At 43.5% G+C, this 72089-nt stretch overlaps 1 protein-coding gene across 1 annotated transcript; it reads left to right on the top strand.

Annotated features, from left to right (window-relative positions):
• The first annotated feature begins 2585 nt into the window (after positions 1-2585).
• On the top strand, positions 2586-57833 carry LOC144724991 (uncharacterized). The gene is made up of 36 exons (XM_078604383.1): positions 2586-2670; positions 5968-6150; positions 6653-7221; positions 7923-7943; positions 8104-8163; positions 14008-14061; positions 14515-14559; positions 18010-18036; positions 20050-20094; positions 21092-21136; positions 24080-24133; positions 30890-30958; positions 33408-33476; positions 34834-34902; positions 35548-35616; positions 35784-35852; positions 38085-38153; positions 38801-38869; positions 40104-40175; positions 40415-40483; positions 41673-41744; positions 42525-42593; positions 43818-43886; positions 44039-44107; positions 44690-44758; positions 45523-45591; positions 46504-46572; positions 47050-47118; positions 48475-48555; positions 49700-49735; positions 49861-49897; positions 50635-51192; positions 53127-53233; positions 53888-54251; positions 55121-55297; positions 56364-57833. The coding sequence occupies exons 2-36, from the start codon at positions 5970-5972 to the stop codon at positions 56378-56380; spliced, it is 3657 nt and encodes a 1218-aa protein (XP_078460509.1). The 5' UTR covers positions 2586-2670; positions 5968-5969; the 3' UTR covers positions 56381-57833.
• Positions 57834-72089: the final 14256 nt, after the last annotated feature.

Here is a 72089-nt window from a genome sequence, read left to right on the forward strand (position 1 = left end):
AAATAATTTGACATTTGTATTTTTTCCTTTTCAAAGTAATTTATTCAGAAAAAAATTATAATTATGCCCAGATAAAAGGCTTACATTCCCATCACTATCCGAAATATTTAATTCGGTTATGTATTTTAAAGTGATAAAATGTCATACACAGATGAAATGCGTAGCTCGTTTGGCCATAGCGAGATTTCGCCATCAAACTACTCACGTTTCCATGGGTGTCCATCAAAAAGGAGAAAGCCTCGTGGCGAATTACGAAAACCGAATCGTTATCCTCTTACGCACACAAACTTCTCACAATCGCCACGTGGGTAGAGACTCTGAGTGATGGTTATCATGGCCCGGAGTGTCATGCTGAGAATTCAGACGACATTTCTGACTGAATAACTCATAATTTAATCGGCAATATATTATAATTCTTACGCTTGTTTATCCATGAGAGTCTCACTGAGTCCCATGACTCTTTTTCAGGAGGGTCCTGCCAAATATTTGCAGTGATTGCTCTGCACTGTGTATTTAAGTTGAATAAGTTGCCGATATTTCTCAAATTTGGACCGTGTCGCCTGTACACAATATGACTAACTCTCGCAAATAACGGCACGGGATATATGTAACGTACGGCGGAGAAGCGGACGGCGTCAATACTAACCAGGGCAGCCGCTGGAGTCGGAACCGTGAACCTCTTCAGCGAGCGGCGACCGCGCTCACCGATGGGCCCACGTCACCGCAGGGTGACGTCATGGCGACATCCGCGTCAACTTCACCAATGCCGAGAGAGAACAGCTGGGATGAGGTGGCGTGAAACGAAACACAATTTACCTCTAAATGGCATACGAAGAGAATGAGTAGTGTTGTTTTTTTTCCTTTCAATTTCCGCAACACGACTCTTATCAAATATAGCATGTATTGGTGCATTTTTTTTGTAGTAATTACAACGAAAATGTGAATTGATTTACAATAATAATTTTTTTTGCTAATTACAACGGACAAAATGTCGGTCAGTCGAAGGGAAATTTTACAAAATGAAAAATAATTATGTTACAACTTTCCAAAGAAAATCAATATAACTGAAGAGAAAGCGTGGCATAATGTGCATGCATAAAGGCCCCGTACACTAAATGGATAGAGCCACGAATTATTGTCTGTGACAATTATTGATTTCTCAACAATCAAACAAGACATTGTGAACAATGGGGAAGACATTTTTTCAAATTTGAAAGCTTTCTCGGCCCATCTCTCATTTGTTCTAGAATCTGTGCTGTTAATTTTTATTTACATGTACCAACGGCTAAGGGCCAGGCCGACAAAACTTCATCCACCAACACCATTCACAAAAAAGCTGCCTTGCACATTAATATCAATGTATCTTCTTATATTTTTTGTTTAACATTGTACACTGCAACCGGTGTGTATTTAACCACGCCAAGCTGGGTTTGTGGATAAGGACTGAGAGAACCCACCCCCCCCTCCCCAATTGCATTCATCAGCAGCACTGCGTTTGAACAGTAAACATATACAATGTAAAACGTATATAATCTAACAGGATAACGCTTCAGGCAATGTCCCTCCTTCTGAGCAAAGAGAGAGAGAGAGACCGCAGTGAGAGTGTTTTAAATGCCACGCTGGGAGGTTGAACCGGCGACCCCTGGATTACAATTCGGGTGTGCTATCCATTGGACCATGGAAGCAAGAATATGTATGAACACAGCATGTGTTCAACATGTGTGGAGTTCTTCTTGGTCCTTTCGGTAAAGTCACGTAGAAGGGAAATAAAAAAAATAAAAAATAAAACATAAAGCATACCTGAGGACGGCTGCTTGCGTTGTGGCCGAAACGTCGTGAGAATTATTGTATTATGTTGTATTTTTATTATTTTATTATTTCCCTTCTACGTGACTTTACCGAAAGAACCAAGGAGATGAATCCCTGCAGTCACGGAAGAAGCTTTAAATCGAAAAATGTGTGGAGTTGTCTCCGCACAGCCCATTTTGTCCGCTGTAATTCTCAAAGATGTAATTATTGTAAATCGATTCACATTCTTTGCTGCAATTGTTTCACAGTAGCACATTATTCACATAGGCAGCCAGCTCACGGCACCAGCACCACACGACTCAGTGGGAATTCCCTTTTCTAAGGGATCGACCGTAGTGGGTCAGAAACTCTTTTTTTGTTTGTTCCAAAAAAAAAAGAACTCCTCCCACTCTTCAAGCCGCAGAAGCATACATTTTAAACCAGAGGCAAAGACAAATGTGTGAGTGGGCATCTGTCCCAGTGTGGGAAGACCTCCGCAAGGGCGGTGTGGGAAGACCCCCGCAAGCCAAAGTTGTTAGCTTGCATCCAGTGAAGTTGTCTGCACCACCCCCCCACCCACCATCATCACCACCCCCTCTAGGGAGGTTCTCTGTGTGCGACATCACGGGCACTCTGGGATCATCAAACGCTCAGACACGCTCATACAAAACACACCCAGACCCAACTAACACACCCACTCCTAAATGCACACCCCGCATGCAAACACACATCACTGCTGAGCACACGTGACCCCCCCACCCCCCCCCCGACACAATCTTCTCACTTACCTGCCTGCCTGCAGGTGAGTGGCGCTGTATCAGGCTGCAGACGTTCTGCGAAATATTTCGAGGTTGCACTGGTGTTCATAAAATAACCTCTTTGGTAAGTTAAGATTATTGTTAACTTTGTTACGATGTAACTGTACGCGTTCTTTTTTTAAATCTGCCCTCGCGCAACGGGGCTTTACACGAAACGTTAACTTCTTATAAAGTATAATGTATTTCAGCTTAAGGCACATCGAATATGCCAACAGCGGTATTTTAAGGCAGTCTACAATGCAATACATACGACGACGTAAAATGTGCATTATTACTTGAAATACAGAAGTTGCACGATAAGGGTGAGAAAAGTGTGAATAGCAAGTGTTCTTCAAGGTGCTGTAACTTGAAGGCTAAATGTTACGCCAGCGATGTCTGTTTGACAACTTAATTTTATTGTGAAGAGCGTTCATTGTTTAACTTTCGTTTTTTTTAAGTTTGTTCACGTTTGCTACGGAATGCAGCTTTAAAAAAAACAGACTTGCAGTTGGCTTTTGCAAGACGCGATTAAAGCAGAATACCTATACGTTTCCTATTGTGATGTCGCAGAGGCAATGCGTCTGGGTGTCCAGACATCCCCAAAGTGTTGAAATTTGTATTTGCGAGTTTGTGATTTTCTTTATTCAAAAGGGCGACCACACGAGTCGCCCGTTAGTGCGCAGGTTTTATAAAACCACTCAGTGGTTCGGGAACTCGCGAGGGTGTGGGCGAACGTCCCGCATCCTGCTTGGAATCGAAGCAAAAGGGAACCAACCAGTCGCTTGTAGCGCGGAGAACATCGGCTTCCAAAGTGCGGCAGGGCTTGCTCTATGCGGAGTGGTGCCGCGCACTAAAAGGCAATTGTCTCTCTGTTGTGGCCGAAACGTCGTGAGAATTATTTTATTTTGTTTTATTTTTATTATTTTATTATTTCCATTCTATGTGACTTTACCGAAAGAACCAAGAAGATGAATCCCTGCAGTCACGAAAGCTTTAAATCGAAATTGTGTCTCTCTGTTACAACGCAGCCCTGCACTGTTTACGGCTAACAGAGCAAACGTGCTGTGGGATGTATAGGTGATTACGGGATATGCTATGCGTGATATATATTGTTTAAGTTAAAGTTGTACGCTTCCGAGTGAATAATTTTCGCACCTCCGATGAGCACCGTTGGCTACGCATGGTGCGAAAGAAGTTCCAGGAACATGCACAATAACTAGGAAAAATATATACCATCTACTGCTGAGCAACAGAATGTGCAAGATAAATAAAGGTTGCACGCTTGTCGGCATAAACACATTGGCTATGTCCATGCAATGCTCAATTACAGCACTGCATAGTTTCCTTGAACCAAAGCCGAAAAAGGTAGCACCACTTTAGTCTCACCAATTTATTTCTACGGCGAATGAGAGTGCATTCTTTTTTTAAAATAACCGACTGATGAATAATTATCAAACGGTCGTCGCACTGCTCACTGCAAATTGACCCCCCCACCCCACCCATGCGGACATTGGGACCGTTAAAGCGATGCCACCTCGCCGGTGGTGGCTACAGAGTGACAGGACTAGCGTGGGCTCGTGCACAACTATGTTCGCCGTGCGCGGTCAACTCTTGCACGGCCGACAGGCCCATCGGAGACAAGCGTGTCCCCTCTCTCGCCGAGGTGGCGGAGATTCGCGGGCGGCGTTTGAACCGCACCAGAGTTGCTCAAGGGCGATTGCAGATCACGGCGTGGAGTTCACGTAACCCGACCTTTATAATCGACGGTTGCCGATAGACCTTCGCCAGGGTTCTGCGCTCAACGTCAATTCCTCCTGGCACGCACGCTGGTATTCCGATGCTTTTTTGAGACGGCGGGGGGGGGGGGGGTGAGAAAGCGATCGGCACGTGTGCAAAACGAACCCACACAAGGCTATGTAGAAGGTAGAACTTCGTAGAGGTTGTGGGATTATTTGTGGGTCCGTTATGGATTTCTGAGTTTTATCTCCTTGTACTTTGTTTTTCGTCTCACACACACACAAAAAGAAACGGCCAAGCGTCCAATGTGAGAACTTGTTGAAAAGAAAGTATTGGGAATGAGCGTGGCTTCATTTTGTACATGTAGTACCGATGGTAATTCCTTACTCGATGACATCCTTTTACATGAAGAGGGAACAAACTTCAACTTTTTGCAAAAGCAGGATTTCTTGCCGTTTTTGTTCGATGAGGATAATTGAGAAGAAATTGCCCCGAGGAACAAAATACAAAGTCAAATAATAAAAAAGTATGCACGAAACCAATTTTTTCAACCAGCACAGACTCTTTGAGATTCACTGCTCATATCTCAGATTGAAAAAAAATAATTTAGAATTAAAATTTTCTATATGCAATTTGCAGAGTAAAAAAAAACAAATGCAATAGGATATCAAGACATGCCTACAGGCAAGGCCTCCAATGTGTTTTTGACCTGGACCACATTCCATACAGTGCTCGCCAAGCTGCATTGGCTTCTGTCTTCCGAACGAATACATTATAATGTCGAGCTCACTACACACAAAGTGCTTGCCACAATGAACCACAACACCTTGCTGACCTCGTCAAGGAGCATAAACCATCATCACGCGAACTCCAGTCATCCTTGCAGCGGCGATTTTTGGCTAACCATCGAACAAAAACGGTCACTGCATCGCGCGCTTTCAGATAGCTCCAGGAAGCCACTGGAGCTATGCACTTTTAAAATTTAGATTGAAAACTAATTTCTTTAAAACTGATTTTTGTGTTTACCTCTAGTTTGTTGTCCTTCCCCCGCACCTGCGGTGTAAAAATAAGTTCCACATAGACACAGGTTGTTCAGCTCCCCGGCACATGGAGCGAATCGTTGGACATCTCACTGAACAACACAACAGGCAGTATATTTTCTCCGAGCATCACGCAGCATAACCCGAAAACACATCAGAGAGAATACTGCGCATCTGTGAAAACCTTCACGGTAATATGACCAGCAGGACGTTACCAATGGCCTTCCAGTCCTGCAGCAGGTGGCCACATAACTCTCAATTTTGTATTGTGCTTGTTCATCCAGGCAAACCTCACGGAGTCATGACTCTTTTCCCAGGAGGGTCCTGCCAACTTTTCGCAGCAGGGGAGGGGGGCGAGGATTGGCATGTTTAACCCCAATTGAGTGATTGTTTCAAGTTTGACACATTTGGACCATGACACCGGCACACAATGGCCTAACTTCTGCAAAAGACTTTACAAGATTTTTCAAGGCCCACCGCGAAAGCAGACGGCGCGTGCGTGTCTGTAATAACCAGGGGAGGCCGCTGGAGCCGAACCGTGAGACTCACGTCACAGCCCGGACAGCACCTTCGCTTGGTAACCAATGCTGCCTGTGTCGCTGCAGCAATGGGAGGGCGAGCGAGTCTGCGCGGGGATATGCGCTGCCTGCTTGTGCCGCTGTGTGTGCTGCTGCTGGTGGTGTGGCCAGCGGCAGGGAGTCCGCACGAGGAGAGAGGGGACAGGGCCTCCCTGCCACGGGTCAGAGGGCGGGCGCGCCAAAAGCTGCTGCTCAACGATGAATCCAAAGGTAATGGGGCAGGAGCGCTGGAGATGATGGTGGTGGACGCGAAGGACGTTCAAATGGCACGCGGACACATTTCAAGAGATTGTTTGGACATGCAACGGAATGTATTCTGATGTTTTGAAATGTGTAAGGTTTTGGCGCCAATTATTATGGGGAATTCATTGATTTACTTGCAACTGACCAAAGCAACTCATTGCGATGCAATTTGTTTCGGGCAAAGGCAGACATGGCCCTAAAAAATATTCACATTTTTTCATAAATCTGCAAGAAGTGGACATTATTTAGCTATACTCTATTCAAAAACAACGTAACTTTAGTCTTAAATTGATGAATTGTGGGTGCATTAATAGTATTTCCAGGTAACCAACATCGGTCCCAAACAACGAAATAACCATTCGGTAAGTCTTAATAATTTCATCCGCCATTCGTGCAGCATAAAAGCACCGTGACTCGAGGGTAATATGCCGCTTGGACCGTAACTTCCCGCTAACTGTGCCGCCACAAGACGGCGCGTGCCCGGTGGAGGTGGCCTTCCTGCTCGACAGCTCGGAGAGCGCCAAGGCGGCGAACCACGCCGAGGAGAAGAAGTTCGTGCTGAGCTTCTCCGAACGGCTCGAGCACCAGCACGTGCCGGGCGAGCGCAAGGCGAGCTGGCGCATCGCCGTGCTGCAGTACAGCAGCAGCGTGCGCATGGAACAGCGCTTCAACGACTGGCGCGGCCCACAGAACTTCCGTTCGCGCATCCAGCCCATGGGCTACATCGGCCACGGCACCTACACCACCTACGCCATCACCAACATGACGCAGCTGTTCCTGAGCGAGTCCAGGACCAGCGGCGTCATGCTCGCCGTCCTGATGACGGACGGCGAGGCTCACCCGCGCAACCCCGACATCGTGGCGGCCACCACGGACGCCAAGAACCAGGGGGTGCGGCTCTTCGTGGTGGGCCTCTCTGGCCTCGCCGAAGAGCCGGCCAACGCGGCCAAGCTGCGGCTGCTGGCCAGCGTGCCGGCCACGCGTTATGTGCACAACATGCGCGACAGCGGCGTCATGGACAAGCTCCTCAAGGAGATGGTGAGGGGACCATCTTTTTTTTTTTTGCAGGATGGGAATTAGGTGGACGCGAGAGACATTTTTTCCTCACGTCTTGATTCCGTTGAGCGAGTGCTCTTGGAGGATGTCGCTGCTGTGCCTTTCCCTAATATATCGCTTGTGAGTTAAGTTTTGAGGTGAGTGGAGATCTGTATAAAAAAATATATTGCTTCAGTCTGTGAAAAGAAAAAAGAGGGCAGAAGGTGCTCTCTCAGAACGGGACTCTAGAATTGACTCAGAAAATGGTTGAGAATATGCTGGATTTTTTCACGTAAAAATTTCACGCCTTTAGCCACGATCGGGCTTTGCGGGACGGTCAAATGGAAACTTTTTGCGAAGCGGTAATTAATCTTAGAGAAGACTCAATGCTTCAAATCTGAAGGTAATTGCAATTCATCACCGTGCCTTGATTTGCTGACGTCCTGACATACCAGGCTGTCAGCCTCGGTACTCGTGTGGAGCCCGAGTTGGAAAAATGCCTCAGGGTTAGTCCCTCGCCACCTGAAGAGACGCGATGGTGGTGGAGTTTCCACGTCGTAGATCTGTGCGCAGAGTTGCACGGCGGCGTGAATACATCTTTCCGAATGTTTAGTACACGAAACGAACCAGTGTCACATCGACGGGCATGTCACGTAAAAACAAATGGACGATGTGTTAACGCTTGACTTTCGTTTATATTCCAGTCTCTGTTGGCATCAGAAGGGGTAAGCGCTACACGTTCTGTGCTTGCATCATACACAACTCGAGTTCTCTCCGCAAATGTAATATTTTCACCACCGAATGTTGACCGTGTGCGCAATGTGTAAACTCTCCTGGCTTCGTTTGACATCCAATTCAAACGCACGACTCCGTGTTCACTTGCAGTGCGCCGCCCCTGCCAAATGCGCCTGCGAGAAGGGAGAGCGTGGGCCCGCGGGTTTACAGGTGAGAAAAACACGTTTTTATATTGCAATGCTCTTTCCCGGAATGTCTGGATTCGTGACATTTCTGCATCGCTGTGGCCACAAAATTATTTTTTTGGTTTTTACCTTCACCAAACTTGAACATTGAAACGCGCCTCATGCTGATGACCTTTTTATGTTATGAATAATCCATTACAAGTAACAGGGCCAAAGGCTTTGAGGGTTTTTAGCTTTATTATTATATTTGTTGCATCGATCGATCCCATTTAGCCATTTGCCTGGCAATTTTGCAAAGGGACAGCCGTGGTGTGTGAGCACCACCACCACAGCAGCAGCAGCAGAGACAAAGAAAAAGACATCAATATTACAGTGAAGGAGTGCAAGGCCCTTCAGGAAAATTGCACCACGAACTAGATATTTGACAAGTCGTAGCATAAACACACGTGAATTTAAAAAAAACAGTGCAAGTATAGTGTGACAGCAAGAGGCGCCAGAAGAGATTAGGTGAAGGTGCCCATGGTATGCCAGAATAGGTCAGTATGTGTAGAGGGCATCGTAATTAAACAATATATTTCCCAAACAAACAATGAATGTAAAATACCCATGATTAAAAATGCATTCCTGGGCACCAGCGCGTCAGCACATGGCGAAGCCTACACTTAACATACCTTCTGTGCGGTATGGAGCCTTATTGACACTATGCACTTTGGGAAATAATTTAAATAATAGCATTAATAGCAGGAGTTGGTACAGGTGTTTGGAAAATAAAACTCTGACCATCTACTTTGAACATGTAGCCAAACGCGTTGCAGGTTAAACTTTACAGGCAGCGTCTCGTCTGATTATTGTTTGGCCTTCTGCCACATTGCCCTTGAGTATGAATAAATCTGCTCACCTGCACTATAAAGCAGACATTCTTACAAGGTATTTTGGTGTTTTGGCAGACGATGCACATAATCGAGAAACTCATTTTTAGTAATGTGGCGAAATCAAACGGCATTTTATCATTCAGCAGTTTTACACCCTGGGGCTGTATAAAATATTTAGTTGCAACGTAATTTCACTCAAAATATAGGCCTCTGAAGTAAAAAACTGCACTTTCATTCAAATAGAGTTATGAGTGGATTTAGCTTTTGTTTTTGCAAATTTTAAGACAGAATATGTACCATTAACAATCGTTGTTGCTGCCTATTCATTATTTTGGTCTGGGTAGTGGTTTGGACAGACTGCTGAAATGTAGTGCTTTGTTGGATTCAGTTAACAGTTAAAATCCTTTGTCCCATCGTCGGTTAGAATGTTTTAAAATCTAAAGAGCGATTTCTGCTCTTGAGGATTTGCGACAGAAGTTCGATCATCGAGGCAATTATAATAACAACAATAACACAAAGCTCCAGGTTTTTTTGAACATTGATTTCGGCAGCACATTAATTACAACTCATCAATTGGGGATGGGCAGGTGGATAAAAAAAGGCAAGCGTGAAGAAGAATATTCAAATGCATATATAATCTGACACATTATTATTCGAAAGAATACTGTCTTGAAGTTGAGAGCGTTTGGAACCTGCGTAGATATAATGGCCAGGAGCACCCAAGCCAATCGGATCCTCAACGGGAGGTGGACCAAAATGTGTTTACCTTCACCAACCAACATTGACCAGCGTCGTGATGTTTGGTGAAAATTCTGAACCACGGCCCCAAGTCCCCCAGCAGCTCCGAATCCAATAGCCATGATGTCATATGGGAAGGTGAGGGAGCAGAAAGTGCTAGAAATCACGAGGTAGGAACAGTACTCCTCCTGTGTGTCATCATACAACAAATAGACATTGGTGAATATTACATACTTGAACTGGAGACAGAACTAGAAATCCAGACAAAACTGACTTAAGAATTACACACCCAGGATCCTTCTCACACATCTACATACATTTCTCACAAGGTTCAAAGTGAATGGATATTTTGGGGGCCAATCAATTGCACAAGAAAGCTGACTTTTCCCATACTTTGCAATCCTATAGTGTTTTGTATTCTTTGTTGTTGTAACTTTATGACCCGCCCCGACTGGACATCTGTGAAAAAGAGCTTGCTAGCTCATCGGATTTCTCCAGGATAATTACAGATTCTGATTCGGGAATTTCTACAATTGACCGCATGCATATGACAAATCAGTTCCTAGAAAAGACACGCGAATATCGTTCACCGCTTGTACAGATGATGAAAAAGATATATTTTTTATTGAGTGGAAAAGAATGCAGCCATCCAAGCTCTTGCAAAGGGCCTTTGTCGGGGTGGCGCCTCGACCCACTGAGAGTCACGTGTCGGGCAGGGCTCGGCGACCTGCGGCTCTGGAGCCGCATGTGACGTCATTCATGAAGGACCACATTGCATTGCGGCTCTTGAAATATTGAGGGGGGGGGGGGTTTCCACCGAATTAAAAAATAATGGCTCTTCTTGTCATTTTGGTTGTCGACCCCTGGGCCAGAGGTTCGTGGTTTGAGTCCGCCAGACAGCCCTTGTTATTACTACCGGCGTATCAACCAAATATACGCGCCGTCTGATCCACAGTGGACTTCAAAAGACCCCCTTGAAGTCACTCAAAGTTGTCCCGATTCAGATTTGCCCTTACCATGTTCATAGGTGCGCACACTCATCCCTTGTCATGTGACGTCAAACAGAGATGGCTTAATGGATTTGGGAGGCTTATGCAATGGACTGGGTGAAGTGCGATAATTCTGCCCGTGACGCTTCACTTTATATGCTGAATTTGGATATAAACTGAGTGAGAACCCATTGAGATACATTATCATCACTCTTTACGCCTCAATGTACTTCAGTTAAGCGGAAATTTTTCTGAATAATTCGTAACAGTTGTTGAAAGAGGAGTAAATTCAAACATTGAAAAGGTGTTAATGGTCTCTGTGGGTATCTGCTGATTATGGGAATCTAACAGCTGTTGGAAAGGGATCAGTGACAACCATACCCTTATGAAATGGTGCACAATATATACTATGCAGTATCCTTTAAAGCAATTGTTTGTGTAGGCTCTGGTGTAAAATCAAATGACTATGGCAAGTTGAACCTCCTGATTGTGTTCAGTTAAAACCATGATACATGAGAGTCAAATGATACATGAGTTAAACCCATGATTCATGCGAGTAATCTTAAGAGAATCCTTGCTGGAAATTGCCACTGGCAATCTAACATCTGACCACATCTGACTGCTGCTATCCTGGTGTGCAACTGACATAGAAACCTCCAATTAACTACGTTTGTGTGATTTGTAGACCTATCAATTTTTCATCAAACACACCGTTCAACAAACTCTGTTCTCATTGGTCAGATAGAACTCTGTAACCCCATGCCATTGTCACACCAAGTTATCATAGCTGCTCATAGTAATTTCTTTTCTGCAACTGTTGCCTAAAAAATGTCGTAGTGAATCGTGGCCTTGAAAATGTGTATGCTGAACCAAACTGAACTGAAACCGTATACATCGATAAAATGATTATCGTCATGGTATTATTAAAATGCAATGTTACTGTCGTGGGCTTCGGATTTAAAAGTCTTGCCACGCTTCCCAAGAAGCCGTTAACAATGCTGTTCACTGTTTTGCGGTGCGTGACAAAATGTGCCTTACAATTGGGTGTGTTCCGTGGGGATTTTGTCAAATGTATTTCAGAAAGAGCTGCAGGCGTAACAATAGTTGTCTTCTTTTTTCCCCCTTTTTTATCCACTATCAGTGATAGCCACTGATGGATGCTTTGACCTCAACCTGAAATGAGAAGTTTCTGTTTAATATCATAGCAAATGCATTTCGTGCACGTTGTCTGTTGCTGTGAATCTGTCCACAACAAGTCTTACACACATAGAACAAAGTGTTTGAAGAAATGCATGTATTTTGTCGAGGGTTGTCTTGTAATCTGTAGCTGTAGAGTATAAAGGAAAGTGATCATGTTAGCGCTGTGTAAAATTGGACTATCTAGTTTCATCCCTTTGTTAATCGGCTGCTAAATGAAGGCTTGCCCATGCCAGTCAGTGTGTGTTTATGTAGTGGGAACTATAAGCACTGGTTCAGATATTACTCGTAAGCAGTTTCTGCCGCGGCCAGGAACAGCATAGTGTGCTAACCACTGCGCCACGGCTCCATGAAACAAAAGAGTATTTTTCGATTTAAAGCTTTCGTGACTGCAGGGATTCATCTTCTTGGTTCTTTCGGTAAAGTCACGTGACTTTACCGAAAGAACCAAGAAAAATAGTATCTGACAAGGCAATGACAAAACATAGAAAAATGTTTTTGTAATGACATAAAACTATTAATTAACACAATGGAACCACAGGAAATGTCCAATGGACCTCGATTAGGTTCAGTTGCCACGTGTTCACAACTACGGCGCAAAGAGGAGCAGCCTAAAAAAGTGAGAGTGTACAGGAGGCAGGCTGGACCGAGATCATTTTGAAATTCCTGACTCTTGGCCTCCCTATTGAAGGGTCTCTGGCCCGAGGGGGGCTCATAAATCTTGACAGCAGGCAGGGACGGCCTCACCCTGTCGACCCATTTCACGTCGTCCTCCAGTTACGGCGTGTAGCAACAAGACAGGAATGAGACGCGGTGTCGGACCCTCTCTGGCCAGAGGGGAGATCCTTTTGCCTCTTGTTGCTACCATGGCAGGAACTGGCATAAATAAAATAAATACATTTTACTTACAAAAAAAATATGTAAAGTTGCAAAACAAGTTCTGAGATTAGTGACAAAAATGCTTTGTCTCGATATTTTTTTGCTTCGCGTGAATTTATGGGAACTGCAAAAAAAAAACTTCCCACAAAAAAGTACATCCCGTGTCTCGTTCTGAATTAAACACACACTTTTTCCAATGTTTTTTAAAGTATATAAAAATACTCTGTGCCAGAATACGGTGGGTGGATGCCCTTTTGATCGTAAGTGGCTCAGTCCCAATTGCAATCATTATCACGAGGTCGCGCTGTTTTCAGTAATTTCGTATTTATTACCGCGTATACATGTTCAATATTTAGACCCCTAACATTAATTACTTATAAAAAAAATAGTCTTCAAAAATGGGTCTGACATGAGGTCAATGTGGCCTTTTTTGTCTCTGTTTGAACACACTACATTTATATATTTATATATACACGCAGTGCTACTTTGATTTCAAATTTGAGTATTCAGATTAAATACAAACTAATTTTTTGAGTCTTCGTGGAGCAATGTTGATAATAAAATAAAGAAACAGAGTTTAATTTATCTGTACACACACACAATAAATATGTTTTGGTCTAACGGCCTATAGAATGTTCAGATCATAAAGGTTGAAACCGTTCCAGAATTGTTTCAACAATTATTGATCTGGAAAGTCCATTGGATGATAGAATGTAAATACATTTCTATGTGGAAAGAAAAAGGTAAATTCGTATTATTTATTTATTACAGGTGAAAATATATATTCAGCGGAAGTCTACTTGAAAGTTACCTCTGACAAATAAATTAACGAATACAAAAATGTGAACCAATTGAATACACCTGAACAAAAAAATAAACAATTCATAGCTATGCACGTGTAACGCACATTGTTTCAGATTATACATCTAATTTAAATTTATATATAAATACTTTGACATGATAGTGTTCAAACGTGGCATCAACTGACACTCAAGTGTAATTGCAGCTGTCACTGTTAAGGCATCTTGTCCACGTCTGCCTTGCAGAGGGGATTTTCATACCTTGGCGCATTCCTACCGGGTGAAGCGAAGATTCTTGACTTGGCGGCATGAACGCATTGTGGCGCAGTGTCGTGTCAGAGGATCCTGCGATTTGTATTATTAATATTATCCTGCATTTTTTCTTTTTCTGCAGGGCAAGCCAGGTGCTGCCGGTGAAGACGGAATACCTGGCGTCAAAGGGAGCAAGGTAGCACAACACAGTACTCACCGCAACCACACAGAGTCAGTCGTAACAAAGTTATTACTGGGAGGCGTCAATCCAGTTCCCAAAGAAGCTTCCAAGCGCTGAGAGCGAAGCACACGCGGTACGACCTGAAAACCACGAGCTGCATAGGGTTGATATCGAAGTTGGCAAGGCATGGGGGCAAGCAGCCATGGTGGCCCGTGTTGAGCAGCCTAGGGAGCACTGGAGAGGTAACAATTGACAATAAAACAGTGCATGGCTTTCTTTAGATTACCATAACTGTGGAGAAGGAATGGGCTGCATGAGAGAAAGGGAAGGAGGCTGCCTCCTAAGCCCTCGACGTTTCCTCACCCACGTCGCCTACGCACAATATGTGACTGCACACGTGCCTACTAGGCCTAAACTCATAATTTGCAGGTTTTTTTGCCTAATAGCGTGAATGTTTGTTTCTAACAGGGAGACGCAGGACTTAATGGAAGTCCAGGAGCCAGTGGGTTGGAGGTGAGTGGTTCCAGTGGTAGTCATGGCTGAGCGAGTATGTGTTTTGCCCAAAACCTCTATGGATGAGTGACTCACACCCACGTGTTGAAATTTCACCATGGCCCTGTTTTGTTTTAACCGAAACACATTTTGGCAATTTGTTTCACCAACATTCTCCGTGGGTTGTAACTTATAGAAAAAAATCAGCTTCGAGGCTGAATGTTTCTTACCCGCATATACAAATAAAATCCATCAATCAGTGGCTTCTAATTTCGGTGAATCATTCGATTTCATTTATCCAGGGGAAATGAGAAGCTGAGTACTGTATGTTGTTTTGACTCTGGACTCAGGAGAAATTGCTCAACTAATCGTGTGGGTTTCATCTGTTGGTCCTTGTATGCTGGGAACATTTGCCAGCCAGTTGCATTCACAAGTGCTGCGAGTTTTTTTCTTCCATAAACTACTTGAAAATCGCGTGGGTATTGCCAGTAATGCAGCAAGGGTTTGTCGCCAAACTTTCAATTCAGTTAAAAATCCACTGACTTTACGCTCTGTCTTCTACTTAATCATCACCTCCACGCATTCTCTGTCTTGGCTGTGACTTTGCCATAGATTTTTTTAATACTTTTTTGCAACTTTCAGTGGCATGTTTTGCACAAGATTACTTCGATTTCCTATTTAATTCTGAAGTGATGAACTCATGTTCAGCGACTGCAGGAATTATTCTTTGGATCTTTCGGTAAAGTCATGTATAAAGATAAAATAATAAAATAAAATAAAAAAATAGCATACTATTATTTAATTTATTATTTTATCTTTATACGTGACTTTACCGAAAGAACCAAAGAATATATGTCTTTTTTAATGTCCTATTATCCACACACCTATTACCCACAAAGCGTAAGAGATCTCAGCAACGTCCCACAATCTATGTGCTACATTGTTCCTATGATCATTGCGTGGACAAGCGGAGTAGCCAGAGATGTTGGTTAAATGCATCCATTCTTTGCGGCAGCAAATCACCCAGAAGTGTCCTCACATGGAACACTATTATCCAAGCCTTTGCACGGGTAAGAGTAGTGCCTGGATTTTATGCAACATTAATCCTTTTATCTGTGTTTAGCCGTACCTGATCACATGGATAAAATGACAATAACGTGCATAACAACACAGATAATTGGATCTGCTCACATTGTAGCCCCGTGTCATATTAGATTCGGGGATTGTTATTGTAGCTCCATTTTGTGGCTGTTCTAAGCTTGCTTACAATTTCAGAATGCGCAATATTCCAGGCAGCCCCAGGCAAGTGACATTGTATACAGCTTAGCTGTAAAATTATCCGCATTGCTGTAAAGAATATAACATTTTCAACTTTCCACCCGAAGCAATGGTGGGCATTCAGTCAGAGACATACAGTAATGACCCTAAAAGGTTGCGACCTTTCACCCCACTTACCAATTGGAAGCATTTCCAAAGCAGCTCAAAATTGTCAATGTGGAAAACAACTTTGTATTGAGTGGATTGAGCAAAGTACAATGCTTGTGGTGAATGTTGGGGTATATATGAACACGTGCAAGCTAGGCATTCTCACCCTTGACTTGTTCCTCGATTGCTGAGCAAATGACTTTTTGAGATTTCCATAATTTGGCAAATTGGGGCCATTTATGAAGTGGGTGCAGTGAGTTCACATATCAGGGTCACCTCTCTTGGTAATTCTAATTTACTATAAACATTGACTCATCAGCGAAGGCAAAAAAAAAACTTATCCTGACCGACTCCCTTCTCTATTGGCATGGAGGCGTAAGAAGCTGCTTCACTACAATTAGTGAATGTATCACATGTTGGAGTGCGATTACCAGCCTGTCTAACACTGGATGCACAAAAATGAGTGCAGCCTTAACCCTGCAGAATGCAATGTGTGTCTTCGTCTCATTTCCTCTTCCCTCCGAAGAGAAGGAACTTCAACTGACTGTCTATAATGTAACAATATTGTTTATAAATGCATTTTACATATTGCCATCAGTTTGAACCAATAAATAGTTTGTTGTTGTTGCTGCAATTATCTTTTTTTTTTCTACCTACCCGCCTAACTCGTTTTATTTGTATGTAATTAATTTAGCACTGTTTTTTCGTATAGAATACGTACTTATTCCACTATTATTATTTATATATCTCTACTTCTTCTCATTCCCCTGCCTCCTAAATACCTTCATTTGGGGCGAAAATGTTGTGGTCTTCAATGGTATACATAATTTAGTGACTGCAGGAATTCATATTCTTTAGTTCTTTCGGTAAAGTCACGTAAAAAAAGAATCTATTTACTTAATTAATTAAAAACCAAAAACTCACGACGTTTCGATCGCAACACCAGCGGTCGTCATCAGGTGGCCGCTTTACCGAAAGAACCAAAGAATATATTTTTAAAGGCATTACAGGATGTGTGTGTGTATTATTTTGAACCATCGTCTCCATTTTCAACATGCACCACTCTGTTGTACTTAAAAAAATTGTGTTTTGTTTGCTGGATAAAAAAAAAACATTCCCAAAGCTGCTCTTTAAAATATAGTATTCACAACAAAATGATAAACGCAAAGGACCAGCAGTGAATTTATCAACCATTGAGATTTCCAGATCAAGCTTTTTCCAGAAAAATTATGCAAACGTCATAAGCTTTGACCAGATTTGACCTCACCATGACTCATTGTAACATCGTGGACTCCTGAACGAATCCATCTTAATAGTCTGATGTTATCGGCAAGAACTGACCCCACAAATGTTTCCAAATGGCTCTTATTAAACAGAATGTTTAAAATTGTTTCAACTCCTGGAGGATAAAATAATAAATAATGGGATGGAGACGAGTTCAGTTGAGAAAAAAGTAGTTCCTGGAAAGACGGCCGCTCGCACTGTGTGCTAAGGGTCATTTGGGAGGGCTCATTTGTGTGAAAGCGTATAATCATCCGCTACTTTGAAAAGCATCTTCACCACGGGTTAAGCTAACACCTCTTCATAATAATAATAATAATATGCTCCCCCCCCCCACCACACTTTGGGGTTTTAGCCGGCATTCGAGGAATGCAAGTGGTTGTCATCTGCTCTCTACTGTAGCCACCACACATACTTTGGTGACATGATTATCCACACACACAAAAAATCAAAGGCAGCAAACTTATTCTCCTACAAAGTTGTACGGATGAACCACGTGGTCGAGTCAGTGGAGAAGGCTGATGTTGCTCAGAAAACAATCTCCAATGCAAAAAATGTACAAGTGAAAAAATACAGATGAAATTTAGATAAGAAATATAAGAGTCTTTTTAACTGAACCAGTCGTGGGCCCTTACCCTTGATGGACCCACACTGACCAGCGTGGTGAAATGTGGTTCAACAAACCCCCATGACCTACACAACATTGGAAGTCCTTAATTCAGCAGTAAAATTGTTTTGTTTCACCTGCGCTATATTTTTTTGCAGGGGAGACCAGGATACAAAGGCGATAAGGTAAAGTCACGACTTTAGTTGCTTCATAAGTACTTTTTGCTGTTGATATTAAAAAATATATATATTTCCGTTTTATACTCTGAACAGTTATGTTGAACATACACTATGAACACAAATATAAACGGTTTTGTTTACATATTTTAAAATGTTATTTCTATGAAACTTCGCACGTACGATTAGCACGGTAGGCTACGTACGGTGCGAAAGAAGTTGAACGTACAAAATAAAACTCGTAGTCTTCACTGTGTTGTGAGTGAGCCAAATTGTGAATTTAGTTTTTTTGTGCCATTAAAAAAAGGCAACAAAATTATCCCTACAAGCAACTATTCCCTTTAAAACATTTGCACGTATATATGTTGTTTTAGTGTCCTCCTTTATTCCATTGATTCCGTGGCTACATGGGCAAGACAATTAGCGAGAGCTTGTTAAGAGCATTCTCAACTCTCGCCGACTGCAGAGTCTGTCTGTCTTGTCTTGTCGGCGTTGCTGCAACAAGACATCAACCCATCTCATGCACCGGGCAGTGTTGCGGATTTGTTCAGGGAAACACAATGACACTCCGTTGCTTTCTCGGGAACGATTCACAATCTGCACAAAGTGCCGGAACGGCGAGCTCATTTCTGCACGTTCGTACAGTGCAACTCCCAGTACAGAGCCCAGGATGCTAAGCAACAGGGCATGGTCCTGTTGTTTGCCCGTGTCAATGTGTTCGTGCACAAAGCTTAATCTGGCCCAACAAAAAAACGTGATTTTTTTGTCGTTTAATGTTCGTGACATGCCTACTAATGTTCCGCGCTTGCATAATATTGAATTGACCGTGAAATGAAACCAATACACTTGACTTCAAGTAACCATTCAGCTCTGAGTGTTCATGCCCTCTGACCTCTATGCCGCGTGTTGGAAGGTTTATTAAACATACCAGCCATCGTGATCATGTAATGTCTTTATTGACGGTGTTTAAAGATGATTTATTCTTGCCATGACTATTGATTATTTCTACGGGTAAATGCTTTCTGTATGCTGAAGAAACTGCACAAACATACTCTGTGATGTGCTTAAACAGCCCATGCATGATTAATAAATGCATCTATTGCATGGAATCTAATATCCTATCAGCATAATGAATAAAAGATGTCCAAGGAATGATTTTACTATGTTTTCAAATACAGTACGCTCAAATTAAATTGCCTTTGAATAATGTGGAGTATGTTTAACAAACACTGACTTAAAGAAACAGCCGATTCGAATTCCAGAGCATGTTTAACGTGTGCATTAAGCATACGCATTAAACATGCGTACGTTTGTATCCATGCGTGCAATAAACATACACATTAAACATACGTATGTATGTTGATTTTCTTTCCACCGTACGTAGCCAAATCGTGACTGTCGGAGGTGCGGATACTCTCATATTGAAATAATACTCCAACACCTCGAGGTCTCGGCTGTTTTGTGCGAAATTGCATTTCAGAGTGTTTACGCGTTTTCCTGCCGAAACAGCCACAAGCCAATTGCACGCTCACTCCTGGCAATTAAAAGCGATGAGGCCTAGGAATGGAAAGTTCACCGTCTTCGGAATGTCATCTCAGGGGTTAACGAGTTTACGATGGTCACCTGCACGCGGGTGATCGTTGCTAAGATTGATTGGGTGAAGCGTGACACCTGGATGGACCGGGGGGGGGGGCTGCCCCGTGTGTGTGTGCGTGTGTGCGGTTAGCACGCTGCGCTATGAACCTGGCGACCCGGGTTCGATTCCCGCTCACGGCTAACACCAGTGACGATTATCTGAACTGGTCCTGGGCCTCCCCTAGGTTGACTCAGCCTTAAATGAGTACCTGGTGCGGTGTGTAAACATCGCCACTGGGGAGACAAAGGCGGTCGGGCGTGGTGCTGGCCACCCACCCCCTTGTGTACCGTTCCGGCCTTCATAGGTGCTCGCTAACAGCACTTGCCCCTACAGTCTGTTAAGGCTATACGGGGGATCTTTGTCTTTGTCTTGTGTGCGGAGAGCAGGGTGACCGGGGAGAGTGTGGGGCCCCTGGCGACAAGGGCGACCGGGTGAGTGCCCCCCACCCCCCCCCATCGCATTGTGCAACCTTTTTTTGCGTCCGATGATCGTGTTGGTGATGACCTCGGCGCGACCTTCCTCGGAAAAAATGTGGCAAAAGCAAAGTTGATGAATAAAGGGTTTTTTTTGGTTTCTGACAGAACACAATTCTGTGTTCTAAAGATGTCCCGCAAATAAAGGTCACACGCTCAAAAAGCAATATGTTGGTAGCTTAAATTGCTCGCTTATAAAGATCCACCTCACAAACGAAGTTTTGCAAGCTTATATTTTTTCTTTATAAAGTTGACACTAACATTTACAATTATTTTCATGTTTTTACGGTGAGGTTGATTAAAAAAGTATGAATTGTATGTTAATGTTTGCTCAATGATATGTACTGCTCAATGTGCTGTGTGTATGTTGAACTTCTTTTGCACCATACATAGCCAACCGTGATAATCGGACAATGGGTTTTTAGTAATGGTTCACGACATTCTTTAGGATGGGAGACATGAACACAATTTGCCCTCATAAGTGCTGATTTTAAAGCAATTTATTAAAACTCATAATACGTTACTGAGGAGCATTATGGGTAAAAGCATATGTAAACATAACTTTCTTCTGTCTCCACATTCTTATAAAGTCCCTTGACCTATTGGCTTTATAGACCAATGTTATCCAGCAGCATTCGTTGAGACCGACAAGGTTGAAACCGCTGCGGAGTTATCTTGCTTATCAAATACTGGTGAATAATTTTGGTTTGCAAAGCCAATATGCCGATGGACTTAATTTGTTTTTTTAAAGCAGACCGTTTGGTATCTAAAACTGTTGAATTCGTATGAGGGCACAACAGATCTGCGTCTCATACACTGAAGATTAAAACCTCAAAGTGCAGTATTTACATTTCAGGCTGACATGAGCGAAACAAACCATGGTAAGAAAATTAAACTGTTGTTGATGTTATTGTTGTTGTAACAGATGCATTTCTTTGTTCTCCACTATTTACAGGGTCCAGAGGGCCCAGCTGGGCCCAGAGGGATGAGAGGTCCCCAGGTCAGTGTGTGGGGGGCTATGACGTTCTCTCCCCCGTGTCTTAGCACAATCAGCGAGGGGGGTGGGGGTCACTTTCCAGGAGTGACCGCAAAGGATTTGGTCAGAGGTTTCCTTCCTTACGTCTCGAGCCGATTCATTTCCCTCTGACAAGCGCAGTATAGCAGCAATTAATCCTGTCTCCAATTGGGGTGACACCATAGCATTAAATGCTATTATTTGCAATGGAAACCACGATTTTTTAAAATTTAATTTAATACGAAAGAATGCCGCCACAGTGTTATTGTTGGCACACCGGACTTGCAAACCAGAGGTTCGATCTCCCAGCGCCAAAGTTGAAACATTGGGGCAGTTTCCTGAATCCTCTCACCTCTGTCCAATCAGTCGTCTAAATTGTTACACCACTGTCAGTCGATCGGCAGGTCATATGTGGTGGGGTGAAATGTGCTACTCCTACTTCTTCCAAGACGTCTGGCTAGTGTGGAAGAGTAGGCCAAAATGTCATCGAGAGGGGCACTCTAGTGTCGTGGGCATGTAGTTGCAGGGCTCCATCCTTTATATTTTATTAAATAACGTTAATGTTGCAGCAGCTATGGATATTGTAATGCAGCAGACCACGTTTTTTTAAATACGTAATTATAATTCTAGATTTGAAGCTTTCGTGACTGCAAGGATTCATACTCTTAGGTTCTTTCGGTAAAGTCACGTAGGTAAAAAAATGAAAATTAATAAAAAAATATAAAAAAAATCACGACGTTTCGGAGGCAACACAAGCTTCCGTCTTCAGGTGGAACCGTCACAGCACGATTGCTTGATACAGCAATCGTGCTGATACAGCAATCGTGCTGATACAGCAATCGTGCTGTGATGGTTCCACCATGACTTTACCGAAAAAACCTAAGAGTATACATAATTATAGCCAAGATATCTTATAGATATATTGAGTATGGCTTTAGTAATACCTCTCACCTGATACATTGACCACTTTATTTTATATGTATAGATGCCCCAGGATAGACAAAAAATATTTACCATGCATTGTTAACATCTTTGTCCATTTGTGAGTGGGATAAATTTGCTAATCATTTGTGTCAGGATACTTTGATGTTGCCATTAGTGCCTGTCCCTCAGTAGCTGCCCTCTATGAAACCTGCTGTGACTGGCTGTGGAATCGAGGATAATCGGTTAAATGTGTTTTAGCGTCAAACCCATGCAATGAACTGAGCATAACAAAACTTTATCAAGAAGAAGTGGAGCTCACGATGATTGTTCACAAATGCACGTTCATAGAGTGGTGTTAGACACCGGTGGAATTTTCATCTAGTGTCGATACAATGGGAGGCTGACCGATTCCCGAGTGTGGTCAAGGGATGGCTCCCTATTGGTCAACCATATTATGCGGATGATCTGGTGATTGCTGCCCACTCTGAGAAGGAGTTGGATATGCTACTGCAGAACCTGAAGCATGCTGCTAAGAGATGGGGCCTTGTCATCAGCCCCACAAAAATAAAGCACCTTCCTGGGTTTTTTATGTCATCAAATGCTTTCCTCCCTCAGCCCCCCATGAGTGATAGGGCAGTTGTGGAAAGAGTGGAGAAGTTTCCGTGCTTGGGAAATGTGCTAATGATCAGCTCTGGTTTGGCAGCCGAGGTCTCACTCCAAATCTGTCAAGAGGCCTTATCTTTTCATCAGCTGTGTAACACTGTGTGGTAGCTACCTCGCCTGTCGCCCCAAATAGAGCTCTGGATCTTCTTTGCCACGGTTATGCCCTCCCTTCTCTATGCTTGCGAGACATGGAGCCCTATAAAGGAACATCTGCACTGGTTTTAAACATTCAGGCTAGCCTGCTTACAATCCACCCTGGATTGAACCAGACTGGATTGTGTGAGGAGCTCACAGATCCTTGAAAGATCGGGACACAATCCCATAAGTGAGCTCCTCCAGCAATCGAGACTGTGTTGGCTGAGTCATGTAGCCCGCATGCCCAGTCACCACATGGCCAAGCAGGTTTTGTTTGGCCGGATAAATGGGCACAGCATGAGCTAGAGAAGAGATGGACTGATGTGGCACCGAAGGATGTGCATCCAATTGGACTTGGAGATGACTGGCATCAGCAGTGTCAAGATCAGCCTCTGTGGAGTAGGTTCGTGAAGGACACTGCTGGGGAATTGAAGGCAGTCGCCCTCCAGCAACAATGGAGGAACGATGCTCACAACAGCGAAGCTGCAGGCGGCAAAAACGAAGAAAGTTGGCACTGTGGGGAGTACAGTTAGTGCATCTGCCAGTCATCTCAATCAGTCAACCCATGGCAGCTGGGTCTGTTCCGTGAATTCCTGCCAGCGGGTCTTCGACACTTCACGTGGCCTCAAATTTCACCTAGCTTGGCACAAGCGCCATGGTGACGTCGTCGCCACTTAGTGGTGGTTGTTGTGAGATAAATGAAGATAGAGAATGTATACATAAAAACCGATAGTCCTGGTCGATGGTTTACTCAAGATTACCAAAAAAGAGTTGAGAATACCGCACTGAAGAAATTACTATCCAGCTTAATGTCCAACAAATATGGTAATTAACTGTTGCAATTACAAATTTCACTGTTGCAATCAAATTACTAATAGTGTGATTTATATTAAACAAGGGTTATTATCAACTATAATGCCAAGAATAAAATTGGAATAGAATGGTTGGTAAGCTACAAAACAGTTTGTACTAGGCGAATGTTATTACATTTTAAAAATACTTCTGGATTATGAAACGAATTTCTGATGAAAGGATATAATCTGGTGCTAATTCAACATGATGTCTTGGTAATTTCACATCTTGATTTGAGATGTTCTTGCTGGAGACTCTTCTTCGTCTTCAGCCTGTGGTGTGGTGATGGTGCCATGGACTCGGCACGGTTTGCAATCAAGACCTGAACGTGCTTCTTTCTCTGGGGTAATGCAGGGTCCTCCTGGGCCAACGGGAGAGCAAGGCATTGAGGGCATCCAAGGACCAAAGGTGGGACATTTGTTAACACTGTGCGATTATTATGTGGATATTAAATTAATAAGATAGGAAAACGCGAACACAATGCATCCGTTGTGATGCGCAATGAACGTGACTAGTGTGTGACTCATTATGCTATAACGTCTGGGCTACATTTTACTCTCGATTTCGACACAATTGGTTGTATTCAACTAAAGTGCAGGACCTCTTGTGAGACAATTCTAGAATTCCAGTTAGAGACTAAGACACCAATGAGCTGGGATATGGCCAGGATCAAGAGAGCAGCGTGTTCCTCACGCTGCCTCCACAATTTCAAAGACCCCGTTATGTGTTTGATTAACAAGCAATTGTACTCTTCACCTATCCCATACCCCCTAATGAGCGTCTAAGGCAACCAAGTAAAATGCTATCTCCTGGTATTTTAGGAGAAATGTGTATCCTTTGGTACTTTGAACTGATTTATACCTTTAACATGGCATAGATTAAAACCAGCCACCCACACATTTCTCTAATAATCCCAGAAAGAGAATGTATTATTGCAATAAATCCCACCTGGGCAAATCTCCAACAGCACATCTCATAAGATCCATTGAGACAACTGATTTACTGTGGTTTAATCCAGCGGTCTATATTTGTTTTCAATATGTACATACGGCCAAAAGCGATTCATTAAAACGACATACAGATGCATGCTGCAGGTGGTATATCTCATATTACATTCACGATTTCACTTAATTGCTTCAAATAAAATTCCGCAATTACTACCAGAATGCAACATAGTATACAACTTCACATGATATACTGTGCAACTATATTAAATAGACCTGCCTGTGGAAATGAAGCATATAAATATCCACGTTGGTCATAAACATGTCAAAGTGTACATTAGCCTGCAATGTTGAAGGAGCAGATTGTGCAGTGTTGATGTTGTCTTGTTTGAGGTGCTGGCTTCGTGTTGTGTGTGACTCCCATGGTATGTTGCTTCATTTCTGGGCACTGTGTCCTTTCTATCTAAAGGTTTATGGAAAAAGCATGCGGAGAACAAGAAAAACTGGGCTAGAGATCAAACTTCATAGAGTATGAAAAAAACATTTGAGGCTCATTCCCTCTTTTTTTTGTCAAAGTTGACATTTTGACACAGAACTGAAATGTGGGACTTCATTAATAAATATCCTGGCAGGGTGGTTGGTGCAGGAAGATAATCTACAGCCAGGGGGAGTGAATAGACTTATTTGTAAAAAAGAAGAAAATACAAAATTGCATGCTTATTTATTTATATATATCGTGCTTTCCATGCCACGAATGTGGTATCTGTCAGGAGCAAGTCCACCAGTGAGTGTTGTGCCTATATGTATCAACATAAGTAAGCGTTTTAAAGGTTAAACACATTTTATTATTCCAGTAAAGTCAAAGATCTGGCTTTTTTACATTACTTAACTGTTTAATATGATTATGGGCCTGCAGCCTTGTCAAACTAGAGATGCGGTTAAAGTATATACGAATGCAATTTACTGCTGAGAGGCATGTTTTACATTACTGGTAGCCCATATACACTTTTGTATACGTGGCTCCGCATACATTTAACAGATACTGTACTGCAGTATCATATTGAATACTTTAATGGATTTGTTAATTATTCATCACCCTCATAAATTAAAACTTAGTAAATAAACTACCTCATAAGTAGTTAATGGATTTCCCTTCTTCAGCAAGCTTTCCTGTATTTAAACAGGGAAACCCCTTGACATTTAAATCCTTGAGATTCCATCTCATTGATATATGGCTCCTGACTGGATGGCAGAGAAACATTAGCTCCACATAAAGTTTACAAAAGCTGCATTAGTCCATGAATATTGCATAACCAGGGTGCTTTTATACATTGTAACTACAATACATTAAAATTAAATATAAAAAAGACGTATCATTGTATGAAATCTAAAATACTATTTTAAAATGAATTGTGCACATACATAATGTACCACAATAGATAGCTCTCGAATCTTACATCATATGTGTAACTGGTCCTATATTAACTGATTGTACCGGTCTGATATTGGGATCTGACTGATTCAAATCAAGTCCTGCTTGGTAGGAGAAGGCTCTGGTACCATAGCCAAACTTGAGTGTGAGCAACGTCTGAACCGAGAGCCTGGGAACGAGTCAGTAGAGCCATTCGAGTGAAGAGATATGGAGGAATTTTGATTTAAAGCTTTCGTGACTGCAGGGATTCATATTCTTGGTTCTTTCGGTAAAGTCACGTAGAAGGGAAATAATAAAATAATAAAAATATAAAACAAAAAAAATTCTCACAAAGAGAAATAATAAAAATATAAAACAATAAAAATTCCCACAAATTTTTTTTTTTATTGTTTAATATGTCATTATTTTATTATTTCCCTTCTACGTGACTTTACCGAAAGAACCAAGAATATAGATATGGATGAAGTTAACTACCAACTTGTGCATTCGCAGAGAAAAGACTGTCAAACACCTTGTCATGATGTTTTTTTTTTTCTAAACGGCTAGTCAAGCACACATCTTGGCACACTATAATAGACCAGACATTGGCTGGCGATTATATCGTAAAAGGTTTGCAGGCAATATCCGGATAATCAATTATCGGCAAAAACAAGCTTTAAACAAAGAATGTTTGGTAATTGTCCTCTTAATGGGCAATCATTCCCCCTGAAGTACCCCGGTGGCTACAGGTTTGGCCAACAGATTCGATCACCTCTCTTTATGGCTCATTAACATTGGCTAAACGCTGTGGCAATGATGGTGCGTGACAGAGAGAAAGAGAGAGAGTTCCTCTGCAAAGGTTGCCGCCTCTACTGAAGCGCCCGTGTCTACGTATGGGGCTGACCATGCTGTTGGCGGTTACCGGTCAATGAAGTCCCTCCTGCATTGCCTTCCCGGGGCTAATTCTTGTCTCTGTGGGGCGCTGTCTAGACAGTAACTTTCACCTGCCACTATGGCACTCGCTACTTTATCTACATTCATCGCCCGAAGTTGCCCCGAGGCGAAAAAAAAGGCACCGCTTGCTTTGTGTGCGCGTGCGCGTGTGCGCCTGCATGCAGGAGAGATTCTTTTTTTTTACAAAACCTGATGCAGCACTGATAATCTGAGAGGTGAGACGACTGTGATAGCCGGGTCATGTAACCGTGTTAAGTTGAACGTGTGTAAAAGCCTTACCGCAGGTCAGCGCGCTGATGTGGATACGATGTAAGACAAGGATTTTAAGTGCAAGTCAACGTTTTTTTAAAAAAGATTTCATCGCAGCCCACCGATGTGGCGGTGAGGTACAGCTCAGTCCAAGCCGACAGCACGGTGCCGATTTAAGACTGTTCAGTTGAAAAATTTGAAGAGCATCATTGTTGTCGTTGCTGTTCTTGCAGCAATGAGGCTTTTTTTTTACTTCCCCATGAAATGCAAACACGAGGGGGATCGGGAGCGATCAGCCATCGACATCAAATGTAACCCCTTAGGAATTGTTTTGCCCGCTTCGCTGCACTATAATTACATGGCCAACATACCTTTAACGGGCGTAATGCACCCTTCTCCGCTCGTGATCACATTTTGTTCTGTTGTACAGATGTCCTATGATATGTCCAGCGAGGGGACAGTTGTGAGCAGCCAAATGATGTCCTTCCACTGGCTATGGATAGTTGATACAGCATATCGCACTACGTATCGTAATTCTGAATTACAATTGTGCCCTCTTCAAAACTGTATGCATTCTCTTAATTTCATTTTTTTTACTACTCACAACTATATAAAAATTCTTGCTACTTGCCGCTTGCTGCAGAGGTTTGTGGTTCAAGTCCAGTGGCCGCCCTGGTTAATACTGCTGGTGCATTGAACATTCGTACGCACCTTCTGCTGTACAGTGGATGCTAAAAATCATGTGACATTCGAAAAAGAGTTGGGCATGTGTGCTGTCCGGCCTGTCGGTCAAAAGTTGCCAAATTAGAAAATTACAAATGGCCTAATTGGGTAATTACACCCAAGCAACGTCACCCTCTTAACTGTGAAACTACTGAACACTATAATTGCGTGTGAAAAAAATGTCCTTCTGTGATAGCGTTGTGCTGTAAGAATGGCGCAAATAACAAATGTACGAATGATTTAATGTGGAAATTTTGGTAAATAACTCTCACAGTGAGCGGTGCACTGCCATGTGCCATAAAACAGCTCCAGGAAGATGGCATCACAGAAAAACACACATACGTACAATAAGTATATTGAAATGTTACTCATGTAACAAATAGTTTTGATTTCACTTTGCTTAAAATATAATTCAGAAATAAATTCAAAAAAGTATATCAAAGAACATTCTTAAACCAAAAATGTTATTCAGAGCAAGTTTGTTTTTTTACTTAACAAAAAACTTTGAATGTTTCATAGGAATTTTACCTAAAATTGTGAAACTGAAAAGGCATTTTGAGGATTTCTTTGAAGAATGGTGCATAAGTTCACTGCTGGAGGCTGAATTTATAGAAATGTCTCATTAGGCTTGACACAGGGCTCTCATCTATCAGTGCTACTCTGGCAGAGATTATCCAAACAAATACGTGCTTCATATTATTTTTCCTTTCATTCTAGTTTAACAGGCACGATCTCGTGAATTACGTCCACTTATATTTTTCTTCACACGCACCTGTTGTCAAAAAACACCAAGTCCTGTCTTACAAATGATCCGTAGCGCTACACTAAACAGCATAGCCACGTGATATTAGATTGTATTGAGGAATGCGCGCTGGCAGATGTCTTAGTTGCTGATTCATATATTACAGTAAATTGTTCAGTGACCTCAGACAGATGAAACATGTTCGAATGGTGCGTTCTCAAAATATAGTTTTCCTGGGTTTCTCCTGACACCTTTAAATTATCCTATATTACATTTTAATACGTATTTAGTTAAACGTTAATAAATTAACCTTACGGGGCATACACAGGACATATGGCTGTAACGCCTGATTTGAATTAAAGAATACAACAATTGCATTGCATGCACACATCCATTCATACAAGGTTGGTGTGGTGAGGACACTGCAACTTTGATTCCCAACCACCGCTAACATCAGCGCCAAGTGATGGGCCTCCTTTCACCAACCCGCACTCATCAGCATGGTAAAATATGGTTAAACAACTACCATGACTGATATGTAATGGACAGAGAAATTGAACTAATAATATAATTTAGTTTGATTATACTTTACTGACAGGACTATTATAACCACGTGGAATATATATTGCCCATATTACTTTTGGTTTCTTTAAATCAAACTAATCATTATACAAATTAAAATTGATGTTATGTTAATCCGCAATTTTTATAACTTGATGTGATTTAAGGGTCATTTGCAAGTGTAAAATGTCCGACTATGTTTTTAATTGCACAATGACCTTTCAAATGAGCTATCACTCATTGAAATATTCGAAGTAATTTAGAAAGAGTATAATGAAGACAACAGTCAAATCCTATCCGAGTCGAGTGGGTATGTTTTGTGTGGGTGTGACACAATTGGCACGCAAAATAATAATTAAAAAATAAGAAAAACTGGTTTTCCTGACATTTCTGTGCAGCTGAATGTGAGGTGTTCACCTGCAGGTCCACAGTTCATTGGCCTGAGTCTCTGCCTTGACTCCCATTTTATAGCTCTGTGAGGAGATCAGCAATTAGGTCAACATCGTTTGGAGGCAATGTCTTGTTTTCTTGCCGGAGGGTGTGAAAAGAACCAACAAAACCATTCACAGCCGCGTGCAGTTGTTTGTCCTTATCATGGCCAAATAAGCTCGCTAATTGTGCCTGCAATTTAAAAAAATCACTCGCTCTGCTTGTGGAGCCCGGTGCTCATATAAACAAAGCTCAAGCGTGCAGCTTTTGCCATAAAAAAATATTGGCATTAAACATTTACGTATCTCACGAAGGAGTGTGCACATTGAATTGATAACAGCAGTATTTCTCTTCAATCAACGAGAATCTAACTAGACGAACATGTGTGCGCTCAATATGCTTGGATATATTGGTGTAACGTGGCAGGAAAAAAAGCTCAAAAGGGCTAGGCTTGTTATGACAGCCCTTCTTTGGGCCAGTGAGGCGGCACTGTCAACGCAACAGCTTTTTTCTTCAATACAATAACACACAAAAAGCGCTGCTCACAATTTTTTAAGGAATACACATTTACATCGTGCATGTCCACGAGTTGTCGATTATTTTCACCTGTTAAGAGCGGCTTTAGGGATCGTCCCCACTGCCTGCTTAGCCCTTGTCACCCTCTCCCATCAAACAAAGGTTAACATCGCTCAGCAATTCACCCGCTGGTCCCTCTCCTACAGGTGCGAGGTGCCCCTGGTCATCAAGTCAGGTTGACACACAAGGTCTGAGTGGAATGTTAATACCAGATAACAGCTGTCGGGCTCAAAGTGCTGGGACCACGCCATAAAGTGTGACCTGCACTCGCCCGACGTTCGTGAGATTTGCCTTTGCAGAAGCAACCCCGTGTCCATCTGACATCGTGTGTCATTTCTGTTGCCATGCCTTGACGTCAAGGAACACTCAGCCTATGTGGAGCAACAATCATCCTAGGTGGGGGGAGGCGGGGGGGGGGACTAAAGAAGTGGTTCCACACCGAGGCTACGGACAATGAACGTGGAAAGAGGAAGATTGGAGCAAAGCTTGCTCATCAGTTCATTACGTCCCGTGAGTGTCACTGGCAGCACTGCAAGCTTGAGCGCTCTGTAACGTGAGCTGCGCGTGTTTTGCAGGGTGACCGTGGCCCTGTCGGCCCTCCAGGCCTTCAAGGGGAAACTGGGATTGGGCTGCATGGCCCCAAGGTACGGTGTGCTGCTCACGGACAAACTGTTACCTTGCTCAAGCCACTTGGCAGATGCTGTCCAGGCGAAACTAAATTCTAACAAAATGCTGCTAAATTTCGATTTAAAGCTTTCGTGACTGCAGGGATTCATCTTCTTGGTTCTTTCGGTAAAGTCACGTAGAAGAAGCATTGAGAGGTGGTTGACTTTACCGAAAGAACCAATAAGAAAAATGCTGCGAGGTAATAAAATTGAACGATGATACGGCTTATATGGTTGGCAATAATGCTCAGGACTTCCATTACTGTACCTGTGTGATGTACCGTGCAGCATATTTATTTTTCTGTTTTTTATTTCCTTATGCATCATCATAATTATTCTTAAACATTTACGTTCAGCATATGCATAGTTTCCACATTCATGTTCATTCACTATCATACATTAATCCCCTGAAGATATGAGAGAATTTCTTCGATATAAACTCCAAACATCCTAATCAGTTCATACACAATTGCGATGATGTAGACACCAGGTAAAACATTTTATGTAAACAACTGGAACATTTTAGCAAATGTATTTGTTTGCAGAACTGTCGTGTATGTAATTGTAAAATAAAACATTTTACTGGGAATTAATGTAAATCTATAATCATGATAATTTAATCTCTATTTATCATAATTACAACTGTTATGTTGAGTGGCTCCTTCCTCTTGTCTGCAATGGAAGTGGGATGTTGACCCTCACAAGTAAAAAAAACAAAGCACAGCTTGATAAAAACAACTTTCAGCGTTTACGAAGAAGCATTGAGAGGTGCGTGCCTGGAATAACACCGAGAGACAGAATGAGGAACACGCGGGTCAGGGAACAACACGTTCGACAAATATTGACTGTGAATAAATAGAAGTGGCCTTGGGTAGGACTCTTCGCTAGAATAGTTGATGGATGATGGTCGGTGGACTGGTACGTCCGACAGGATGTCCACCTCAGAGATAGAGCGATTAAATGTAATTATGCATTGCAAGATGATGAGGTGGCAACCAGAATCATAATTATTAGATTTGTCATCATACGGAATTTAACTGTCAATATAAAAAAATGGCTACCAATGCAATGGCCGTAATGATCAAATTTACTACGATTATAAAATAATTATTTTATTTTCTACCTACGTGACTTTACCGAAAAAACCAAAGAGTATGAATCATTGCAGTCACGAAAACTTCAAATTTAGAATGAGCCAAGAATGTCTGTGTGTCCCGCGCGTGACGTCACTCCACGTCGGCCAGCCCCCCTCATTAATATTCATGAACAGGTGACGTCCTCCACATGGAGCACCGGGGCCTCATTAATAATCATGAGTAGGTGACGTCACTCCACATCGAACAGCCCCCCACATGAATTAATAATCATGAAGAGAATAATCATGGAGAGGTGACGTCTTCCAAATGGACACCCCCCCCCCCTCACCATTAATAGTAATTAGCGGGTGACGTCACTCCACATGGGGGGGGGGGGCGAGGCGCCTCCTCCCCTTCCTCAGCGTCAACTTACAACCCTCACTACAAAGGCAGAATCCTCACGTCACGTGATCTCCGTCACGCTGTTGTTGAGACATAGAAGTAAAAAGGACGTCGTGATGAACAAGGGATTATAACCTTGAAATGGAATAAGTCTGTGTCACCGCAGCCTTACAAATTGCACACGAATTGATGCAATGAATATCACGTCGCGGTCTGCTTTTCGTTTGCAAGTTTCAGATTTACTGAAATACGCCCGTCCTTGGACGGACAAAAGGCTAGTCTGTAAATGATGGGCAAAATCCATCATAACAGAGTAATAGGGCAGGCTGGAAAAAAAAAACAAGTCAAAAATATGTATAAAACTTACTCGGCCTCTGTGCATCAGATTTTCCCGAGGAATCGTATTGTAGTCCCCTTGTCTGAGATCACCATCAAATTAAATGTCAGCCAAATGTGCCCACAGTGCCCAAGTTTAGTGGAAGCCGCTATTAGTGCCCTCAGCCATGGCTACAAGCAGAACCGTGGCCACTCATCCCCACTGAGTGTCACTCTGCTGCCCTCTGCTGTCGTCAGCACCCAAACACAAAATTGGGCGGGTTTTTGTTTATTGCAGCCACTTGTGTTTGAAAGTTACTTTGAAAAGTAAAGTAATTGTTTAAGTTTGTGCCAAAGGCCTGCCAACCTGCCACATCAGGCACTATTGCGCATTCACCTACGAAACCTGAAGTGCACACAGGTGTGCTTTGTGGTGTTAGTTTCCAGACTAAGCCTTCGCATACTGCTGTGACGATCAATTCAAGCAAAAAATTATCCCCTTTTTAGTTAAAATGCAGTATTCGAGCAGGCGCAATTGAGGTCAAAACAACATTTCACTGGAATTCGTTTTCGATGCGATATTTTGAAGGTGTACTTTGTCTCCTTCCCTGTACATGCCTCTCAATTCTGGACAGGGTGACCTCGGTCCACCGGGCAGAGCTGGTCCTGCCGGGCCTCCTGGAGTGGGAGAACCTGGGCTTCCCGTAAGACACCCACTCACTCACTGGCCACTTCGCCTCGCTGGCCGAACATCATGCGAGCTGGGACTTGCTGTTCTACGCCGCTCTTGTTTTACACTGATAAGGGGCCGTCCATGAATGACGTCACGCACCTAGGGGGAGGGGGTGGGGTCAGACATTTGTGACAATGTGTGACGAGGGGGGGGGGGGTTTGAGAAATGTGACTTCACATAAAAATGCGCAACTTTAAATAAATATAGAATTGTTATAATAACATTAATTGTTATAACAACACTCCTACAACATCAGAGTGCAGCGCCACATTAAATACGCACCGCAATGACGATAGTTTAAAGCGATTTGAAGCATGTTTTATTTTCAAAATGGAAATATGAATTGGGGGGGGGAGGGGGCAGAGCTTTGTGACGTCATATTTGAGGGGGGGTTCTGACTTTTTGTGACGCCGTGTGACGAGGGGGGGGGGGCGGTCAAAAATCGTCCAAAATCGCGTGACGTCATTTATGGACGGCCCCTAAGCCTGGCACGGCAGAGCGACTTTGGAATGTGTTGCAGTCTGTTCTCCGGAACGGGAATTGGATATAGCACGATGAGTGTATTAGGGAACACTTTTTTTTATAACGCGGATGCAAATTGGATATAACGCGATCGAGGGAACAAGAACTACATAGCGCGAGTAGGAATAAGCGGTTGTACGACTGCCTCGGCGTAGCATCACACAAGGCGGGATGCTGCTGGATGCTTCTAGATGCTACCCACGCACGCCTCAGTCTTTGTTCAGCCTGCAGTACGCATCCCACGTGTTATCGCGGACTGTGCTTTACCCCCTATGTTATTTATTATAAAGCGATTTTTCCATAATGCGGTGTTCTTCAGGAACGCAACGACCGCGTTATGAGAGAACAGACTGTGCATGATATTTAAAAGGAGGAGTCCATTTTCAGATACATTTACTGCGTTTTGAAGCCATGTTTGGAATTCAGTACTGTAATGCATTGCCACTGTAGTCTTCGCCTTTTTACGTGGAATAAAAAAATCACGTAACTGCCTTACATGTATCTAAAAAAATGTTGTATGCCATTCACCAACACACAATTACCTCACATTTTATAAGCATTGAATTCAAACGATTGAAAAGAGTTACGCGAAATATTATACCGTATTAAATTATGACATGAAGAGGTAGTAATCCTGCATAATAGACGAAATAAGGAAGGCTAGGTGTGTTTTAAATGATGTACTCTCCTGTGATAGTATCACCAAGCAAAATATTTTAGCCGATACATAAACAATTGTAAATAAAATAAAAACATTGCATGCCTACATTGTGCATAGATAATAAGCAGGAGGGGATTGTTTGCAGGGCCCTCAAGGTTCTTCGGGGCCATCTGGTGAACGAGGGTTACCCGGGGAAGGCCTTCCTGGACCAAAGGTAAGTGCAGATCAAAGTTGCATTGCTTTGTTCAATAAATGTGCTTGACTCGCTTTCAGAATGCACATTGGTTGCTTTGCTTTTTTGCAGCGACAGATTTGTGCAGACCGGAGGCATTATTCGGGTAGCTGCCCTTAACTTCATCGCATGGAAAACATTATTGTGCCCCAGGCTGCCGAGAAATATTATACAGAGGTTTATCATATAGAGGGTTTTTTTTCTATCTCATGCTATAGTTGTTTGCCAAAATTGAATTTCTAGGTGTAACCAGTGGTTGATATTTCTGTAGTTGGTTGTTATTTCTCTATTCGTTTTGGCATTTTGCTATTAATTGCCAGTAAATTTGACATTCAAGAATGTAGCAATACTCACCCTGAATTCAGGATAAACTTGGCCTAATGCCAGACCAATATTTGATATCGCATGCGCCCACAGACAGATGCATACTCTAGTTATTTGGTATTTGGGCCCTGATGGACTGTTTTTTTCTCGGGTGTCTTCGTGCTGGGTTAATCCCACTGCAGACAGTAAGAGGTCTAAACTTGTACCGAAGGCCCTCTAAAGGCGTCGACTCCTTTCTGTGATGCAACCTGGCATCGCGAATAATGCCAACAAATTTGCCAAACCACTTTATTTCTATATCAGGGTGACCGAGGGTTCGATGGGCCAAGAGGAGCTCGTGGTTTACAAGGCAGTGGAGTCAAAGGAGACAAGGTGAGTCAAAAACAAGTAACACAAATGTTACATCAGAGCTTGTTTTGTGCTTGCCAAGTGGTTACCGTCAACAACATACTCCACATTGTGTGGTTGAGATTGGGTTGTGTAAATGTTGTTCCCTATTCTAAGATTATTGTTTGTTTTTCACATTTTCATTTTAACAGGGAGATATTGGATTACTAGGCCTGCCTGGTCCACTTGGCCCTCCCGGGCTCGGCATTCAAGGGGAGAAGGTAATACAATCTTTTGACTCTACCCACGTCAGCCCGCGAACAATATTCCTTTATTCAATTGTCTCATCTTGCACCCTTGACATGGGGTCCATACGCTGCCCACTGACTTACGTTTAAAATTGCAACAAAAAACCCCTTATAAAATAAATCAGTGGTATGTTTATGGAGATGTATGAATTAGTAGCTGAGAAAACTGAATAACCCTGGAGTTTGATTCTCCACACCGATCACATCTCTGCTTGCATGTATGTTCTCCACACGTGCTGATAAGCACAAACTAAATCTGCAAGTCAATCGGTTAGTTAGGTTTTTTCGGTAAAGTCACGTAGGTAAAAATATTAAAAAGTAAAAAAAAATGTATTTTATTTTATTTTACTTTTTAATGTTTTTACCTACGTGACTTTACCGAAAAAACCTAAGGATATGAATCATTGCAGTCACGAAAGCTTCAAATCTAGAATCGGTTAGTTGCTTGTGGTGAGGTCAAATGTGGTTATCCCCACCTCCTCCAAGTCGCCTGCCCAGTGTGGAGGAGTCGGAAAAATGTCGCCAAAAGGGTCTCTCTGGAACTCCCTCTAGCGATGGCCCTTCCACCAGTCCTGGCACAAGCAAGCAATTGTGCGATGTTAACTACCTCGCCTGGTATACAGGAAGTTATGGGTTCGATCACGACTTCTGTATATTTGGAGTTTGCATGTCTCTCTATCCCTGGTTGTGTGGATTTTTTCTCCAGGTTCTCCCGTTTACCCCTCCACATTTAGAAACATGCGTTTAGAGTATTTGAGGAATTTGCGTTTGGAGGATTTGCCTGTGATAGGTTGCCACGTGATAAGCCACTTCGTTGAGCTATCATTTGTGGCCAGGTCGGTTCTGAAAAAGAGCTATATAGCTCAGCAGACCTTATCTTATGAAATAAAACATCGTTTCATAGGTAGTGTACCTTTTTACTTCAGGAATAATGTATTACCATCACTTATCATAATTTTGGAACATGTCAAATTGCATTGCGCATAATTAAAGTGAGCTGAGCAGATGGCAATGTCGGTGTGAACGAACAGCAGCTAGATAAAACCGTTAATATATTTTATTTATTTGAGAAGTTGTCATGCAGCAAGAGTTTTCCAGGAGAGAATTTATTTTCATTATCTCAAGACTGGCAGTGCGCCTACATCTTTATTCTGTTTGCCAAGAACTCTACGCATTATTCATCAGGTATAAACAAAAATCTCCAATCCCCATATGTTTTTTTTAGTGTTTTGTTTGGAAAAGAGGTAAATGGAGCATCGGTTTCCATCTCATCTAGTATTTTAATGGAGTGAATTCACAAATGCGTCTGCATCCGTTGACAAAAAACATCTGCTGCCCTCTGCTGAGCATACGCTAACACGTCAGGCAAACGCAAATGCGTAATACAGATATTTGCAGTTTGAAATTAAGTGACTTATTACGTTTACAGAGTTCTACACTAATAGGACCATGTTTTAGATAAATCAATTAAATGTGTGGCCACAAACATTCTCATGGGAGAAACTTTGGGTCAAAATGTCACAGTCTGAAGGTGCCACTGGGAGCCCAAGGAAGGGTTTTTTTTTTTCTCGCAGGAACCCCGACAACACCTTTTGAGTGCACCCAACTGTGTTGCAACAAAGCTCAGTGTCTGTTTAACATTGAACATTCAAAGTACCACATATCAAGGTGTTCCACGTAAAAACGGTGATTATCCCATGTGTGATTATCATAAGAGTAATTAAGAATGAATTCTGTTTCACATAAATCAACACTTATTCTTTCAGATCAGTCACAATTATGTGAAGCGTTTCTGAATCTGCTGGTGGCTGAATATGATGCCGCATCTGTTGTTGCTTAAGAGCCCAGCTACAAACAATGGGGTTCATGGTCATTGGTGGGAAAATTGGCTTAAGTGTTCCCATAGCCCGTGAAAGGTTCAACTTCCCACACACAAACGGGCCACCATGATAAACTGGCCTTTGTTTAAATAAGCACGCTGAGGCATTTTGTATTTTTACCAACTTTAAATAATTTTAGTTGCTTGTGTTGTATACACTTTATCATGATAATGTTTTTTTGATGATGATGATGATGACGACACTGGCGATGGTAAAAACATTGTACTCCCTGTGATGTTTAACCGTCAACTTTCCCGACGGTGTGTGCCATTGCTGTGAGGTCTTTACTGGGCAAGGTTGACAAATATTCACCGTGACATTTCAGGGTGAACACGGTCCGAGGGGGATGACTGGACCGAGAGGGCCTCCTGGAGAGGGGCTGGTGGGACCAAAGGTGAACTACGCGTCCCACGAATTTCTATCATCACACGAGGAACTTAAATGAATTTAGCTTCTATTGAATGTCCGTAGGTGCAGTGGCATGGCGAGACAGCTTCACTGCTGCACCTGCAGAAGTCGGAGGAATGATAGAATGCAAGGCACGACTGGCATCCAAGAGATTCTGGGTCTCCAATTAAATTTGCGCTTTTACGGAATTCCAGTGTTTTGCGTAAATTTCGGCTGTTTTGGGGGAAATGGTGGCCAAAACAACTACGTGAATCTGGCCCCCCTCTGTCTTCTGATCATTTTTTAAATCTGTGTTTATATTTGTCTCTTGCTCTCCCTTTCCATGAAATATATGCCTGGCTTGAGGAAGTGTTGACTGCTTGATGCTCAACAAATCATGGAGTGATTTTAAATGTTGTTCGGGTTGATTTCTAACGTTTCCACTCGCTTCTTCAGAAACTGAATTGGAGCTATAGAGCGCAACCCACAAACACGAAGTACTATATCCTGAACATTGTCCAACCCCGTGCGACGTGTGGCATGCAGGCATCGTGTTCTGTTGCACCGGCATACCCGCTTTGTCAGCGTGCTTGGTTCGCAATAACATTTTGTTTGCTACTGTGCCACGTGGCTCATGTCTCCCTGCTCTGACAGGGAGACAGAGGACTCACTGGAGACAGCGGGCCTTCGGGCCCAAGCGGCGTTGGGGAGCCTGGCCCCAAGGTGAGGCATCGCTGCAGCTTGCCACGTCTTCTGTGCACTAAGCAGACGCTGGACGGACGCTTTGGCGAAATGACCCAAAAATAACCGCACATTCTCAATTGACTGACAATAAATGTCGTCAAGGTGGAGCGTTTTATTTATTTCCCTTACAAAGCTATGGTTTTGTTATTTGCGAGAAATGTTAATGCCATATGTATGATTTATTGGCCTTAAAGGACTCTTTGACTATAATATCAAATATGTTTTAAAACAGTGAATTTTTAATAAAAGTCGTACTTAAGTAAATATTAGTCTTGGGTTTTGAGAATATTATACTCATGACACATTCCACCAGATATTTAATAACATCAGCTTTTCTTCCCTCCTTAGTTCAGAGTTTGATATTTTAAAAAGATGTGGTCATGGTTTAATGAAAACAATATGCTGATTGGTAGGCATCAAATGTTGAAAGTAGATGGTGCGTTTAGAAAAAGGGAACATCTGATTTATACATTTAGTACTGTTCAACTGAAAAACTACAAAGGGACATACAAAGTAAAAACATAGATTACATTTAAATCCATCTTCTTGGTTTTGTTTGTAAATAAAATCAATCATAAACGCGAGATGTAGTTTAAAAAAAAATAATCAAATGAACTGATATAAATAACCTTACAATGGAAACATTACGTAATGTGATAAGCTTTTCAAATTAAAATCAGATTCCTGTCACAATTGAGTGCAATCACAAATACACACAAATATAGCACAAGTATAACCCTGTGCATGCAGTTGTGAATGCGATGTTTAATCTCAAAGAAATGTCGGTATACAAGTTCAACAATTTTGCTTTTTAACAGTGTATTTTAAATACAAGCAATTCAGCATGCACTTTATTCAATCGCATTATAAACTGCATGACTTAACAAAGTCAAGTAAATGTGCTATGTCATTTAAAAATAAGAATTTCTCTTTCAGGCTGAAAGATGTTAAAAGGGAAGCTTCATTCTTTTTCATGGAAATGTTGCGAAACTTAAAACATAAAGACAGACCTTTTATTTTACATTACTGCTGTTCAGCAGAGGCCCAAAAAATGCCAAGTGACCAGCAATAAACAGCGCTATTGGAGGTGCAAGACTTAGGAGTCAATATATTATCTTGCAGAGATAAGGCTATCTTCACAGGAGGCATGTGGGCAGGTGTGTATGTGACTGTGCATTGAAGTGTGTTTTTTTTTCGTGTGTTCTTGTTTCAGGGTGAGATCGGATCCCCAGGCCTTTCTGGAATCCCTGGAATTCTAGGAGAGGATGGTTCACCTGGACAAAAGGTAAGCAACGAATGAAAGCCAGCGTCTCACATGGCACGCGTACCAATGATGGTTGCATTTTTTTTTGTTTTACCACAGATAGTCTCTCACATTGAATGAAACAGAAATCCAGCTGTACGTAGCATTGGCTAGCACAATTGCAAATAACGAAATGCCGATCTGCGATGTGCAAGTGCGTGCGGGTGCTGTACGTGCCCTCTGCAAGGGAAACACTTCTGCTGCTGTGTTCTCTGTGGCAGGGTGAGATCGGGTCACCGGGGCCACGCGGGCCTGAGGGGAGTGCTGGTGTTGGCGTGCAGGGAGAAAAGGTTTGAGACGCCCGTCTTGGTCACGCGGATTTCCTTAGAGCCAACTCGGTGTTACGCACTTCACTCATACGAGTGCCGATCCAGCCCAGCCTTGTGCATTTATTACAACGTAATGCATGCAGGGCTTTGGCAAGGCTAGGGCTGTGACACGCGGAGCCATGCGCGTGTGTGTTCGCCATTTGATACTAGATTGTTTCCAAAGATTTCGGTGGAGTTGCGCGAGACCATTTCAAAACTTTTTTTTGTTTGTTGAGAGTGATCTCGCAAAACTTATTTTGGATAAGTAGATGTTGTTTACCATTATCTTCATGAAAAACTTTTTTCTTATACATATGTTTGTCTGCAGATGTTAATGTGTTGAGTTACTACGCAATCATAAACAAACGTTCACTTATTATTCCAATGTTTTTTTATAGCTAATGCAGTAGAGATAAAGCTCAGACCTCCCAGAAGAATTGTTTTCTCTGCAAGTAAAAACAATCCAATGCAGCCATGTTATCTTCAGTAACATGCAATGCAAATACAATTCGCTTTGTGTTTTAAAAGAAAATAGCATGCAGAGTCCTCCCATATTTGTTGATTTGCTCAAACTCAATAGAGTACATATATATTTGATAGGCACCAGCTGTGCAAGCGACTACTTCACGTGCCCACTTTACGAATCCTGTCCACCCCAGTTCGCCCCAGTTCTGGTCAAGCCTGGTTGCACTTAACGGCATCAACACATTACACACCACCCGCAGTGGACTCTTTACCAGGACCCCACAATGGACTCTTTACCAGGACCTATTTTATAAGAAAGGTCAATGCCCTGAGATGTAAAGCATACATCTTACAGGGTGGGGGGAACTGAATTGCATGAAAAATGAGGCCAGATTGGCAAGTGTTAATGGCCCACTGGGGTGCGAGTCAAGAGAAACAGACAACCAGCTGTAAGCAGCATTGACCAGCACACTTGCAAATAAGAAATGCTGATCTGCGATGTGCACGTGGGGGTGCTGTACGTGCCCTCTGTAAGGCAAATACAGATTGGCAAGCGTTGAATGGCACGTTGGAGGTGCAAGTCAAGTTGTTCAAATCGTGCCACTCCAAAGATGCATTTTTTGCGAAATATGGACTTGTGTAGTCGTTACGCTATTTAGATCGTGTGCTGTCACCATGACCAGTTACCCGGAGTGTTTTTGTGCAGGGAGACCCAGGACCCAGGGGGCCACGTGGGGTTCCCGGACCTGTTGGCATCTCCGGGTTACCTGGGGCAAAGGTGCGCCACCCTGTCCACGCCAGCTCGCACCGGTCGTCCACGCATCGTGCTCCGTGGTCACCTGCTTCAACAAAAACATGTTCAATGATAGTGTGGAGAGCCATGGTTCGGTGGTTAAGGCACTGTTCTATGAACCCTGTGTTACTGATGCACGCTGAAAATACAAAGATCCCCCGTATAGCCTTAACAGAATGTTTGGGGCAAGGGCTGTTGGTGATTACCTATGAAGGCCGACACGGCACACGAGGGGGTGGGTGGCCAACACCACGCCCGGCCACCTTTGTTTTCCGAGTGGTGATGTTTACACACTGCACCAGGTACTCATCTGAGGCTGAGTATACCTAGGAGAGGCCCACGACCGATTCAGATGATCGCCACTGGTGTCAGCTGTAAGCGACAATCGAACTCGGGTCACCGGGTTCGTAGTGCAGCGCGCGAACCGCTACCCTACCGCTCCCCACTACCCATTCTGCCGACACGGTGGCAGACAAATGAATAATGATGAACAAACTTTGTCAATACACTACCGAATTAAAACCTCCTCATGCTGCCTCGGTCATGGGGGCATTTTGAGCATACTTCAGCACGGTGGTCATCATCGTGGCTTAGACATCACTCACTGCTGACCTTAGCCATGCCCGAGAATCAAATTCGGGTTGCTGGGTTCATTGACCACTGCACAACCATTCCTCCCTGCATACAGCTTACACTTGTGTATATGTACACCACCAGTCTGCCACTGACACTGCTGCGATGTTACTTCTCCCTGTTTGCTGTCAGGGGGAGCCCGGCGTGCCTGGGCGTCTCGGCCTGCCAGGCTCTCCAGGACGTTCCATTGTTGGCCCCAAGGTAAGGAAGCAGCCGTGACGCTTGGGCACTCAGCACCCACAGTTTGAGAACAGCGTGTAGCCATTGCAAACCACGTGATCAGTTGACTTGAGTCGCCTTTGAAAAAAATAGCTTCTTCGCTCGACGCGTTTTGTCTGAAATAAACTAACGATGGCAACCGAACACGAGTACGTTCACAGTGTCGGAGCTTACATCACCACTTGGTGATGTACAAACATAAATTCATAATCAACGTTTTGGGTTAAATGTGTCGTAACCCTCCACCACCCGACACGGCCAATCAGGAAAAAAGTGTCACGTTGACAAAAGACAAATAGTTCACTGCTTTAGCCCACCGGTGTGTTGAAGCGTGAAACCACAACATTTACAATTTGAGTACGACGTTTCGCTGGAAATTTCATCCAGCATCATCGGGCAATTCGCCAGAATCTTGACTTAAAGCTTTCGTGATTGCAGGAATTCATATTCTTTGGGTCTTTCGGTAAAGTCACGTAGATAGATTTTATGTATTATTATTTTGTTGCTATTATTATTATGTTTTCTATCTACGTGACTTTACCGAAAGATCCAAAGAAGATGTACAAACATCAACCTCAAAATTATTTTTAAAACATAACCATCTGATGCTGAGTCAAGCCCTGTGCCACGACAACACTTGTCCAATTTTTTTGTATAATGTGTGTTGGTCTAAAAAATAACTCTATTTATTATTGTTAATAGTATCTGTGATAATCTAAAATGCATGCTAGTTACTGTGTGAGCTTGCCACAGTGGGGAGATGTTAAACAACTCGCCTGGTATGTAGGAGGTCGTGGGTTCGATCGCGACCCTGACACCTGGATATATGGAGTTTGCATATTCTCCCCATGGTTGTGTGTATTCTTCTCCGGGTCCTCCAATGTTTTCCCTCCACATTTAGAAACATGCATTCGGAGTATTTGGCTCCTATGAATTTCCACACGATGAGCCACTTCATTGAGCTATCATTCGTGGCCAGGATGTTTCTGGAAAACGAGCTATATAGCTCAGTGGGCCTTACCTGGTAAAAAAAGAAATAGTTTATAGTTTAGTTGAGTCTATGTGCCTGTCTCATCTGCATGAAGAAATTCAGACCAAGGATGAAATCTGTATCGCCGTGTGTCGGGGAGCTGCCCTCCGGATCTGTGCTCGTGTGAACGCGTGTGTGGCTCTGACACGTGCTCCTCACCCCCACGATGGATGCAGGGCGAGCACGGGCCTCCTGGGCCTGCTGGCTTTGTTGGAGAACCCGGCATGGGTCTGCCCGGACCAAAGGTAACCCTCGGCTTCAAGCAAACTTGCATTTTGTTTAATGTTACATCAGAAGGGTTTCAGCGATGCACTGAGGTTTTTTTGAGTTTTTTTGTGCAAAGATATTTTGTTATGTTCATGCCCGACTGCACTTTGCTTTTCGTTATGTTTGCCAGGGCGATCGTGGCTTGCCAGGTGCCCCTGGCCCTCTGGGATCCAAAGGAGAAGGCTATCCTGGGCCAGCGGTATGAACTGACGCAACGCCCCACACCGCTTGACATTGATGGCTTTTGTGGCGCAGGCATTAAGGCTAGGGGGGATACCTTCACTTGTCTTAGCCAATATCCACGGCAGCAAGAATGACAGCATCTGCAAGAATCTGTATTATGATAAAGAGCGCTATAACGAATCGGCGTTCTACGGGGTCACGGCTAAGCAAAGTTCTGCCTGTCTTGCTATCGAGATATATTCGCCGATATAATCAATACCAATCATATTAGAGACAATGACTCGATTTTCTCTTGAAATTTTAAAATACTTTGCTAAATACCGTCCATCTTCCCCTCCTCCCCTCCCATAAACACAAGCTCCCACACCCCCCCCCCCCCCCACGGAAGACCCCCTCAGTCAGGGTAGGCACCGAGAACTCCGTCCCCACACCTAGACAATACCCCCCCACCGCCCCCCCCCCCTCGGTCTTTCCGTCTCCCTCCCCAGAAACCATCGACGCGTTGCATGGGGCTTGTGCGCTCACCACAATAAATTTCAAACCACAATCAAAACATTTGTTTGATTGCCTTGCTAACGTAGATTGTGTGTTGTTGCAGGGTCAACCAGGCTTGCCAGGGCCTCAGGGAGAGCTGGGACCAGAAGGCGTGGGGTTGCCCGGTCCCAAGGTATGAGACCTTACACAAAGCAAAGATCCCCCGTATAGCCTTAACAGACTGTATGGGCAAGTGCTGTTAGCGAGCACCTTTGAAGGCCAGAACGGTACACGAGGGGGTGGGTGGCCAGCACCACGCCCGACTGCCTTTGTCTCCCCAGTGGCGATGTTTACACACCGCACCAGGTACTCATTTCAGGCTGAGTCGACCTAGGGGAGGCCCAGGACCGGTTCAGATAATCTTCACTGGTGTTGGCCGTGAGCGGGAATCGAACCCGTGTCTCCGGGTTCATAGCGCAACGCGCTAACCGCTACACTACCGCTCCCCATAAGACCTTACACACACACACACACGCACACACACACGCACACACACGCACGCACACACACGCACACACACACGCACACACTTACTTACTTTTATAAGCAGGGAACCGCTGAATGATGAATAATGAAGATATATTTTATAAGAGTAATTCACGGGTGGGATTTTGGATTTACATAAATGTATTGGCATCACTTGGCCTGCGTATTTTGTTTCAGGCTCGTGTGGTGATGATGATCATAAATGATGTGTTATATATTTTAAATGTAGCAATTTCAAAACGCCATTGGGTTTTTTGCAATGTGTGTAAATGTTTTACCATCACCATGGTCATTAATAATGGTTTCATATTCTAATTTAAATCCTGTCATGGAGTTCTGAACTGATTCTCTTCTTCTGATCCCTTCTTCCTCGGTAAAAAAAGAGTAACATGTTAAATGTGGTGTTTGTAGGGTGACCTTGGCTCCAGAGGATTACCAGGCCCTCCAGGACTCACAGGTGAAGGACTTCCAGGGCCAAAGGTAATCCAATTGTGTTGCTCAGTCGACTCCCAATGGTCCCTTTGAATTCTTGACTTTCCAGGTTTTTTTTTCCAAATAATAACTGAAAATACTCTGTTTTATGCATTGTAAAATTGGATATGAAATATTTCCTGTCGATATATTTTGATGTATGCTCTGTGGGCATGTCATGTGGGCCTGTTCAGAACACAAACAACAACTGATTTGTAATCTAAGGAATGGAACATCGGTGCAAAACTATGAATTTATTTCATGGATTTCAGTGCCTTTTTGACCACTTAAAAAAATCAATTAGCCCCTGCTGTTGACTGAAAAATGTATGCTCAAATTATGGTATTTAGTAAACCTCTGTGTGTTTATCACATAATTGAAAGCCGCACCAACTCATTTATTGACACAGATTTTAGCAATTGACTTCGGAATTTAAAATAAAGTACATTGTTAACATCATGCACCGGGTCACCATGCCTCGAATCCAGTAAACCACCTTCCAGGTGAGTACGATAATGAATACAAATTTACAACAATCTGAACGAAAGCAGTGCTTTACAGTAATGAAATGCACAGAGCTCGGAGGAAGGTGACTGGCAGTAAAAGCTGACAAACCAGCAGCTGTCAGTAGGGAAGATTTTTATAATCAATTTGGCACTTCTGAGAGCCTGCCCAATAAAAATGTTTCGTTGGGGGGTTAGGGGTTAGTTTTACAAATTACATTATCTTCATATATTGCTTTGTTTTAACGAATATTCAACTTGTCATGCCATCGATCAAACGGAAACCCGTGTGTATTAGGCTTTAACCTACATCCAGAGCAGAATCTACATTTTTAAGAACTCTCAGCGATTATTATTCTCATTTGTCACGATGCCTTGACTCGAGCGACGTGTGTGCACCTGTGTCTTGTGTGGACAGGGCTCCATTGGACGCCAGGGGCCTTCTGGCCCACCAGGGCCTCAAGGGGAGGGCATCCAGGGACCCAAGGTGACGATGACATTGCCCATTGCACGGACACAACATCTCATTATGCACAAGCTGATGTTCAGTGCGCTGTTGCCCGAACATATGTCATCCACGGTAAATGTGTACCCGCGTGAAATTAAAGTGCACTGCTGTTTGTATTATAAATGTGCAGATTTTTTAATGTGTTTTGTTACATAGGATATTTACAAACTGATTAGCTTGATACTCTCTTTAGGTGTATTGTTTAAAATGCAGAGCATGATTCTATCTACAGGAGATGCGTATTATTATTTTTGGCAAGAATCATTTTTACTTCGGACAATTCACTTCCAGCTGTTTGATAATCGCATGTGCTGCTATTCCACTGTTGTTATTACATCAACTCTTACAACAGTTCATGTTTATCCTCACACAATGTTACGCGAAATCCAAAAAATATGTATCCCGCCATGGGAAGCCCATGCGTAACGAGAGAATGTTTATTTATTTTTTGCGAAGGGAGAGCAAGGATTTCAAGGGATGGTGGGACCCAGAGGACCTGCGGGAGAAGGCCTCACAGGGCCCAAGGTTAGTGTGACGTTGCTCAACACTCGACTTGCCACCTCTGTGGTACAACAAACTGAGATGCATCATGGAAAGTCTCATCTTCAAATGTACCTCCTTTTGTTATTGCGCGTGCCATCATACGTATTGAGAACATTTTCAGTTTCCTTATTTTCAACCCTTTCAGCAAATTTACAAACACCGACAATATGTGCTAAATGCACAACTATTACATCAGTATTGCTCAGGATAGAGTAAACACTTTCATAGTATCCCAGTGATCTTTTTTTAAAATGTTTTTTTTTGTGTTGTGGAGCGTCAAACGGAATACACAGAGAATTAAGCATTTGGCCTTGCATCTGTATGTTTTCATTTACATGTAAGTGAAATGTGTGAGTTTACGTATGGAAACTTGTGAAAGAATCTGCACATTCTAATTGATACAAAGAGATCTGATTTAACCCATTGATCCAAACATCTTGTGTCATTGTCCGCTTGTGCTTGCAGGTTTTCGTGCTCCATTTCAAATAGAATTCCCGTAACCTCATCTTACTGTATTCTGGTAATGAAGTTGTATGTTTAAATGGCGAGTCTCTAGCAAAGATACTTGCCTGGAATTAACACATTTTCCATGTACAGTATTATTTTACAACACATTTCCTTATAGTTGTCAACGTTATAGCCTTTTCAGCCGCATAGGCGGGTAAATAAAAAAATGCAGTGGCAATTATTTGCAATTAGTAAGTACGCATTGTATTTCAGACTCCTCTACTCTGCCGTAATAAAATTAAGTGTTGACAATCCAGTGCTCGGCTTGCATACAGGTCGCTAAAACCCGGGCACTAAGCTAAATGTTTGGAAACCATAATCCCCTTTCCTACGATTAAGACGAGGTAATGCAAGCATCAGGAATGAGAAGCAAAATGCTGTCATGCTTGCTTTGTTTTTTAGTTCTTTATCCACGCTGAGTATTGCTGGCCTTCAGATGAAAACACGAGTACAGTAGAGTTTTTTAATATTTATACGTGGTATTTTCTGAAAGCAGCGGAGCAGTGGTTGCCAATTGCCTTGTGGCTAATATCAGTGGCAAGTGATATGTGAACTGCCCCTGGGCTCACCCTCCCCCCTCCTCTTCACCAACCCACACTGACCAGCAATGTAAAGTATGGTCAACCAAAGCCCCTATGACCGGCACGTGAATTGGCAAAGGGCTGACAATCATTACTCCATTTACTCAATCATACTCCGTATACATCAAATGTTGAGTGTGTGAAATGGTTGGTGGTGCCTTACAATAAGTAATCGCTGCCTATGTGTGGGGGGTGTGGGGGGGGATCTGCACGATGATGGATGTCATGATTCTGTCCTTGCCGCTGTTAGGGTGACCGTGGGCTGCCAGGAGAGAGGGGCAGAAAGGGAGACAGAGGCGATCAGGGCGACACGGGGCCGAGTGGAGACCCGGTAGGTCATGGCAACTCTATCTACCAAGATAAACGAACACTCCAGAACGTGGGGCAAAATGTCCCTTTAAAATTATACCCATTTTCCCCATTACAATTCTGGAGTAATTGGTGCAAAAATTGCAAGAATGGACCATTAAAAAGATCTAGACTGACAAAATGTTGTCATTATGTTGCTGTGACTTCGCATTAGAAGCCAGTGTGTGTGTGTTATTGTGCTCACAAGAATGAGCGGAGCGCTGGGCGGCTAAAACACAGCAAGTTGGCACAGTAGGGGGCACAGGTGGTGCATCGGCCACTCATCAACCCACGGCACCTGGTTTTGTCCCGTGACCTGCAAGCGGACGTTCGACACTTCACGTGGTCTTAACGTGCACCTGGCCTGGCACAGGCGCCGTGGTGACGTCACCGCCACTTAAGTGGAGAATGGCGGTTGTTGTTGTTGTTGTGCAGGGCCGTCTGCCTCATTGCCAACTCAGACAGCCTTGTGACTCGAGTGAGTTCATGCCATTAGCCAGGGCACCGCACTCAAATGTCAACGACGCATTGTTCACTGACAAAAAACACAAGTACACAGGTGAACCCTTTGCTCTTGACATTTTCCATACATGTCCACTTTATAATGTACATGTTAATATTGCCATGTTTGCCGCTCTGCTTGTTGCATACTCAGGTTCCTTTGATTTAAAAATATAGATTTATTTTATGGTTTTAAACACCGTCGTGTAATTTGGTTTAATGTTGTGTACAAATGAGCATCTGGTGAAACCTTGTTTCTCGTCACTTTATTTGACACGCGCATCAGGTCAAACCCTCGCCGAGGTTAAATTAAGCAAACGTGAGTGCGTGTATCCAAACGCGAGTATGTAGCCAGCACTGTGGAGCTTGTGATCTAAACGCTGCCAGATGCCGGCACCAATGACCGCCCATCGTCGCTTTGAACACCAAGCCAGCACGGCAAATGCATCTCTGCAACGGTGGGGAGGGGGATTAGAATAGCGTGGATTTCGCACACAATCGCACGCTGCGACCGAGACAAAAACACCGGTGAGAAACGATTGCATCTGCTCTGCACGGTACAATGACAATGCAGAGGAGGATGAAGTCTCTAAGTCGTCGCTGTCTCTTGTTTGATATCGTGGCAGGGTCGAGCTGGGTCAAAGGGCGAGGCGGGACTCACGGTCAGTGGATGCCTTCCCACACTCGCACGCACGTCCTCGGCAAAAGTTCTACTTTATGCGGCACCGTAACATCGTGCTGTCTCATGACCCTGGATTAATACTGTGGCTGTTTTTTGTTGTTATAGAGGGAAGATGTTATTAAACTGATCAAGGAGGTCTGTGGTATGTAAAAGCACCCATGATTACTTTGTTTTGATGCTACATAAAAGCAAAATACTGGAAATTGTATATATCATCATCATCATCTGTGGTCTATACAGTATACTGCTGGATGAAGGCTTCCCCATGCTAATGGCATCCTTCAAGGTTCTGTGATGCCATGATTAATCTCTCTCCTGAACATGAGCTGATCTTACCAATCCAAATCTGCGATGGAAGTCCTCTTGGGCACGTTCTGTCTTTGAGCTGGCATGCTGTTTTCATCCCGTATGTTAGCCATCATGCCTCCTAGCGTTGTACCATGGCCAAGCCGACTTAACTTCACAGTCAACATTTCTCTTATTTGCATTTCTTCTCGGATCCAAGTGTTTATCTTTTAGTTGATCAGTTTCATTCCTAACATGCATCTCTCCACGCTTCTTTGCTTTTCAACAATTTTTCAATGACTGTCAGTGTCAATATTTCGGATTAATATGTCATTGCACATAAAATGCATGGATTGAAAACGTTCGTCTGTAAGCACATTGGCATGTTGCCAATCGGTATCAAATTACATTTTCCAAAAGTGCTCCAACCTGCTTTAGTTCACCACTATGTAACCATTTTGATCCCAATCATCACCGTTTAATGGTTGCTCACAAATGATATAAAAATACATTTTAAAGCGTGAATATTTTTTTTCCCGAGTGCCTTGTCGAGGGCCAAGGCGCGCCGGTCATCCCTCTTCCGCTGTGCACCAGGGTGCGGCAGGAAGTGCAAAGAGAGGCCCATGGAGCTGGTCTTCGTGATCGACAGCTCCGAAAGCGTGGGCCCCGACAACTTCGAGATCATCAAAGAGTTCGTCAACGCGCTCGTCGATAAACTCACAGTCGGCCGCAACGCCACGCGCGTGGGCATGGTGCTCTACAGCCTGGAGGTGCGGCTCGAGTTCAGCCTCACCCGCCACGTCACCCACCACGACCTGCGGCAGGCCGTCCACCGCATGCCGTACCTGGGCGAGGGCACACACACGGGCACCGCCATCCGCAAGGCGGTGCAGGAGGGCTTCCAGGGCTCGCGGCCCGGCGTCCAGAAGTTCGCCATCGTCATCACGGACGGGCAGACGGACAAGCGCGAGGCCGTCAAGCTGGACATGGCCGTGCGGGAGGCGCACGCCGCCAACATCGAGATGTTCGCCATCGGCATCGTCAACATGACGGACCCCACGCAGGCAGACTTCATCCGCGAGCTCAACCTCATCGCCACGGACCCCGACGACGAGCACGTCTACCTCATCGATGACTTCAACACGTTGTCCGGTGAGCGTCTGATCCGGTGGTGTGGGCCTCTCGGCGCTTCTGCCCCCTCCCCCCCTTGTAAGACCGCAGCGTTATCTGGCTCTGTTGGTTGCAGCTCGCCGAATCGTTTTTCTGTACATCGGGTATGAATTTGGCCAGGTGGTGCTAAGGTTTTGAGCGCTTGACTCAAGGTCAGACGGTTGCAAGTTCGTAGGACGAAGGTTGAGTCGGCACATTATCCCTCCGGTGGTGATAAAATGAGTGAAGTCAACGTGGTTGTTCGATAGATATGCTACTCCTCCCTGGCATAACAATGTGAAATACCGCATTCTCTTCTGGCTCGATTACCAATGATGCGGGACACCACTCCAAACACCTTTAAGCACGAGGGCACTGGCTTTTGACTTAGCTATTTACACGAAAGTGCATTAAATAAAGAAAATGCATATCCCGCAAGGAAAGAATACGCAACCTTGCAGTTCGCAGGGCTTTAAAGTCAATATTTTCCATTGGCAAAGCGTGCAACACAGCGGCGTGTGATCATATTTGCGTGCGTTTGACAAAGGGCAGCAAACTAGTCTGACTTTTATGCTAAAGGCACAAAATGAGTCCTGGTCTGTTTTGTTGCACACCTTCTCAATGACCTGCGAGCGAGAAGCTTGAGCATCACTCTTTTGCAGCGAATACTTTTCCCCTTTAATTGTACTTTTAAATCGCTCTGAATTTATTAAATTCGCTGGTGCATTAATTTTCAGCAATTACATTTCTGCATGTGTCTGCTTGCTTCTTGCCTTACCCTCATTATATACTGCCATTAATCATTCACGTAAATTTTTAATATTTTTACATGTACACTGAGCTTTTATGTGTTTTTTATGCCATTAAATTTACAGAATTATATTATTTATAATGAAGTTTTTTTGGGTTAGATTGCATAAGTATAAATGTGTTGAGAATAGGTTTTTCCCCTTTATTCTGGCAACAAAACAGGTGTTAAGATGTTAAAACACCAAACTGAAACCTTTTACAAGGAATCATGTCTGCATTAACCACAATACTTGTGGTCAGAATGAAAACAAAAAACATACTCTGACAGTATATGCATTGTCTTTGAAACTGATTGGTCCACACCAGAGACAGCTTTCTTTGGAGCCTCGTCTCAAATGGTGTTAGACCAGAGGATGCCAAAGGGCGCCTTTTTGTATTCTGACCACAAGTATTGTGGTGAATGCAGACATGATTCCTTGTTAAAGGTTTCAGTTTGGTGTTTTAACACCTTAACAGCTGTTTTGTTGCCAGAAAAAAGGAGAAAACCTAATCTCATATTTTGGTACTGGCAAAGGAGGTCCCATGATATAAATGTGTGGTTAACCCGCCACCATCCGACACAGTCAACCAGTAAGGGTTTGTCACGTAAACAAAACGTGCAAATGTTTCACTACTCCAGGCCCACCGGTGTATTGGAGGGTAAATCCACAACATTTACAATTTGGGTACTGTGACGTTTCGCGAGCAATTACATGCAGCATCATCGGGCGATTTTGCCACTGACATTATATGTATAAGATATCAGTTGAAGTGCCCGTGTGCATGTGAGTAGCTGGCCCTTGAGTCGGTGTGGAACATGTGGAGGCTGCTGTAAGCTACTTCGGAGTGTTTTTTTCCAACTTAACAATGGTAAAAATTCGTATTTTGCAAGCGCATCTCAAGGTGCCATAGAAAATCACGAGGAAAAAGGAGGTATAGAAAGTATGCTACCAATATATACTGAATGCAAGCCATAATGTGATTATTGTGATACAGTTGTGTGCGTAATGTAATTTATTAATCTCTATTATTGAATTCTCATTGTTTAATCAACAGCGCAAAGTAGAGCAAACAAAGCAGATTTATTTTCCGCAAAGCTCGCTGGAATGTGGCGTGAGTTGAGGGGCACGTATGTTGATTCTTGGCAGTGCTGGAGTCCAAGTTGGTGAGCCAGTTCTGTGAAGATGAGGGATTGGTCTTTGCCAGCACGGCCCTCAACACCATCCTCAACGGTGGCATTCCAGCAAACGTGCCGGTACGGGGATAAGGAATACATTTCAAACTATCCGAAGATATCATATATCATCGTTATGAATGTCAGTAGATGACACTCGGGAAAATGGGCTGTTGAAGTATTGAGATAAAAAACTTGGTTTCGTGCCATTCCCTCATATGCAGTCGTGGATGACACACATACTTGGATATTCATTAAGGCGAATCGCGAAATGTTTGAATAAGGACACTCCTGAAAATGCATCTTCAGACCTCGTTGTGCATTTCTCTGGTGAATAGAGACAATATTATTATTGTCACGCAAAAAAAATGTGATCAGAAAATAGTGAGCGGACTTTGCTATGGTAATAAAAAACATGAATTGATGATCCAATATGACCAATCCTATATTACATGGTCGTGTTGCTATTAGTGGTCTGATCTGTATTAAAACCTGGCCAATTGTTCAAAGGCTTAACCAAACTCGGAGTTCCAAAAACCAGCGTGAAAAGGACTCTTTGTAAATATCCAAATCCTTTTTTTCGCCCCGACAACTATCCGCCCGCTTTCCACGGATCATTTCGGCAATGGACTACTCCTGAAGACAAACCCGCGTCGCAAGGCGTCACGCAATCCCATGCACGTGCGTTCATCTCACCCCCCTTCCACCACCTCCCCTCGGTCTCTCCCTCCGAAGCAACCGCCGCGTCGCGGGCAGCCGGCCGTTCGCGTCCAGCCGCCGCAGCAGCCGCAGCGGCCGCCGCAGCAGCCGCAGCCGGAGCCGGAGGAGGCGGAGGAGGAGGAGGAGCAGGAGAAGGTGCGGGAGAAGGACGAGGGCGACTACGACTACGGGGAGGAGGACTACAAGGAGGGCGCGGTGCACGGGCGCCCGGGCGGCGGGCGGCAGCCCTCGCCGGGCCCCCGCATTCCCGAAGGCGCCGGCGTCCCCTCGAGGGAGAATAACATCATCGTCGTCGTGCCGGGCCCATCCTCCTCGTCATCGTCCTCATCGCCCGGCTCCTCCACCGTCTTGTCGAGCAAGGAGAACGAGCTCCTGCTGGGTCAGTAGCCGCGTCACGTTTCTGGAACACGCGCCACACACCCTTATCCCTTCTCGTCGTGAGCTGGGTTTAGTCGCCTGAGCGAACGCCAACGCCATTCGGAGGAAGGGGAGAGGGCGATGGGGGCAGGAGGCGTGCGTGACACGTCGGATTTGTGAATGAAAAATGAATGCAGGTGGTGAACGTTGCACGTAAGAATGTCCATCATTTGCTCAGGGCCACCCCCCAAGAAGGGGCACCACCTCACGCGCAGTAGGTCATGCCAGCGCAGCGAAAACCAAAATGCTCCTCTTTAGAAAATAGTTCATTTCATAACCTTTGTCAATTTCTAACCAGACGAAGGCATCCCCGCGCAGTGTAGGGGTGGTCACGTGGGTTATCTCACTCGACCACACCACGCTGATCGGTGCAAGTTGAAAGTGACAAGGGCAGAACAACAGTGCCTTGTTCCGCGCTGCGCTCGGCTGCCCCAAGTGCCCACAACAGCTGTTTTGTGCATGGTGGCCACTCATTCAAGCACTATCCAGGCTCAAGCCCGCTGAATCTCTGTGCTCTGACAGGATCAGACACATTCCAGGTGATTTTGGCAAGAGTCACTGAATACATAGACTGTGTATACATATAAAATGAAACACACATACACAATACGTTTTAAGTCGAGATTGAAAACGAATTTCTCGAGAACTGCTTTTTGCTTTTAATTTGTTGTCCTTCCCTTCCGCACCTCCGATTAGCACGATTGGTGACGTACGGCGCGAAATAAGTTCAACATACTGTGCAAACATACAAGTACAAGCATACACATTGCACAACCGAGCCGTAACCTGCCTGTCGCGTCTGTGATGTGCACGCGGCGGTCTCGCCGACAGACGGCCGCTGCGGAGAGCCTCTGGACCAAGGCTCGTGCCGCAACTACATCATCAAATGGTACTACGACCGGCAAGCCAATGCCTGCGCGCAGTTCTGGTACGGAGGATGCGACGGGAACAGGAACCGCTTCGACTCGGAGAACCTCTGCAAGAAGACCTGCGTCTTCCTGAGAACAGGTGTGAGAGCGTGAGGGCCCATTGCGGCGTCATCATCGTCATCATCATCGTCGTTATGGTCATCGTCGTCATCTTTATCATTATCGTTGTCATCGTCGTCTTTATCGTCGTCGTTATCGTCGTCGTCATCATTGTCGTCTTTATCGTCGTCATTGTCGTCATCGTCGTCATCGTTATCATCGTTTTCGTCTTCATTGTCGTCGTCGTCTTCATTGTCATCATCATCATCGTCATTGTCGTTATCAACATCTTCTTCATCGTCGTCGTCGTCGTCGTTATCATCGTCGTCGTCTTCATCGTCGTCATCATCGTCGTTGTCACCACGTCCACTGTTTGCACCGGGGCAACGAGCACCGCCGAGATGGGCAATGTCCGTCGCTGGTTTTTGGTGCTTGGATACGAGTGGTCGTGACCGATTTAAATGACGTGTTTCTTCCCGAGGCCAATCTTTGTGGACATTGGCTTTTTTTAAAAGAGTTAATTAAAAAACAACGATTGCAAAGAATGATCATGGCCAAAAGTGTTAGGTTAACTTTTAAAATAAAAGTGTTTATTCATTCACCTTCACCCAAGAAGACTGCACAATGCATAGACTAGACTCATTGAACATACAACCCATTGATTATTTAACAAATGTGGGTAATTCTTACTCCAGATTAAAATGCATACAGCTTCTCTGAGCCTGTAGCATTCTTAAGAATCTCAATATTTAATGAAAGTGCCAGAGGCACAGCGAATAATCAATATGGAAAGGACAGAAGCACATAAAATAAATCTCAATAGCAAATTAGAGAAAACCAAACCTACACGATTTTCAGACACACAGCAACCATTTTTCACGTGCAGAAATCAGGCGGTTGATTTGGGCACACTTTGTGAACCCAGAGTCTATTAAGGATGCCGCACCTGATTCCTCTGCACCTTTATAATGGGATAAAACACCTTATCTCCTGTGCTAATAACGAATGTTCTTCCGTGCTAACAATAGGCGGTTCACTCGCACGCTTACAGAGTTGCTAATTCTGCTCTCTCTCCCGCTGCCCTGTGCCCTGACCCCATAACACAGAGGCCATCGAGGGCTGAATCAACTTTCTGAAGAAGAAGAAGAAAGCTGGAGCTGATGAAACTGTTTCAACTTGGCCGAGAGGAATGCTGCTGTGAGATGACATCTCGGCCACTGTAACTCACCGTGTCGATGGTGCTAAAGGTTATTTAAAATATGATGCTGTGCACAGGCAATTAGATATCCCGCTGTACTAAAGAGAGATCGCATTGCCAGTTGTACATCTCCGGCTGTCATTGGTTTGGTTAGTCATTAACACTGGAGGCTTTAGAATTGTACTCAGGGGTGTTCTATTATTGAAATGGGTTCTCACGTATAATCAGGATATATTTCTCGTGCTGTTCGTATCATTTGCCGAACTCTACACAGGCCGCTTGTCGTCACTGGCTGGTTGTAAGATAATGTTGCAAGGCATCCGACTGCGATCGATATATACCTGCCGCGCTTAACAAAACGTCGCCTTTATTGGCGACGTTGCTATTATGTAAATAATAAAGTGCCACGTCTGATTTCTTGGAGCCTTGTCATTGCTCCTTCACGCGGCATGCACGGTTAATTATAATCCGGACAGAGCGTACAGATACTGGACACCCGACCCGCTGTTGCCTTGCAGGCGTGGGATACGCACTCTGCGGGTGAGAATCAATTGGTGAAACCATCGATGTGTTGTAGATAATCAGATAAGTGGGACCACTGTTCGCAAGAAATGCTCCGGAAAAATGGCTTGTTACTGTGCTGCTTTTCATCAGTAGCGTTCGCAGGTGATGACAGTATTGTGCATTGCTTTCAGATGTCCTTAAATCCTCTTCATATTGGCACAGCGATATGTTTGCTCTATGGCTACACATACAAGAATGCTGCATGCCACTATTTTAATCAAATGTGTTTTTGGTGTTATATACACGAGTATTAAACTTTCTAAGATTGAGAGATGAGTTCCTTGCCAGTGAGAGGTTGTGCTGAAGGGTGAGGTGATTGAGCGGTTGTATCGCGGTTAGCGCTACGCTGCGCTATGAACCCGACGACCCGAATTCGATTCCCGCTCACGGCCACCAACACCAGTGACCATTATCTGAACCGGTCCTGGGCCTCCCCTAGGTCGACTCAGCCTCAAATGAGTGCCTAAAACATCGCCGCTGGGAAGACAAAGGCGGCTGGGCGTGGTGTTGGCCACCCACCCTCGAGTGTGCCGTGCCAAGCTTCATAGGTGCTCGCTAACAGCACTTGCCCCAACAGTCTGTTAAGGCTATACGGGGGATCTTTGCCTTAAATGATTAAAATGCTACTCCCCTTACCGTTTGGTGCTTTACTTGAGAGCAAGCAGTATTTCAGCTGCTTGTGATCAGTCACATGTAACAGTTCTTGGTCTCATGCCTTGTTATAAATGAACCAATTATAATACAACACTGATGTTGGAATTACTTTTGTTTTATTACAGCATCATAACTTGTAAAAATAAAAGGTAACATTTTTTATTATTGTGATGCTTGAATATTCTTCTAAGGCTCTATTTTCTTTCTCTTTTTTAATGATCACTTTTTGGTTTGCATTAACTGTGATAGACCACACTATCGTTACATCACAGGATTCACTTGATGAAAATAAGCAATAACAATGAGCTGTACTCAAGATGTGAATGTGCTAGTTGACCTCTCGTCACATCTTAACCCCAGATTTCATGTCAGTATGTGCCTTACTGTCTGCTGATGTACGACCTACAAAGATGTTTTTTTACCTCCAAATGAAAATAAGCTTATCCATAAAAAAAACTAGGACATATCAAACGAATAAGAATATCTCACAGTACCGGAAGAGGGGAAGAACTGGATGCAAATGCATTATCCTCGGTGGTATATTTTCATGCAAGTGACAAAAATCGGGACTTTTACGTTAGCTGGGCGAAGACTAACAGATTTCCTGGGACAATTCCAGCAAAACGAGGTTATCTAGGGAAATTCTAGATTTGAAGCTTTCGTGACTGCAAGGATTCATATTCTTAGGTTTTTTCGGTAAAGTCACGTAGGTAAAACATTAAAATTAATGAAAGTAAAATCTAATAAAAATCACGACTTGTGTTGCCTCCGAAACGTCGTGATTTTATTTAACTTTCATTAATTTTAATGTTTTACCTACGTGACTTTACCGAAAAAACTAAGAATATCTAGGGAAAACCACGACAGGTGGTGAGCCTATTCATCAGCCGGCACTGCTGACAATCCTTAGTTCAAAATTGCACAGAGCTGCACTTCATGCGGCCAACATTTCTCGAGTTTTACGAGTCGATGTCACCGGTGACTGCATCTTTGAGATCTAAAGTGTACACTGTACAGGGGATGAGTGACGTGTGGTGAACCCTTGTGTAGAGGGCACGAGAGAGCTCTATGTAGCGTCAGGAAGAGAAGCCTATTGCAACGGGTTCTAGAAAGTAGTTTGAGGCATCAACTTCCAAAGGAATTTCTCTGAATCTGAGTTTCAGAAATATTCATGACCAATGCATTTGCGCTCTTGGGATATCATTTTGATTAGATCGAAATATATAATCACTGATGGATTATTCATTGGTCAGAATTCAGAGGGTCCAAGTTGTGAGTTTTTGCATCTTGAAAAAACGTGTTTGGCCAATTCTGACATCAGGCAGTCGCATAAAAACTGAGTTAAAGGTATTGGCTATTAATCGATGTTTGCTTAAATATAAATAGGCATTATAATTTTTTTTTTAATTATAATATTAACAGGGCTTACAGACAATTTAACCCAATATAATATTACATCCTGTAACAAGTATTATAGTGCAATGCAATTGTATGTCAATGGGTGTATTTTTATGAAATTGTTTTTTTACATACAGGTGTGCTACTACGGGCAGCGCGATTTTCCTTAACATAAAAAACGACATCATGATATGAACCATGATGTAGTAATTCTTGTGCCCGCAAATTCACATCATTTTCCGGTACGTTTTGCTGTAAGAAAGATACCGCACTATAATCAGAATCAATGGTACATAGACACATACAGATTCCAATGTAACAGCCTTAACAGACTGTTGGGGCAAGTGCTGTTAGCGAGCACCTATGAAGGCCGGCACAGCACACGAGGGGGGTGGGTGGCCAACACCACGCCCGGCCGCCTTTGTCTCCTTAGTGGCGATGTTTACACCACACCAGGTACTTACTTGAGGTTGAGTCGACCTAGGGGAGGCCCAGGACCGGTTCAGAAAATGGTCACCGGTGTTGGCCGTGAGCAGGAATCGAACTGGTGTAGCCGGGTTCGCAGCGCAGCGTGCTAACCGCTGCACTACCGCTCCCCACACACACAAGCTGCTAGAGAGCACCTATTAAGGTCACCACTACATACCCGTGCACTCGTGTAGGGTGTGGCGAGCAGCCAATCTCAGCCGCTTTCCCCTCTCCGAGGATGATTGTGACACTCCTGGCAAGGTATACTTTTTTTTAGTCCACCACAGCAGATGCCCGAGCCAGGCTTAAGATTACACTTGCCGATGACATTGTTTCATTTTCACGATTTGAAACTCTGGTTGTTGGAATTGTAATGTGGCATGCAAGCCATTCATACACCCAACGCTGCCCTTACACATGAGAGCGGGTAAAAACGTGCGTTTTAAATTGTTGATGTAACACTCAAGTCCGGCTTGATCATGCATGAACAGTCCATCCCACTTGCATGTCCACTTAATGAGGAATTCGCTTGAGGTTGATGTTAATACAGATAGGAACAATGTTCCACACTACCCACCAGGGATTATTTGTCTGTCTGTCTGACTGTCTGTCGTGCATAAATAAATATATAATACAAACAGCTCTTTGATTGGTGGAGACCTACTGCCGGGTACGGGGAGGTGCCTAAGGGAGGGGGGGTCAGCGAAGGGGCCTGAGGGAGGGGGGGGGGGGGTAAGGGGAGGGGCCTAAGCAAGGGGGAGGGGCCGATAGTTAAGAGGGCTGGCTACCTGGCTGGCTGCCTGGCTACCTCAAGTCAAGTTATCTTTTATACATGTAGGAACAACAGGTTCCACACTGCCCACCAGGGATTATTTGTCTGTCTGTCGTGCATATTTGTCTGTCGTGCACGAATCCGCTGTCCAACCAAGTTCCTACCTGCCCACTCCGAAGGAACGTGTTTACGAGAACGGTACCGTGCGGCTTGACGAGTGGGCAGTATTTTTCCAGCGAGCTGGTTTACATGAAGCTCACAGTTACGTATCTTCACGCATTGTCAGTCACTGGAAAAGTGTGCTTGTACGCTTTAAGCACAAAAAAAAATCATCATTAGCACCATTGTGGAGAAAATAAGTAACAATACATAAGCGGATAATGACATCTTGAAATATCTGTCACTCCACGTAAAAATACATGTATTTTTAAATCTTTTATATTAAGTTCACTTGCTTGCTTGCTTGCGCGCTTACGAACGTGAAAATCTTTCTGTCGGTTTTTAACCCACTTCCCGTGATCCAATCGAGCTGACATTTTGCACACAGACTCGTTGTGCGTGACAATTTATTTTCGTGAAATTTTTTTTCCAAAATTTTCAACATTTTAGGAATTTTTTTTTATATTTAATTACCAATTGCTTAATAGTGGCAGGCAATCATCTGACCCATAGGTGGCAGCCATCTCAAGCCAGAGGACGAGAGGACTCTAGCCGCCACGCATATAAAGGATTTATAGTGAAAAACTTTGTTTTTACGGGTTAATTTTTACACATCCACATCATCCACGAGTCCTGGGAGAGCATCATTTCTGCAACATTGTTTCAAAATAAGCAAACTCTGCCCCGGTTTGGACACACACAGTGTCTCATCAGCAGGACATATCTTGACGTAAGCCACACAATTTTATTAATCCGCAAAAAAATTACATGTGGATTACAGGGAACGCACAGCACAGGATTAGTGGCTAAATTAATATGCGATAAATGTGCGGATTATGAGGTTACAATTTTTAAAAAGAACAAAATGGCACACATATTCCATATGGGTCCACATCAAAGTATGTTTTTGTACGAAACGACTCACATCAGTCACCGATTAATTTAAACACAAATTGCTAAATCACTAAAAAAGGTCCGTATCCACGTTTTCACGAATAATCCATGAACTACAGGGAATCCCAATTATTGGAACACGTATTTTCAGATTTTTGCTGTGATTGCAAATGTTAAAACACAACAAAACCTCAAAACCGTACGACACTCGGCTCTACGTTGTACATCGCTTTGTATTTGCATGCATTCTCGTGACTTATTCAAGTTTCTATTGAGCCGGTTTACATTTCATGAAAACTCTTATTGGGCCCAAAATGTTTGGCATATTCATGCGGCATACATTTGTATGCCCCAATGTGTACATAATCACGTGTCGATCAGTCCCGTCTCACTTGTGGCCACAACCCCAGTATGTATCGATATCGCACATTTACCTTGTTAGTCTCAAGCAATGGGCTCCAAAAGAAAACTGAAATAAACGCTCCTCTGTCATAAGTATATTCAAGCGAGAAAAAACATTAACTACAATACATATAATTACAAGCATTAATACTTGTTACTGTGTTTTTTTATGTTTAGTTTGTTGTCATTCTGCCCCCGCACCTGGGATTAGAGCAGTTGGCTACGTACGGTGCGAAAGAAGTTCAACGTACATCCGTACACAGATATGGTGGTGAGTGCATGCCATGCCTATCTCTAAGTGAGCAGTGCAGACAAGCTGGGCCATAACACAGAACAAGTTCACCGAAGCAGAAACTCGATAATTCCTCCCGTACAGTACTGTAGTTATTGCAAGGGTAAGTGCTGTTGTGTTTTTGGATACCAAATGAATGTCACTGAGCAGACAGACATGTTTTTAAAAAAATATCATTTGCACTTTGAAACGTATCGTAAAAAAATACCTCTAAGCTTTGTATTTATATTTCAAAAACACTTGCTACTTTCATGTACTTTCAGACATCAGAACACGTCCAGGCAAATGCGGATTCAGCTGGAATGAAAGCAGTTGGTTCCCACCTGAGAATATTGCACAATAATTATAATTGTGCAGCCATGCTTTGTCAAAAAGATCATCTTTTCCGATTGAAGTTCAATTGAGGCCACTACGCCTGCGTTCATTCTAGATTTGAAGTTTTCGTGACTGCAAGGATCCATACTCTTTGGTTCTTTCGGTAAAGTCACGTAGGTTAAGAAATAAAAATAGAAATAAAAAAGTAAGAGAAATGCCGGGCTAAGGAGTTTACACTTATATAAACTCCTTAGCCCGGCATTTCTCCCACTTTAGTAAAAATTTCTAGCTGTGATTTTCACACCTGATGACGATTGCTTGTGTTGCAATCGAAACGTCGTGATTTAATTTACTTTTATTTTTTTATTTCTATTTTTATTTTTAATTGTTTTACCTACGTGACTCTACCCAAAGAACCAAACAGTATACGCCTGCGTTGTCCCAGAGCTGATTTAAAGTTTCATCAAAAGGGAAGGAACAGGTTTGTTGCTGGCCATAAACAACCCAACTCCCGTTGAATTTGTGAAATCGCACATCGGAAGGGACATGTTCAGAAGGAGAAAAATAATTCCACTCTCGTATTTTTAGTACCGTATTTGAAAATCGTTCTTAAAGATTTGGCAAACGCGTTGGGTTCTGTGCATATGATTACAACTTGGCAATTTCCTGAATGTTAAATAGACGCATTTGTTATTTTTAAAAAACACACACACAATGGTTTATATTGTATATACTAATTATATGACCAACAAAGAGCTCGGCGTATTGACGAGTTAACAATAGAATGCACACGTGGTGTTTCTTTTTGGAACTATGGTTGTCCTGTGTTTCAAATTCTTTGGCTCTTTCGGTAAAGTCACGTAGATAGGTTCAAAGAAAATAACAAAAAACTACGACGTTTCGATCGCAACACAAGCGGTCGTCATCAGGGGATGAACCTATCTACGTGACTTTACCGAAAGACCCAAAGATTATGAATACCCGCAGTCACGAAAGCTTTAAGTCAAGATCTGTTTTTCAAAGTTGAGTCCTGCACACAACTTCCTTTCACTCAAAGGACGCTATCTGTGCTGTGCCAAGTATAAAAGCAGACGCTTTTGTAGTGAGAATGTCATGTTTTATACCAACGTTCAATAACTGGCACCGAAATATTATATAAATTTCATTACCGCAGTGGGCAGGATAAAATGATTCCAGGTTAAAATCCCCATGTTTTCCGTAAATAAAAAAAAATATGAATACAAATATCCATGTAGCAAGTACTGTACTGCATATAGAACACTTTATAACAATGGTAAAATGATTAACCAATTAAACAGTGGCATCATTCTGTTCTGTAATTGCATCCGTGTTTAATTAGCTTTATGGAGCAGTTGAAACTGTACCTTTGCTGTGCGGGTATTTATTGCTAATAACCGCCAGCATTACAGTTTACTGCTCAAGCCCCGGGCCTCCCAATACCTCTCTCTCTCTCTCTGTGAGACCCAAGAATCAGATTTCAGCGTTTAAAGAGCTGCCCAGTTTGTCAGCTATATGGACGACTGTCTTATTGATGTATGGTTGCCCCCCCCCCCTTTATCTCACGGTTGATAAAGGTCACAACGTTGTTTCGCCAGAATTGCTTTGAGCTGCGTTCTTTTACCGTGGCGTTGCACTGTTATCCTCTCCCATACAATTTGTCAAGCGGTCATATTGGTGTTTTTTTTAATGATTTAATTGCTGCCGTCTGCATGTGAAACATCGATAATTGCCAGCAAGTAACTTAATTTCTTGAACCGTTTGCTAACAATTAATGCAACCACGTAATTAAAAGGTTGGGCATATTAGTGCAAAAAATGTGTACCAGCTGCACACGTGGAGGTAGGTTGTGGCGTTGTGAGGGAGTAGAGAGACCGTGGCTTGGAGTGGTGCGAATGGTGGGAAGCATTTGTGGAGTCTTGGTATTTGTGCTTGAAAGTGAACCTCAAACCACCATTCATTAATGTACTTTACTAAAAAAGAGACATCTTCTTGGTTCTTTCGGTAAAGTCACGTCGAAGGGAAATAATAAAATAATAAAAAGAAAACATAATAAAATAACATTATTATTTTAATAAAACATAATAAAATAAAAATTCTTTATTTTAATTTTATTATGTTTTATTTGTATTATTTTATTATTTCCATTCTACGTGACTTTACCGAAAGAACCAAGAAGATGAATCTCTGCAGTCACGAAAGCTTTAAATCGAAATTTTAAAAAAGACAATGAGCATGTTTGTGGAGAATGCAACAACCTAGATAATCTGACAATGAAGGTGTATTTGAAATGTCGGATACAATACGTCTCCTTTGTATATCTATATTAAACAAATATTTACATAACCTATCGGGGGGGGGAGGTCACGACCTTCTGGGAGTGCACAATTTCATCAGTATTGCTTCAGGACAAGCATGCTTGAACAGGTCTCGACGTACGGTGTCTCATCGGCAGAGTTGTTGATCAGGTCTGAAGCAGTTGTACCAATAAGGCTTCGATGTTGTGATCTGTTTGGGTGTGCGCTTGTAGCTGACCTGAAATACGATATATCCCCATCGCTCTTCCACTCCAAATGGCGAGGCGCGCAGGGGCGAAATCCAGGGTCTCTTTAATGATTGCTCCGACTTCAAGTGCACAACGTAAAGAGTCTTGGTTTACCAACCCTGCCACGTGACACCTGCCACCTGCATTACTTTGAATAAGGCGGCGTTTTCCACTTGTTTAGCTACAGAATAATTATAATAGACAGTAACGTGAACTGCAAGGGAATGAAAACCATGATAAACTTTGACTCGTGAAAATTGACTGTAAACCATAACGTCGCCCTAATATAAGCATTGTTCATTACAACGACGTTAACCTAATCCGTTTAATCAACACACCTGCAGTTCGTATTAAATTAAATGCAGCGGCATGGTCCATTCCGCAGTCCTATGGGCCTCATTATTTATTTACGCGTCAGTCTGACACTCACCTTACAGCAACGATTCTCATCAGTAGGTGTCTCTATCGAGTTACTCCTGGGAATGTTGACCAAGGCCTCGCAAAGTTTCAATTCCTCCCCCCACCCCACACAACACATACTAACGTGCAAAACAACGTATGCACCGGATACACGAGATGCAAAATCCTCAAAGAAAAAATACTTTAAGCACGACCACGTGGAAGGTGCATCGCCGTAGGAGATCCACAAGTTACACACGTTGCTGCAAGCAGCTTTCAGTGTTTTGATCGTGGATTACGAGTGGAAATTAAACATTAACATGCAATAGGAAGCACAAGTGTGTGCTTGATATGGATTTTCCGAACATCTGTTTTAATTGCCTGTTCGTGTCGGGAGCTTTAAGAACATCTCTGATGACAATGAAACGTGTAAATGAACTCTCATTTTACACCATTGTTTTACTCACTTTTGACAGTGAAAAGTTTTGCCACGGTTAACAGAACTTTGAGATGGACTGCAATTAAAGATTGTTTCCACAACACGTCATCCTAGAGGTTGTTGATAATTTAAAGAACAAAGCAGCACCATTACCGCATGTGGTTTTACTCTACATCAGTTCCATTTGCAATGGTTTTCATTTTAAAATAGCCATAGATTGTTGAAACGTATATGACTACAACTCGGTCTGTAAGGTCCATACGTGCGTGTCTTTCCACCCATCTGTTGTGTTTATACAACAAGAATCGCTTTCACATTGTGGCTGGGTTGTGGAGAGGCTTTGGGGGTGGAGAAGAGAGGGGCATGGGCACGAGAGGGCTGCAAGGGTGGAGGTGACAGGAGGGTGTTGGTTTTTGGTAGTATGGGAAGCTGAGTGGAGGGCCTTGTAGGAAGCCACCGTTGGGGAGGGGTGAGGATGTGACGTAAAAAAAACGCCCCATCTAAGTTTGCGTATTTCAAACAGATGTTACAGCTCTTATTAAAAGAGCATGAGAAACGTGAAGTTAAAGACAGCGAGAGAGCAAGAGACGGGGAAGGGAGTGGGGGGGAAATTGCCAGTAGATATTTTAGCTGGAAACCACAAAAGGGTTTGACACAAAGTGATGTTGTGAACGAGTCGCCCCATGGGAGGGCTCTCGCCCAGCAATCCGATCTCTAGGCAGCAGCGCTGGCCCTGAATTCAAATGAACAGGTGCACCCAGAGGCACCGGCTAAGGGAGGGATGATGGGATTTACATGTTATGCCAACAGCAAGAGCCAGGAGAAGTAATTTATAATTCACATTTTGCACATAAGTCATCTCTGTGCAAACAGCGGGCGGTGCCCCGCTGCGGTGTTTGTGTCCTCAGGTTGCGAGTTGGCGTCGATCGCTTGGAGGTTCCCGGTTCGTGTCGCGTCCACGGGATGCTATAGTTCCCGAGAGCACAACACTTGGAATGTATCCCATTTACTGTACGTCCCAGCGTGTCTGTGACCCTGTTCCATACCTCATTGTTCCACAGGGGACCGGGGGAGCCCTGCCCTACCCCTAATAGGGGTAAGATAACCGCTGCCGATAACAAAGCCCTCCCTTGAGAACACACTTAAATAGATAAGCCACTTTCAGAAAATGTATTCATACCGGTGCAAATATGCAGCGGAGAACATCCCAACATTCAGTTTTAGCTATATCCGCTGCTGGATCAGGAATGCCTGAATTTGGTGCCTCTTTCTTGCGTTATAAAATTTTATTTTGAAAACTCATTTAGTACCGGGAATTAGATCAACCAGGATGGTTTAAAGCTCTGCCTCTAGTTGCATGTCCTAGAACACAAATACATTGATTCACTATACGTGTTGAATCTGTTCAAATAGAAAAAAAAACTGCATGTGAATCGACACTTTCTTTCAACACGCCGTGATCAAAACCTTTGCTAAACCATCCGGTAACCTTTTTACAAACACATTTGAGCCTATATCTTCGTATTGTCCCCTGTTTTTGTGCTTATACCACGTACAGCTCATCGTATATTTTCACACGCGTTGTAATGTTATTTTATTTTCCACCGACCTTGTGTTTTTCATTCCAAGAGCACGCAGCATAATGCTTGTGGTTTGCAGTCAACAGGTTTCACCACATTTTGGCATCACCTCTTAAGCAGGGATCATGCTGTGTTGTTTTCATCAGATGAGTTTCGACAATGACTCTGTGTGTGTGTATCCACAACATTTCCTGTGATCAAACTTCCATTTAGTGGCTCTCAGAATTCCAGAGTCCACATCACAAACGTCATTTGCACTGCACGACAACAAATGTAATTTGCTTGTTCGGTGAACATTTAACGTGCCCTTTTCTTGAATGTTGTGTTTTCAGCGATGTTTATTTTAGAGCTGTTTTTGTGTCGACTGTACGATGAGCCAGGTTTTTGTAAAGGATGAAAATTATATTTTAATCGATAATGTATGAGGTTGTTTATTCCTTCTTTTGAATGAATGGTTGTTCGGGCTGAAAGGTATTGCAGTGGTTAGTGTGATTACCTCTTAAGTTTTAGGTTTCACTGGCCTCTAAAAGTAATATCATCTCCGGCTCATGTTCAAATATACCAGGAGCAGCGTCGGACAATTTTCACGGAAGCAACATGTCTCCTGACATTGTTCACAAGGGGTAGGCCATTACATCCTGTTATTAGAGTGAATTCAGTGAATTATCCACTTTCTACCAAATTACGTCTTGCCCCCCACCCCAAACGTTTTTTTTTTAAGAGTGATGACGTGGGTGTCGATCTCGGCAGCATGGTTATGATCCACTCGGAGAAAAAATTCCCCAAGACAATGCCCGTGACATGGGTGGCAATAACGGTGATTTAACCAGCGTTCTGAAAACAATAAGATCTGAAAATGTGATGTCGTTACTCGGCACAGGATTTAAAATGCTGGTCATAAACCGGGCCAGGCTTTGCAATCAGTCCATCCATGATCCCCAGCAAGCCTCTTTGCAGATTTCAGTTTTACACGTGAAAGCGCTTAAAAAAGAAGGCCTGATTCAATGCTCTTGCTTGAGGCAATGATTAGAAGTCACCACTGCTGCTCATAATGCACGACAGAGTGTCATTTGTGTATTCCTTCGTCGACACTGTCAACCCAATGTAAATCGCACACAGACACGCTCGCGCAACTGTAGATGATTCTTTTTGCCTTACCCTGTTATTGTTGCAAGATTTACTGCCATGTTTTTTGTTAATCTCGTGAATGTTTAGCCGTTTCGACAAGTCATGCAAACACCATATTATAAAGTTAAAATATATATAAATCACAGGAATACGGAATTGTACATAATACTGTACCAGTGAATACTGTGCCCGAGTCTACAATACTTTTGCACAGTTTGTGTTTCTAAAGGTTGAACAGCTGCAGATAATTGATGCTGCAGTAGCTTTTGTCCCAAGCGCGGTTGTGTTAATCACACGCCACTCCGCATCGAGTGATGGGTGACTTGAGAATACGTTGGGCCAAGTTGTAATCTTTGTCTAAATCTTACCGCCTTCAAAATCTTTGGAGGGATTTTGATAGGCCACAGGTCATTTAGAAAGCTCTTTGCGTTTAAATGAGCTTTGTAAATTTGTGAAAATTTGATACCGAATTTTTTTATCCTAAAAAAAAACCAAATGCTTCATCTCGCTACAACGTGAACATTTGTCATTTTGTTCAAAAGCACTGAACTGGAGTTGTTGCCTAATGACATTTCAATTTTGTGAGGATCATGTTGTATTTTTTTTATACAACCATTTCTTGGTTGAAAGTTATTCTTGGGACAATGTCCTCAATTCTTTGCAAAAAAAACCGCATAGCGTTAGCTTCCTTTGCCGCGCACTGATGCACATTGCTCCCATCCTCAGGCTGACCAACAATGCGTGGGCGTCAGAGAGCAACCAGATTGGGGAATAGTGCCACTTTAGCTGGCTTAAATGTGAAAGTCTCCTAATTGCATTTATATTCAGTTGCTCTGATCTGCCTCAGATAATCAGTCTCCCTCCTAAATTGCCCCTCTCGATGCAGCAGCGCAGACTCCTGACTCGCACAATCCCGGCAAACGAGGCCATTGCATTCCTTGTGTGAAAGGCACTGTGCCGCGTGTTTTAACAAGCAATGATAACAAGCTCCACTTGCATCAGATTCACTGCTCCGTGCTCAAAGACTATGAACGGCAGTGGTCATGATAAATAAATTAAAAGCCTGCAGTTTGTAATTTCGTAAATTACCAGCCACTGTAACAATGATGTTGTTTTAAAGTTGGATTTAGTCATTTAGGTTTTGGTGCTTATTTTATCTTCAATGTCTTAATCTGTTTCTTTTTTTTTGGGAAATGTCAAGAAAACATGAAAGTGTTGGGGGCTCACAATTGGCACCCATTGGTGCTGGTGGGGCGGAATGTGGGCAGACTTGCAAGCCTCTGGTATTGTTCCCAGCCTAGCAGAGGCGTCTGGAGCCCTCTCGCCTGGAGCTGTGCCTTGTGTGTGATCTCCATGGGAATGGTGCTCGGTATGACAGGCATTGTCACTGAATGACTGCACACATAGGTAATCCAAGCATGCACACTGGACTGACAGCCCTGGTCCCATACAGCTGAAGTCATTGATGTATGTGTAAACACGATATTTATAAGTAATTATCAATACAGTCGTTAGGGCAACAAGCATATTTTCTTTCATATTTTTGTATGGGGAAAACAATTGTGAGTTTCACAGCTGTATTTACTTGTGTGTGTGTGTGTGTACATTCCTCTTGGAATACTTTCTAGGGATAGATGCCTGTGTGTCAAGCTAGGTTTGTGTATTATATTTATATGTTTATAGATGCACATTTTAAATTTTACAGCCTTTTGTCAATTCTCTACTGGATGTATATTGAACTTCTTTCGCAACACTACGTAGCCAACCATGCTAATCGGAAGTGCAGAGGAAGGACAACAAACTAAACACACACAAAACAAACTAAACACTCACCATAGATATTAGCCATGGCTGAGATGCGAACACATGTCGCTGGGTTCATCATGAAAGTGCATTAAGCACTGTGCCACCACACCCCATGTGTGAATATTGAAACTATATTTATAGATTTTTAAAAAAGTCTAATGGGCTCAACGTAAAACATGCACCCGAAAAACTTTATTAAGCACTTTTTAGGACAAGAACAAAATAATTAATTTAATGAAATAACTTAATTAACGGGAATTCACATGGGCACGATGCATACAAGGAAATGTGTAATTTTATTCGGATTAATTATAAAGGGTTATTACTTTCCAATAATTAACAACGTTTAATTAGATTGTTTCTCCGAGTTTTTTTTTACCTTGGAATACAAATGGATGAGTAAAGGAGTGATATTATATTGCATGTGAAGTATTGGAAAATGACGGCAGGAAACTCCTTGACGGGAACACACTTCTTTTATTAAATCTTGACTTGTAACAATACAACGCGTGGCCTCTCTTCTTCACACTGCACTTCTCTTGACTCTGGATTCTGTGCTGCCGGCTCTCTGTGCCTCGTGTAGACTCCGCGCCTCGGCTACACTCCTCTCTCGCCTCGTGTAGACTCTGCGCCTCTGCTACACTCTCCCCTCGCCTCGTGTAGACTTTGCACCTCTCTCGCTGGCTACACCGTATGCATACTCGGCTCGTGCAGACCTTCCTCTCTCGCTGGCTACACCGTATGCATACTCGGCTCGTGCAGACCGTTCTATCTCGCTGGCTACACACTATACATTACTCAGCTCGTGTAGACCGTTCTATCTCGCTGGCTACACACTATACATTACTCAGCTCGTGTAGACCGTTCTATCTCGCTGGCTACACACTATACATTACTCAGCTCGTGTAGACCGTTCTCTCTCGCTGGCTACACACTATACCTTACTCTCTTCTACTCTCCATTACTCTCCTCTCCGGGCTCTATCTCTGCACCTTCGTCTTCATTCTTAGATGGTTCCACTTCTGCCCCCTGCTCCTCTGTGCATCACCTTATATACCCCTTCTTCCCGGGAGGCGGAGCGGATGCGGACCTCAACGTCGGCACCGCTCCTCCGTTACCCAATCCCCACGCGCTATCCTTACGATCCGGTTCCGCTCAGCGCGTGTTTCCATTCCCCGACCAATCACACCGCGCTGCTACCCGATCACTCCCTCTGGGCGCGTCACCGGCACACAGCCAATCAGCGGCACTACCCCCACCCGCGCACTGACGCCTGCTCCTCCCCGTCAGCGCGCGTCACCACACACACACCCGTACATACGCGCTGGCACACGACATATACACCCAGCGCGTATCACCACTACATCACCCCCTCCCACATAGCTCGCAGCCGGCCCGGCTGCTAACAACAACCAACCGCGACGATAAAACGACAACCAACAAAAAAAACCCCATAACCCCCCGAGTGTGCCCCGTAACATAACACAACAACAACAACAACAAGAATAACTATGTACAGATTGACAATGAACCCGAAAAGTCAACAATAACACGATACGAGCAAATTCGAAACGAACGCGCCCCACGTCCCTGCGACTACACGCAGTGACGAGGCGCTCCAACTGCCCCGACTCCTCACGAGGCAGGTCATGCAAAGTAGCACGACCTGGCGCGAGTCCGTCTGGCTGGTCCATCGTATGGGGCGGGACACTGACGACCGTCCGGCGGTTCCGGCCGCTCCAGACGGCGCGGAACGGGCCTGAAAGGGCCGGCCCCGCCGCGGAGATCCGGCCGCCGGTGA

The sequence above is a fragment of the Lampetra planeri genome, chromosome 2 (assembly GCF_965212315.1).
Source record: "Lampetra planeri chromosome 2, kcLamPlan1.2.h2, whole genome shotgun sequence".
Taxonomy (NCBI): domain Eukaryota; kingdom Metazoa; phylum Chordata; class Hyperoartia; order Petromyzontiformes; family Petromyzontidae; genus Lampetra; species Lampetra planeri.

Bases quoted from the DNA above. Each gene is read 5' to 3' on its own strand.
- LOC144724991 (XM_078604383.1), top strand. From the start codon at position 5,970: ATGGGAGGGCGAGCGAGTCTGCGCGGGGATATGCGCTGCCTGCTTGTG. The intron at 6,151-6,652 runs GTAATGGGGCAG...TGCCGCCACAAG, and splicing joins GCTCAACGATGAATCCAAAG to ACGGCGCGTGCCCGGTGGAG. The intron at 46,573-47,049 runs GTGACGATGACA...TTTTTTGCGAAG, and splicing joins AGGGCATCCAGGGACCCAAG to GGAGAGCAAGGATTTCAAGG.